The sequence below is a fragment of the Malaclemys terrapin genome, chromosome 12 (assembly GCF_027887155.1).
Source record: "Malaclemys terrapin pileata isolate rMalTer1 chromosome 12, rMalTer1.hap1, whole genome shotgun sequence".
NCBI classification, from domain to species: Eukaryota; Metazoa; Chordata; order Testudines; family Emydidae; genus Malaclemys; species Malaclemys terrapin.
This window is the reverse complement of record NC_071516.1, coordinates 39,709,680-39,781,768: the sequence shown is the minus strand read 5'-3', so window position 1 is coordinate 39,781,768 and position 72,089 is coordinate 39,709,680. Positions and strand designations below refer to the sequence as shown.

Genomic DNA, 72,089 nt, shown 5'->3' with positions numbered 1-72,089 from the left:
ACCGGTGCATACCTATGCACCTCGCATATGCATACAGGAGGCGGCAACAATTCCCCTAAGCCGCTCAGCATCTGACCTTGCTGCACAGTCAATAAGTTCGGATGGCGTGAGCCCAACAGGGACAGAGGGCCCCACGGACAGTCCTCCTCCGACACCCCAATAGAGATTTCAAAAGGTCTCCTACCTCTATTGTGGCGCCATGGGGTTCGAAGGGGAACGATCCGTAGCAGCTGCCGGTGCCTCAGCAGGCGTTGCCATCCCGGACAAGCCCCCAAATTGTCAGAGAAAAACAGAGTTCTCACTATTTGTTTGGGTATACCTTTTGTTACAGACAATAATAAGCAACAGCTGCATTTTGTTTATACATAGGTCATTCTGATATCTTGTTTTGCTCACTAATGTAGACTCTTAGTCTACATTCCATATTATCTACACAAGGTCGCAGCAACATCTCACACAGTTCTTTCCCACTTGCCTCACACATTCCTCGCTTCTACAAATCTCGCGTTATTAGGGTTACAGTTAGCCTAACTCTTGCTAACGAACTGTCATGCATTGCATCCCCTTCCTGTCAGTTCTTTCTCTGCTTCCACACAATATCCTGGAGAATTCTTTCTGAATAAAGTTAAATCTTATTGAATTAAGTTTAATATCTTTGGGGTGCCTTGTATTCAAATTACAACTGTTTATGTGTCATAATGAGATTGTATGTGACATCTCTAGGAGATGTAACCAAATTTAAATTTTGGGAAACGTTAGGAACTTCAAAGGACTTCTGTAAATAATTTGAACTTTTAAAATTAAGTGGGTTTACCAGGAAATCTCTAAGATGAGGGGATATGCTATTGGAATTCCTCCAGGGTTATCAGCTGTTTGATGCTTCACCATTGCCAGGGGAACTCATTGTCTGGCTGATTCCCTATTCCCGGTGTCTTCAAAGAGCCAAAGTGGTTAAATCAGTGACTCAGAGTCAGGAAAGTTCTTGTTCACCGCAAAGGGATTGATGAATTTTAAACCACAGAAAACCCTGGGTGGGGTTTTGAAGCACTGCTCACCTGCCAGAGTCCATGCTAGAGTTGGGGTAATCTCTGGTAAGCTAATTAGCATGTGTGTAGGTTCTTTTATTGTTTTAATGTTTTCTCTGTAATGTTTTTACTGTTGGAATAAAATGTCATTGCTTTGAAAGAACTGCAGTAATTATAGCAATGGTACTGTTTACTGTCTCAGAGGAGGGAAGCAAAACAGGTCTGCTTAAGCAGTCAGTCTTTGCCGGTAATAACACAGTGAAGGCAGGGAACTGCTTAGCCTGGAAATATCCCAGTAAGGAGGAAGAGATGTGCGGGTCTGCAACTAAGGGTATGTCTACACTACGGGATTAATCCGAATGTATATAATTCGAATTTGGGAAACAGATTGTATAAAGTCAAAATGTATGCGGCCACACTAAGCACATTAATTTGGCGGTGTGCGTCCAAGTACCGGGGCTAGCGTCGATTTCTGCAGCGTTGCACTCTGGGTAGCTATCCCATAGCTATCCCATAGTTCCCGCAGTCTCCCGCGCCCATTGGAATTCTGGGTTGAGATCCCAGTGCCTGATGGGACAAAAACCATCATCGCAGGTGGTTCTGGGTACAGCCTCACCTCCTCCCTCCCTCCCTCCCTGCATGAAAGCAACGGACGGCAGACAACCATTTTGCGCCTTTTTTCCTGGGTGAACACTGCAGACTCCATACCACGGCAAGCATGGAGCCCGCTCAGCTCAAGACAGCAGTCATGAACATTGTAAACACCTTGCGCGTTCTCGTGGAGTTTATGCTGAGCCAGGACCAGAAAAACGAGGTGACGAGGCAGCGGCGGCGACAGCGCAGCGACAAGCATGATGGGGACATGGACATGGACACGGACACAGAATTCTGTGAAACCACGGGCCCCGGTGCTTTGGAGATCATGTTGTTAATGGGGCAGGTTCTATCCATGGAATGCCGATTCTGGGCAAGGGAAACAAGCACAGACTGGTGGGACCGCATAGTGTTGCAGGTCTGGGATGATTCCCAGTGGCTGCGGAACTTTCGCATGCGTAAGGGCACTTTCATGGAACTTTGTGACTTGCTGTCCCCTGCCCTGAAACGCCAGAATACCAAGATGAGAGCAGCCCTCACAGTTGAGAAGCGCGTGGCGATAGCCCTGTGGAAGCTTGCAACGCCAGACAGCTACCAGTCAGTCGGGAATCAATTTGGAGTGGGCAAATCTATGGTGGGGGCTGCTGTGATGCAAGTAGCCAAAGCAATCACTCAGGTGCTGCTACGAAAGTTAGTGACTCTGGGAAATGTGCAGGCCATAGTGGATGGTTTTGCTGCAATGGGATTTCCTAACTGTGGTGGGGCGATAGATGGAACCCATATCCCTATCTTGGCACCAGAGCACCAAGCCACCGAGTACATAAACCGCAAGGGGAATTTTTCAATGGTGCTGCAAGCACTTGTGCATCACAAGGGACGTTTCACCAACATCAACGCGGGCTGGGCGGGAAGGGTTCATGACGCTCGCGTCTTCAGGAACACTACTATGTTTAAAGGACTGCAGCAAGGGACTTACGTTCCGGACCAGAAAATAACCATTGGGGATGTTGAAATGCCAATAGTTATTCTTGGGGACCCAGCCTACCCCTTAATGCCATGGCTCATGAAGCCATACACAGGCAGCCTGGACAGGAGTCAGGAGCTGTTCAACTACAGGCTGAGCAAGTGCAGAATGGTGGTAGAATGTGCATTTGGCCGTTTAAAAGGTCGCTGGCGTTCATTATTGACTCGCTCTGACCTCAGCCAAAGAAATCTCCCCATTGTTATTTCTGCTTGCTGCGTGCTCCACAATCTCTGTGAAAGTAAGGGGGAGACCTTTATGGCGGGGTGGGAGGCTGAGGCAAATCGCCTGGCTGCTGATTACGCGCAGCCAGACACCAGGGCCATTAGAAGAGCACACCAGGAAGCGCTGTGCATCAGAGAAGCTTTGAAAACCAGTTTCATGACTGGCCAGGCTACAGTGTGAAATATCTGTTTGTTTCTCCTTCATGAAAACCTGCCCCCTTTATTGACTCATTTTCTGTAAGGAACCCACCCTCCCCCTTCCCCCAGCTTGCTTTCAAACCAGATAAAGTCACTATCATTTAAAAATCATTTATTCTTTATTAATAGATTAGAAAAAGAGGGAGGGAACCCGGGTGGGATTTGGGAGGAGGATCGGTGGGAAGGAAAAGGCCACTAAAAAAAGGTTAAAAAAATGACAGCCTTTTGCTTGGGCTGTCCACTGGGGTGGAATGGGAAGGTGTACGGAGCCTCCCCCCCCCGCGTTCTTACACGTCTGGGTGAGGAGGATATGGAACATGGGGAGGGGGAAGGGGGGTACAGGGGCTGTAGCGGCAGTCTGTTTTCCTGCAGCCATTCCTGAAGCTCCACCAGACGCCGGAGCATATCTGTTTGCTCACGGAGCAGCCCCAGAGTTGCATCCTGCCTCCTCTGATCTTCCTGACGCCACCTTTCATCTCGAGCGTCTCTCCTCTCCTCATGTTGGTCCCTCCTGTCCTCACGTTGGTCCCTCCTGTCCTCACGTTCACTGGCTTCTTTCCTATACTTTGAAACCGTTTCCTTCCACTCATTCAGATGAGCTCTGTCACTGCGGCTGGATTCCATAATTTCTGCAAACATCTCGTCTCGCGTCTTCTTCTTACAACGCCTTATCTGTGATAGCCTTCGGGATGAAGGAGGGAGGCTTGAGGAATTTGCAGCTGCTGTAGGGAGGGGAAAAAAGAGAGAATTGTTTAAAAAGATACATTTTGCAGAACAATCTTATACTCTTTCTCGGTGACCAACACTATTCACATTACATAGCACATGTGATTTCTGTGCAAGGTCGCATTTTGCCTCTTAATACTGAGTGCCTGTGGCTTTGCTGCTAGAGATCACAGGTCCGGGCAACAGAATTCGGCTTGCATGCGGCCATGGTAAGCCATTGTCTTACGGCTTCTGCGCCCTCCTTTCCCACATACCAAGCAAAGCCCGTAGAGTGCTGCGGTTTTTCTGTTAACATTCAGCAGCAGCAGAAAACAAACTAACCACCCCACCCCCCCCTCCCGCCATGAATTCTCTGGGATGATCGCTGTACCCCTCCCCCCACCGCATGGCTGGTATCAGGGAAGATCCCTGCAGGAACCAAACTACCCCCCCCCGCCACTCCCCTCCCGCCATAAATTCTCTGGGATGATCACGGTACCCCTCCACCCACCGCGTGGCTGGTAACAGGGAAGATCCCTGCTAGCCAAATGCGAAAAGCTCAGGGCCAATTTCCCATCTGCGCTTGGCTAACTGCAGGGAAGGATTTATTTTCAGCCACAGGCAAACAGCCCAGTAGGAATGGCCACCTCTGTCCCCTTAATTAAGTTCCCGTATTTCAACCAGGTTACCATGAGTGATATCACTCTCCTGAGGATTACACAACAAGCTAAAGAACGGATGTTGCTTGAATGCCAGCAAACACCGGGACCATACGCTGCCAGGCTTTGTCAGGCAATGATACCAGATTACTTGCTGCAAGCATGGCATGGTCAAGTGTCCTACCATGGAGGACGGAATAAGGCTGCACTGCCCAGAAACCTTGTGGCAAGGCTTTTGGAGTACCTCCAGGAGAGCTTCATGGAGATGTCCCTGGAGGATTTCCGCTCCATCCCCAGACATGTTAACAGACTTTTCCAGTAGCTGTACTGGCTGTGAATGCATCCCAAGTCCTCAGGGAAAAGTAATCATTAAAAACCGTTTGCTTTTAAAACAAGTTTTATATTTTAAAAGGTAAACTCACCTGAGGTCCCTTCCATGGGGTCAGGGTCTTGGATACTGGCTTGGGAGGGTTGGGAGGGTACTTCAGTCAGGCTGAGAAAAAGATCCTGGCTGTTGGGGAGAACGGAGTGCTGTGTGCTCTCTGCAAGCTCATCCTCCTCCTCCTCCTTCTCCTCTCCCCCATCGGCAGAATCCTCAGGTGTAGCTGATGAGACTATCCCCGACCCGGAATCCATGATCACAGGTGGGGTAGTGGTGGCGGCCCCCCCTAGAATTGCATGCAGCTCGGCGTAGAAGCGGCATGTCCGCGGCTCTGACCCAGAGTGACCGTTTGCCTCCTTTGTTTTTTGATAGGCTTGTCTGAGCTCCTTGACTTTAACGCGGCACTGATCTGAGTCCCTATTGTGGCCTCTCTCCATCATGCCCTTGGAGATTTTTTCAAAAGTTTTGGCATTTCGTCTTTTAGAACGAAGTTCTGCTAGCACTGAATCCTCTCCCCATATAGCGATCAGATCCAGTACCTCCCTCACGGTCCATGCTGGTGCTCTTTTTCGATTATCGGCCTGCATGGTTACCTGTGCTGATGACCTATCTGTGGTCACCTGTGCTCTCCACGCTGGGCAAACAGGAAATGAAATTCAAATGTTCGCGGGGCTTTTCCTGTCTACCCGGCCAGTGCATCCGAGTTTAGATTGCTGTCCAGAGCGGTCACAATGATGCACTGTGGGATAGCTCCCGGAGGCCAATACCATCAAATTGCGGCCACACTATCCCTAATTCGAAATTTTAAAATCGATTTTGGCGCTACTCCGCTCGTCGTGGTGGAGTACAGAAATCGATTTAAAGGGCCCTTTATTTCGAAATAAATGGCGTTGTTGTGTGGACGGTTGCAGGGTAAATTCGAATTAACGCTGATAAAACCGAATTAAAGTCGTAGTGTAGACCAGTAGTAAAAGAGGTGATGACTGGGGAGCTGGAAGCTTGAGAGTAGGTGCCCTAGCAGGACTACTAAGGAGAAATATAAGTGCAGTTGTGTCAGGGTTCCTTCCCCACTCTGAAATCTAGGTACAGCTGTGGGGACCCACATGAAAGACCCCCTAAGCTTATTTCTAACAGCTTAGGCTAAAAACTTCCCAAGGCACCAATCCTTCCTTGCACCGTGGATTAGGTAACGCTGCCACCACCAAGTGATTTAAACAAACATTTAGGGAGGGCCACTTGGAGCAATACCTTTCCCAAATATCCCCTCGAGACCCTACACCCCTTTTCCTGGGAAGTCTTGAGAATAATCCTCCAAACCCCTACAACCATTTTCCTGGGGAGGCTTGAGACTATACCCTCACAAATTGGTACAGGTGAACACAGACCCAAACCCTTGGATCTTAAAACAATGAAAAATCAATCAGGATAATTTTAATTACAGAAAAGGTAAAAGAATTACCTCTGTAAAATCAGGATGGTAAATACTTTACAGAATTACAAAAGACTCAAGAACATAGAGGATCTCCCCTCTAGGCAAAACCTTAAAGTTACAAATTCAGGGATAACCTCCCTCTATTAAAGGAAAATCACAAGCCAAAATAAAATAAGCTAACACATTTCCTTATTATTACTTACTCATTCTAATTGAGTTGGATTGTTTGCCTTCTTGATCTGTCTCTGGCCAAAGCCACACGGAACAGACAGAACAAAAGTCTCCCCCCCCCCCCCCGCCCAGATTTGAAAGTATCTTGTCCCCTTATTGGTCCTTTGGGTCAGGTGCCAGCCAGGTATTTGAGCTTCTTAACCCTTTACAGGTAAAAGAGAAATTAACCCTTTACAGGGTAAAGAGGGATTTTATGCTACCCTAAGCTGTATGTTTATGAAAAGTTGTCCTGAACAGTTACATGCACCAGTGTAAAGAAGATCAGAATCTATCTCCATACACAGCTATCTTTATAACTTAGGTTTCATACAAGCCACACCATCATACTGTCTGAACACCTTGTGCATAAAAAGCAGTAGCTATAGCAAATTCCCTCGTGGACTTCATGGAGTCTCTTGGTTTTCTCTTTTTTGGTATAAAAATGCTGTCTGGGGTATTATTTTTGTTTGCTTGGTTTTCTCTGATTTTTGTTTTGTTGGATGTTTGGTTAATTTATTCCTTTGTTCCAGATACATTTTTGGGGTGGAAGTATGATTTTAAAATAGCCAGTGATGGAGAATTTTCCACAACCCTTTCTAAGTGGATAGAGCTAAAATTCAGAGGGATCTTGAGAAATTGGAGAACTGGGCGATAGAGAACAAAATGAAATTCAACAAAGACATATGTAAGGTGTGACACTTGGGAAGAAAAACCAAATGCACAAATATGGAACTGGGGAAAACTGGCTTGGCAGCAGCACTGGTGATAAGGATCCAGGAGTTTTGGTGTATCACAACCTCCACATAAATCAGCAATGTGATGCTGTTGCAAAAAAAAATGCAATGTTAGGTTTCATTAACAAAGGTATAGCATGCAAGTCACAGAAGGTGATAGTACTGCTCTACTAGGCACTGATTAGGTCTCAGCTGGAGTTCTTTGACCAAATTTAGTCACCACTATATAGAAAGGATGTAGAGAAACTGGAAAGGATACAAAGGTGAGTGACAAAGATGATCAAAGGGATGGAATGCAAGCCATATGAACAAAGGCTGAAGGAACTGGGTATGTTTAGCCTGGAAAAAAGGATATTATTGGGGAACATGATAGCGGTCTTCAGATACTTGAAAGGCTTGAAAGGCTGCCAAAAAAATGTGGAGAAAAGTTGTTCTCTTCTGCCACAGAGGGCAGGACAAGAGGCAATGGGCTCAAACTACAGCATAGCAGATCAATGTTAAATATCAGGAAAAACTTCCGAATGATAAGAACAGGAGTACAATGGACTGCCTAGGAAGGTCATGGAAGCTCCTTCACTGGAGGTTTAAAAAAGAGAGGCTGCATAGCCATCTGTCTTGGATGGTTTAGACAGAACAAATCCTGCATCTTGCCAGGGTGTCAGACTAGATGACCCTTGTGATCTTGTATAACCCTATGATTGTAAGTTGTTTCAGTGGTTAACTATCCGCACTGTTAAAAATGTGTACCTTTTTCCAGTCTGAATGTGTCTAGCTTCAACTTCCAGCTGTTGGATCAAGTTATGCCTTTGTTTGCTGGACTATAGATATCAAATATCAAACTTTTGGTACCTATGAAGGTACTTAGAATCTGTGACCAAGTCACTCCTTAGCCTTCTCTTTGTTAAGCTAAAGAGATTAAGCTCTTTTAGCCCATCACCATAAGGCATGTTTTCCAATCCTTTAATTGTTCTTGTGTCTCATCTCTGAGCCCTACCCAGTTTATCAGCATCTTCTTGGTTTGTGACACCTGAACTGGGGACAGAATTCCAGTAGTGGTCACATGAAGAGGTCAAATAACCTCTCTATTCCCACTCAAGAATTAGCCTTTTTGGCCACAGCATCATGCAGGGAGCTCATGATCAGCTGAGCTGATTTAAATTACGTTATATAGCAATATAAAAATATATATTCCCAAAGGCTGCCAGTGGCTCAGGCCCAAATTCTCCAGCCTTGAACTGTGATCTTAAAGTCCATTATAACTATCTTGCTCAGTTCTGTTTGCCATACACAAAGAGTAGGAATATACTCTCCAGGTGAGAATTTCAAAGCTGTCTAGGGGATTTGGACACCCAATTCCTATTGGTTTTAATGGAAATTGGGAGACAATATCCTTAAGGCAGCTATGAAAATCTCTGCCTCAGTGTAAATGAGATTTTATTTCGTATTAAGGATAAAGAACAAGAGAAGAAGGAATAAAAATAGAGTTTCCATGATGAGAGCACAGTGGGTGTGTCTCTCCTCAGTAAAAGTTTGCTTCAGAAGTGAATCCAAAAAGGTAGCTGCCCCCAGCAGATTCTGAGCAGTTTAGGCAAGAACATAGCAGGGTACTTGAGGACACACTTAACTTCAAGCACAAGAGAATTCCCAGAGTCCCATGGGACTATAAACATGCTTAAAACCTAGGCACATGTTTAGGAACCATGCTGAATTGGGGCTTTAAAGAACAGGCCACAGAAAGCAAATTCACTGGTGACATGCAGAAGATCAAGGCCTGGATTAAATCCAGCAACAGGCCCACAAACTCAGCAAAATGCTTATGATACTGCTGGCTCTGTAGTCTGCCAGTGTTGTCCCCATAGCAGATCCCAATACTCTCAGACAGGAGGCAACCTCAATAGCCCCATGGGTCCATAAACAATCTTCCAGCCTTGGGAGTTGTCAGGGTCCCCCCCCCCACTCTGAACTCTGGGGTACAGATGAGGGAACAAACAAAAAGAGCCACAACAAATTCTCCCCTCCCCCCACACCAGATTTGAAAGTATCTTCTTTCCTCACTGGTTCTTCTGGTCAGGTGCCAATTAGGTGATTTGAGCTACTTAACCCCTTACAGGTAAAGCGATCCAGTAGAGCTGCCAAGGAGGGATGTTATGCTACCCTTTTCTTTATATTTATGACAGGAGTGGTCAGGACCCTGCATTAATTCAGTCCTTCATTCAGTCCTGGTTACAGAACCATATACAATAGAACTATTGTGGGACCTTTTCCTGAGTAAGGACTTGACAAGAAAAGTGCTGCATTCTCCATATCTTGGAGTCTTGTAATCTAAATTAGTTAGGTGACCAAATCCCATTGATATTCAATTGGAATTGGGCACTTAGGATCCCTTGGGATCTTTTGAGCCTATCCAAAGAAGAGATGCCTTTTCGAACAATGCATTCATGTTCAACCATAATTTGCTGGGCTGGATGCAGGAAACACTGGGTGTATTCTCTGCCTTGTGTTACGCAGGAGTTCAGACCAGATGACCACAATGGTCCATCCTGCCCACAAAATCTAGTAATTTATGGATTTTGCAGACCTTTATTCATTGGCACCAATATTACAACTCACATGATAAAGCTAAGATGAAGGGAGGACTGGGGCCCTAAATAACAACATAAGGACAGGGTGCTAAAGGTCTGATTTTACAAAAAGCTGTACCTACAGGTGATGGATGTTTGCAAGACAAATTTTGTGAAATAGCCACTAACTTTGGATGTCTTCATTTAATGTCAGCCAATCTGGACCTTTTCTCCAAAATTGCTGTGCACCCACAACCCCAACTGAAATCCATGCAAGATGGAAGTGCTCAGCAAATCTGAAAACCCAAGACTCAGTTCTCACAAATTGGGCACCAAAAAATGGAGGCTTCCAAAATTAGTGGACAAGTAGGAAAATTTTGATCATTGGGCTTGATTTACTTTCAGTTCTGAGAAGCTGCAATTGCCATTGGCTTTACTATGATCTGGGAGTCATCAGCAATGCTAGAAATTAGGCCCAAAGCCAGAAACAACTTTTGAAAATAATGTCCTACGATTTAGTTGTTCCTGCTTTTTTCATAGATTAATAGATTCGATGGATAGAAAGACTGATTAGATTTTCTAGTGTGACTTCTTGCATAGTGCAGACCAGATAATTACCCCTGTACTGTGCCCAATAACTTGGGTTTGACTAAAGCATCTTCCAGAAAGGCAACCAGTCTGGATCTGAAGACTTTAAAAGACATGGGAACTTGACCATTTGGGTACATATGGTTTGCATGAATCACACAGTTTTCAAACTATTTAATATGGGCCTTTGTGGGTGACAAGTTGGTCCAGTGCAGAGCTCTGCATTGCACTAATCCACGGGGTAATTTGTTCATAGAATCAATGCAAGCTTTTTTGGCCCATTCTGGAGAGGTGCAGAGCACGCTGAGCTCCTGCTGGCATCACAAGGCATGTTCAGCTCCCAGGTCATTCCATGTAATTGACATGGGCACAATCCTGCATGGTGTGGGCCAGACCCGGCCACCTTTACATGAGTAGCCATGACTCACTCACGTGACCACACTGGTTTTGCTATGAGCACTTGCATGAGTAACTAATACCTGTGTGAGTAAGGGCTTCAGGAGGAGGCCAATTTTGCAAGCAAAACTCAGTGGAAGACCTGGTGGATTGAAGAAGATCCTTAGGGCTAGGTCTACACTGCAGCTGGGCCCCCCAGCCTGGGCAAACAGACATGCACTAGCTGCACAAAGGCTAAAGTTAGCAATGTGGACATTGTGGCTCAGGCAGCAGCTCTGGCTCCAAAGCTCAGCTGACCCCCTGACTGTCTGCAAAGTCCAAACTGCTAGTTTTAGTGCCCTAGCTGGACCCAACCTATCACCTATCTAAGATATAGCAACCTTTATTCTTTTGGGCAATGCGTAATCCTTGCTGATGAGATCAGGAGATCTCTGAGACTACTGTTAGAGGAAGATTTATCCACTTGAGTGCTGAAACATTAGCTGGTTATGTTAAACTTCACAGATCCCCACCTGTTCACACCGGTGTTCAAGGCAGACAATGCCATGGGGAGGCTGAAGCTGTTTGTTTGGATCAGTGAGATCACCCATAGGGCCTAGTATCCCTAGACATGTTCACTGGCTCACACTTATAGCAGCCTGATGAGTCACCAAAGAAACAGCCCTTTGTTCTCAAGGCAGGTGAGAGTCTTTCTTGATTTTATTAGAGAACTGATAACAATATTATCTCACTTTGTTCTTTAAGTTGTGTATTGAGAGCTATTTGGGGTGCACAGTGCTTTACAATGGGAGTAAAGACATGGTCCTTGCTCTTAAGATTTTATTGACTCAGATGATCCTGGCAAGTCAAGATGCTAGGGGAGATAACAACAGGCAATGGACAGAATGCACTCAACTGGACAATGAGTGTTGGTTTGCTAGCAGCACAGACAGCCTAGTTTCTTTCTTTCTTTCTTTCTTGACTGGAAGTATTGGTGGAGTGATTCTAAAATAAGGCATTGTTCCGAAGACTGAAATGAAGGAGGAGAGAGATGTTTTGTGCAGAACTGGTTCAGGGAAGGCAGCTCATGGATTTGGGTTGCCACTTCCAGTGAAAATGTAACAGGAATGGGGTGCCCAAACTTTCAGGCAGCTTTGAAAATTTTAGCTTTGCAGCCTGGGAGAAGATGTTTTGTGTTAGCTGGTGATAGACCTGGTGTACCTGGAGGGGTTGCAAAAAAAAAAAAAGGGTGAGGGACGTGGGGACCTCTTCCTTTCTTTACTCATTGATACTTAAACTTCTTTTTTTTTTTTTGGTCTACTTGTTGCATCCTGCCTGTAAGTTATCTGGGCAGATGCTGTCTCTTTACTACGTATGTGGCCTTGTCTACACTACGAGAGTAGTTCGATTTTACTTAAATCAAATTTTTGGAATCGATATTGCAAAGTCGAACGTGTGTGTCCACACTAAGGACAGTAATTCGACTTTGTGAGTCCACACTAACGGGGAAAGCGTCGACATTGGAAGCTGTGCACTGTGGGCAGCTATCCCACAGTTCCCGGAGTCCCCGCTGCCCATTGGAATTCTGGGTGGAGCCGCAAATGCCTTCTGGGTAAAAAAAATGTGTCCAGGGTGCTTTTGGGTAACTGTCGTCATCTGTCCATCACTCCCGCCCTCCCTCCCTGAAAGCGCCGGCGGGAAATCAGTTCGCGCACTTTTCTAGTCAGTGACAGCGCGGACGCCACAGCACTGCGAGCATGGAGCACACTGCGACCATCGCTGCAGTTGTGGCCGCTCTCAACGCCTCGCAGCTTATCATACACCTTTCCCTGAGGCAGATGCAGATAAGTCAGGCGAGGAGGCTACGTCACCGCGGTGATGGCCTGAAGTCTGAGAGTAGCACAGACCTCTCAGAAAGCAGGGGACCCAGCGCCGAGGACATCACGGTCGCAATGGGTCATGTTGATGCCGTGGAACGGCGATTCTGGGCACGGGAAACAAGCACTGAGTGGTGGGACCGCATAGTGCTGCAGGTCTGGGATGAATCCCAGTGGCTGCGAAACTTTCGCATGCGGAAGGGAACTTTCCTGGAACTTTGTGAGTTGCTGTCCCCTGCCCTGAAGCGCAATGACACCCGGATGCGAGTAGCCCTGACTGTCCAGAAGCGAGTGGCCATAGCCCTCTGGAAGCTTGCAACGCCAGACAGCTACCGGTCAGTCGCGAACCAGTTTGGGGTGGGCAAATCTACTGTGGGGGTTGTTGTGATGCAAGTAGCCAAGGCAATCGTTGATGTACTGCTGCCAAAGGTAGTGACCCTGGGAAACGTGGAGGCGATCATAGATGGCTTCGCAGCGATGGGATTCCCAAACTGCGGTGGGGCCATAGATGGAACTCACATCCCTATCCTGGCACCGGACCACCAGGCCAGCCAGTACATTAACAGAAAGGGCTACTTTTCCATGGTGCTGCAAGCACTGGTGGACCACAGGGGACGTTTTACCAACATCTACATCGGATGGCCGGGCAAGGTTCATGACGCTCGTGTTTTCAGGAACTCTGGTCTGTTTAGACGGCTGCAGCAAGGTATTTACTTCCCGGACCACAAAATAACTGTTGGGGATGTGGAGATGCCTATAGTCATCCTCGGGGACCCAGCCTACCCGCTAATGCCCTGGCTCATGAAGCCCTATACTGGCGCCCTGGACAGTGAAAAAGAACTCTTCAACTACCGGCTGAGCAAGTGCAGAATGGTGGTGGAGTGTGCTTTTGGCCGTCTCAAGGGGAGATGGAGAAGCTTGCTGACTCGCTGTGATCTCAGCGAAACCAATATCCCCATTGTTATAGCAGCTTGCTGTGTGCTCCACAATCTCTGTGAGAGCAAGGGGGAGACCTTTATGGCGGGGTGGGAGGTTGAGGAAAATAGCCTGGCTTCTGATTACGCACAGCCAGACAGCCGGGCGATTAGAAGAGACCAGCGGGACGCGCTGTGCATCCGGGAGGCTTTGAAAGCTAGGTTCCTGAGTGAGCAGGGTAACCTGTGACTGTAAAGTTTGTGTACAGAGAAGCCGAACCTGCCCCCGTTTCTTTACCCAGTTAATGTTGACTATCCTCTCCAGTTACATACCCCCTTCTCCCCCCCTTCCAACACACGTTTCGAAATAAAATCAGTTCTACTTTGTTAATGAACACCGTTTTCTTTACTACTGTTTTCGCGGGAATTTTTTAAAACTGGGACGCGGATTGTGGTGCGGAGCGGGTGTAGTGTAGTGACGCAAAGAAAGCTTCTAAACTCAAGGATTGACAGGCTCCGCTGTGGTGGGCTGGTTCTTTCAAAGGAGCCTGTCACCCCTCCTGATCGGGACTGTGTGTATGGGGGGGCTATGTGACTTTGTGGCAGGGGGAGGACGGTTACAGATCTCCTGCTGTGTGGCTCTGTGATCCTGCATAAGGACCGCCGCTTAAGATCTGTAACTGCCCTCCCCCGCCACAAAGTCACAGAGCAACCCACCCCCCACTACAGAACATGAAAACCACCTCCCAGACTGACCAGGGCAACTAGTCACTGCACTGTGTATGTGCCCTGCTGCTGTACCTGCCCCCGCCTATGTACCCTGCCAAAGGTGACTGTCCTGTCCAATTACCATCCCCCTTTCCTCCCCTCCTCCAAAAGAACATGATGGAAACATTAGTTAACAGAAACATATTTTTTATTATCAACTACACATGGAACTGGGAGGTGAAACTTGGACGGGGGCTTGTGTCAGGCGGGAAGGAAAGAACTTGTCAAATTTTGGGGAATGAGAGCCTTCTGCTACTAGAGCTCTCTGCAGGGGTGGAGTGAGAGTTTGCGTGGACTCTGCCGCCTCTCCTTCTGTGCACTTTGGGTGAGGGGGGTATGGGACTTGGTGGCGGGGGAGGGCGGTTAGAGATGGACTGCAGTGGGGCTCTGTCCTCCTGCCTCCGTTCCTGCAGAACATCCACAAGGCGCCGGAGCGTGTCCGTTTGCTCCCTCAGTAGTCCAAGCAGGGTTTGAGTCGCCTGCTGGTCTTCCTGCCGCCACCTCTCCTCCCGATCCATGTTTGCTTGCTGCATTTGGGACAAGTTCTCCCGCCACTGGGTCTGCTGTGCTGCCTGGGCTCGGGAGCAGGCCATAAGCTCTGAGAACATGTCCTCCCGTGTCCTCTTCTTCCTATGCCTAATCCTCGCTAGCCTCTGGGAGTGTGATGCCAGGCTAGGTTGTGAGACAGTCGCAGATGGGGCTGTGGGAATGGGAAAAAGGGAGTGAATTCCTCAGAAAGATAAATGTAGTTGTGAACAAAGAACATAGTCTTTCTCTGTGAACAAGACCATGCACAGCACCTATCACATGCGCACTCAGCACAAGGTCGAATTCTCGGCCTTCGCATTCAGTGCCTGGGGTCTTGCACAGCACATTTGAGAAGCGTGTCAGGACAACGGAATTTCTGTTGCAGGCAGACATGGTAAGCCGTAGACTCGTGGCAGCTTAAAACTTTAATATTAGCAATGGCATCATTTCACATTGAAATCAATGTCGGTCCCTGCTGCCAGCAATCCGGCAAGCAGGAACTCTGCTCCTGTCCCACACCCTCGCGGCTGTCCCCGGGAACGATCCCTTTCGGCTGCCCCTCTCCCGCCTCCACCGCGTGGCTGCAAACCAGCGGTTACAGTTCTGTAAAGGAACGGTAAAGCAGTCCCAACACTAACATTCCCCTACCTCATTCAAAGCAGGTCACCATGAGCGACATCACCCTCATGAGGATCTCTGACAGCGAGAAAGAGAGAATGCTCCGGGAAATCCTCCAAAGACCAGGGCCGTATGCCGCCCTGCTGTGCAGAGCAATGATTCCCGAGTACTTGCTTGTCTCGTGGCGCGGCAACGTGTCGTACTACGGAGGACCCAATAAGGCCGCTCTCCCCAGGAACCTAATGCAACGGATTTCCAATTACCTCCAGGAGAGCTTCCTCGAGATGTCACAGGAGGATTTCTGCTCCATCCCCGGACATATAGACCGCATTTTACTCTAGCTGCTGTAGCAGTGACTAAACAGTAGAGCGGCTTGGGCAGGACAATCATGCAAAACTGGACATTGCTAGATTTTTTTTTCAATAGTTGCACTGCCCATGACTGAACCGTTAAGCGCCTAGGGCAAACTAATCATGAGAAACCCATTTTTTTAATTGTTAATATTCCTGTTCTGTTAAAAATAAATGTTTAGATGTTTACAACACTTACTGGCTGATCCTTCCCCAGATTCTGTGTCCGGGGTAACGGCTGGGGACGGTTGGTAGGGGATCTCTGTAAGGGTGATGAAGAGATCCTGGCTGTCGGGGAAATCAGCGTTGTGAGTGCTGTCGACTGCCTCGTCCACCTCTTCTCCTTCCTCATCTTCCCCGTCCGCTAACATGTCCGAGGATCCGGCCGTGGACAATATCCCATCCTCAGAGTCCACGGTCACTGGTGGGGTAGTGGTGGCGGCCGCACCTAGGATGGAATGCAGTGCCTCGTAGAAACGGGATGTCTGGGGATGGGATCCGGAGCATCCGTTTGCCTCTTTGGTCTTCTGGTAGCCTTGTCTCAGCTCCTTGATTTTCACGCGGCACTGCGTTGCATCCCGGCTGTATCCTCTCTCTGACATGTCTTTAGAGATCTTCTCGTAGATCTTTGCATTACGTTTCTTGGAGCGCAGCTCGGAAAGCACGGACTCATCGCCCCACACAGCGATGAGATCCAAGACTTCCCGATCAGTCCATGCTGGGGCCCTCTTTCTATTCTGAGATTGCACGGCCATCACTACTGGAGAGCTCTGCATCATTGCCAGTGCTGCTGAGCTCGCCACAATGTCCAGACAGGAAATGAGATTCAAACTGGCCAGACAGGAAAAGGAATTCAAATTCAAATTTTCCCGGGGCTTTTCCTGTGTGGCTGTTCAGAGCATCCGAGCTCGTACTGCTGTCCAGAGCGTCAACAGAGTGGTGCACTGTGGGATAGCTCCCGGAGCTATTAGCGTCGATTTCCATCCACACCTAGCCTAATTCGACATGGCCATGTCGAATTTAGCGCTACTCCCCTCGTCGGGGAGGAGTACAGAAGTCGAATTAAAGAGACCTCTATATCGAACTAAATACCTTCGCGGTGTGGACGGGTGCAGGGTTAATTCGATGTAACGGCGCTAACTTCGACATAAACGCCTAGTGTAGACCAGGCCTGTGTGAAACACCCAGCACAACAGGAAACTGATTGCTGATTAGGACACTATATGCTACAGTTCTAGAGCTATTACTGCTTGTACTATGTATAGCCAAGTAGGGGGCTGGGAAGACTGAGTAAATATATGTTTTGTAACCCACTCTTCCTTGGGAATGTTTTTATCTGGCTCCAGATAAATGTACAGAAAATGCTACATATAGCTCACATGGCTTGAGAATTGGTCTGTTTGTAGACCATATAAAGTTGATAGCAGAGCTTGTCAAATTAGAAATTCTGACATTTTGTAACTTTTATTCATCCTGATCTGGAAGAAAAACTAATAATTTTGAAATGTCCCATGAAACTAACATTCTAAAAATCCCCTCATTTTGGAAATATTGAAAGAACCTTACCAAAACGTATTTCAGTCAGGTCAATGCATTTCATTTTTAAGTTTGAAGCCCTTTATTTTGATTTATCATGTCAACATTTATATTATATTATATTATATTATATTATATTATATTATATTATATTATATTATACATTTTGATACTTTTCAGTCAAAAATTTGTCAAAATTGCTACATTCTCATATTTTTTATTAGTCGTCATTTTCTGATGGAAAACTGTTATGTTGAAAAACTTTCAACCAGCTCTAGTCCACAGAGGTCTCCTCCCCAGCAGAGATTTCAGAGACTTCTGTGGTCATGATATATATCAACATCAATAACAAGGGAAAGGTGAGTAGGTGGTATGGGAAGCTAAACATACAGTATTAGGAAATAGGGTTAAATATTCTGTTCAAGAGCAATAGCCAAAAATATTGCAGTATCCCTATAATAAAGCTGAAGTGTTTGGGATAATTAATGTAAAATTATATAGAAGGATAAAAAATATGGTATTTTTTGCCTTTGTTTTTTATAATCAATATAAAAAAAGAAGAGAAATCCCATGAAAGAAGAAAAAAAAAGCTTAAGACATAATGACAATTACTATCTATCTATCTATCTATCTATCTATCTATCTATCTATCTATCTATCTCATCTCTAATAATTAAATTAAACAACTGGGCAAACTGTTTGATTACTGTAAATGTTAATCTATTGCTGTCATTTCAATAAAAGCTACCAGTATTTCTAGGTATTTTTCATTTCTTTTTATATGTAAAAATAAGATTTCCCATTGCTGATAATTGCCAAAGTTGACAGTGGTAAATAAAGTTATTACCATTGTGCGGGACATGGGCGATGCCTCTATTATTTTATTAATATTCTTCCTTCATCTATTTGTTTGCTTGTGTTTTTCGTGGTTGCTATATTGTTACAAAGAGATTAACTCTCACACAAGTGGACAGCAGGTAGACAGGAAGGGAGGTATAAGTTTCATATAGCATCATTCACCAATACTTATCAGGACAATTCAAGTGTCAATTCCTTTGAAATTTACCTGTGACCATACTGAGTCATAATTCCCAGTTTAGTACAGGGGTGTGGGAAGAGTTTCAAGTGGGAAAACTGAATCAAACAACTTTTGCTGTTGATGAAAACCAAAGCCTCTGAGTTCAGAGCAGGGAGAAAGGGGAAGCAGACTGAACCCCTGTTCCAGAAGCATGGGTGTTTGGATAGCAGACTGAACCCCTGTCCCAGAAGCATGGGTGTTTTAAGTAAAACAGGTGCACGCCAGCCTTCTATTGTTTAACCTTCTTCTCTTGTTATGCTTTGATTCCTGCTGCTGAGATTAAACAATACTTTGTTTTGAAAAGGCTGCTTTGTGTTCACTGTGTTCGCCAGTAGTCCTAGATCCTAAAGGGAAGCCTTGCAGGGCAGCTAAATCCATCTGGGCCTGTGGAGCAAACACGGTTGGTACCCAGCAGGCTGTAGCCTCATTTGAGAGTGGAAGAATTGTAGGATTCCACACCAGAGAGGTGACGGCAAGAGGCCCGTCTCTGAAATGGGTTGCACTCAGGGAGACGTTGAGAGGTCTGCGAAATACAGCTATACCTGAACCGTGATAATCATTATTAATAGGTCATTTTTTTCCAAATGGGTTCTATCAATCAAACCATCTAGCTGAAGCTATGAAACAGGATTCATGCAAACACTCTCCTGTGTCTGTGCAGAGTAACATTATTGTTAGTAGCAATTACTATATTTGTTATGCTACTACCTAGGGGCCAACCTGGAACAGTCCCTATAGTGCTAGATACTTGCATCTGAAGAAGTGAGGTTTTTACTCATGAAAGCTTATGCCCAAATAAATCTGTTAGTCTTTAAGGTGCCACCAGACTCCTTGTTGTTTTTGTATAAAGATAGATTAAAAGAAAGTCCCTGCCCCAAAGAACTTTTACTCTAACTGGACAAGACAGATAAAATGCAGGGGAAAGGGAGAAAACATTGACTTCAGTGATCTCCACATGGGCATACAGGAAAATCCACATGAATCTGATTATAAAATCAGGGCCTGAGAAATGGAGTGTATGTACATTTAGTATGAAATATTTATGATTTTTCGAGTATTAGACCCAAGAAAATAATGATCCAAGTCAATGGGATTTGTGTCTCAAGTAATCTTCATTGCAAAGGCTGGCATTCTTATACATGTTGAGTTGGTGCCTCCATGTTTGAATGGTCTTATTTAAATCGGCATGAGACTGGAATTTCCAAGTGTATAAAGGAATGAGGTGCCCAAATCTCATTGAAATTTAAAAGCATAAACCTCTTAGGTTCTGTTGAAAATCCCAGCCTGAGAGAAAGGGTAATGGAATCTCTCTTTTGAAATCAGTGTCACTCATCAGTGACTAAGGTATCATTGACCAGAGTGGTAGAATCTGATACTTGGCCCTTTTTTCCCCTCTTCATTCATGTTCATTCGTAACAAGTGTGATTTAAAACAAATACTTTGGCCAGCTCTAGTTATGCCGGAGAAACATGATCCTGTTTCATGAAAAATTTCAATATTTCAAAAGTGGGTTTTATTCAGAATGAAAACCACCATTTTTGACATTTTCTGTAGAAGGGAATGGAGCCCTGTTTTTAGGGCAGCGTGCCCCATTGGGCTGCCCTAGAGTGGCAGACCCTTGAACTCTAGGTTTCCCATCAGCCCACCTATCTTCCAGAAAGGCATCCAGTCTTAATTGATATAAGAGCTAGAGATACACTATGTTATGCTTGTCTATGTTTGTCTTCCAGTTGAAAACCTATGAAGAAACAATGAATTTGAATCAAACGGTGATGACTGAGTTCCTTCTCCTGGGATTTTCTACTTCTCCAGAGAGGCAGTTTTTACTCTTTGTTGCAGTGTTAGCCATTTATCTGGTTACTGTGATGGGAAACCTCCTCATTATCCTTGTAACATTGGTGGATCCAACCCTTCATACCTCCATGTACTTTTTCCTCTCTAATTTGTCTGCCTTAGAGGTAGGTTACACCTCGGTCACTGTCCCAAAAATGCTGGTGAGCCTCATCTCAGGGGACAAACGCATTTCCTTTACCAGCTGTGCCGTGCAAATGTTCTTCTTCCTTTGCTTTGGGATCACAGAATCTTCTTTTCTGGCCACCATGGCATATGACCGCTACGTGGCAATATGCAACCCCCTGTGTTATCCCATGATTATGAACAAGAAGGTGTGTGTCCTGCTGGCAGCCACTTCCTGGACTATCGGCATCCCAGCCCAGGTAGTGCAGACAAGTTTGGTGTTCACCTTACCCTTCTGTAGCTCCAAAAAGATCAACCATTTCTTCTGTGACTCAGCCCCTCTGCTGTTGCTGGCCTGTGCTGACACCTCCATGAATGAAACCTTGACTTACATGGTGGTCACTTTCTTTGGAATGGTGCCCTTTGCCCTGATTCTCTTGTCCTACATCTGGATCATTGCCACCATCATCAAGATGACATCAGCTGAGGGCAAGAGGAAAATCTTCTCCACCTGCTCCTCCCACCTCATCGTTGTGGCTTTATTCTATGGTTCTGGCATTATCCTTTATTTACAACCCAGGTCCAGTGAGTTTCCAGACAGTGGTAAACTTCTCTCCCTGTTTTACACTGTTTTGCCTGCCATGTTGAATCCTTTTATCTACAGCCTAAGGAACAGGGAAATCCAAACAGCCTTGAGGAGACATATGTGGCACAAAATGGTTCCCTGCTATCCCTGAATGGCAGCTTTTCCAGCCTGTTCTGCCTCAAAGAATGTGACTTTTGAATAATCACACTGCTGGGGGGTGGGGTGGGGGGAATTTGCAGAAGCACCCATTAGTTTTGGCTGCCTTAGTAACTGAACTGAGACTCCTAGGGCTTGATTTCTTAGGATGGCCTGGTACTCCCAGTGTCCTCTGCTGTTGTTATCAGTACTCAACCCTTCTCTTTTTCAAGTTGTGTACCTAGGCAATGAGGAGCACACAGTTACTGGTCACCCAGGAAAATTCTGATGGAAGTGACTCAGCAGACATTCTGAAATCTGTAGCAAAACCAGGACTGGAAGCCAATTTTCTTGGCCTGACACCACCAGACCATCCCTTCTCTTCCAGTAGGCCTATGCACCATTGATTACACTCTTTCCAGCTTCTGCAATGAAAAAGGCAGGGATTAGAACTGCCTGGAAAACAGAGCTTTCCTCCTGTGGCTGTTTGAACAAATTTGCATCCCAAGTCAACAGGGACCAGGGACAAAAAGTGTTCACAGGAGGGAAAGTATCAAAAAATGCCTTTTCAGGAAAACCAAGGGGAAATTTCCCAGTGGGTCACTGAGCTGTCTAGGTAGTCCAAGAAGTCAAATTGATGGCTACCCAGGTAGTCAAGGAGGTAGCTGTCCAGAGAGTTGGGGAGTGTCTGCCCACCAAGTGGGGTGCTGTGGAGCCAGTGAGGCTGAATTTTCAGCAAGTTTCCTGGGACCTAGACAGGTATTGTTCCTGGCAGCTTGCCTGCCAGTTGCTAGGCTGGCAGTCAAGAAAGAGAACTTGGAGTCATTGTGGATAGCTCGTTGAAAACATCTGATCAATGTGCAACAACAGTAAAAAAAAATTGAAAAGAATGTTAAGAACAATTAGGAAAGGGATAGATAATAAGACAGTAAATATTATAGTGCCACTATACAAATCTATGATACCCCATCACCTTGAATACTATGTGCAGTTCTGGTTTCCCCATTGTCACAATGTCTGGATTGGCTCACAAGTGCGAGTGCCTACCACTGGGCAGACTATCAGAAAACAGGTCAGAGACCCCAGATTAGTTGGTTCTCTAGATATCACACCAAAGACAATGCTGGTAGCCAACTCTATAGTAAACTAACTAGACGTTTACTAGCTAAGAAAAAAGAATGAGAATTATTGAGTGGTTAAAGCATGTAAAATATAGGCACAGGTGAGTCACAGTTTGTAATTCCAAATGGTAGCAGAGATGTAGTAATCTGCAAGTTTCCAAAAAGGTTCTCGGGACTACTCAGAATAATTTCCATTTTCTCAGTCAGTTATTCTGCCATTTTAGAATCCAAATAGGCCAGAGATGAAGGATCTTTCCTTTAATCCATTCTTACAGTTTCTTCTCACAGAAAAGAAGCTGACAGTGTGGGCTTTTCCTCTGATAACAGAGATTGAGGAATGCATTTTAAGTCTTTGACCTCTGATCATTACACACAATGACTACAATGGAAATTAGCACTTTTGTATTAATGGTCATCATTTGCATTCCACAAGGGTTCTTTCTTGCTAGATAGGTTATTTAGTTACAGGGGTATACACAGTGTAAATGTTTACTACTACATTATAACAGGATTCAGATAAGTGAAAACAATGCATGTAACATCCCCTTAGTTTTCATGAAGCTTAAACACCAAGTACTCTGATACATTTAACAATGACTTTGATCTATAGTAATACACAAGTGAATTGACCTTAGGCTTGGACACGAGCTGGCATCTGGTCTGCCAGTATCACACCCATATCAAAAAAAGTATATAATAGGAAATGGTACAGAGATGGGAAACAAAAATTATTAGGGGTATGAAAGAGCTTCCATATGAGGAGAAATTAAAAAGTCTGGGCCTTTTCAGCTTGGAAAAGAGCTTACTATGGGGGGGATATAATAGATATCTATAAAATTGTGAATGATGAGAAGAAAGTGAATCAGGAAGTGTTATTTACCCCTGCACATAACACAAAAAATCAGAGATCATCCAATTAAATTAATAGGCAGCAGATTTACAACAAACTAAGGAAGTACTTTTTCACACAATGCACAATCAACGCATGGAACTTGTTGCCAGGGAATGTGATGAAGGCCAAAAGTATAACTGGGTTCAAAAAATAATTAGATAAGTTCATGGAGGATAGGACCATCAATGGCTATTATCCAAGATGGTCAGTGATGCAACCCCATGCGCTGGATGTCTCTGTTCTGTTCAAGTCCCTCTGACCCATCTGGTACTGGCCACTGTTGGAAGACAAGATACTGGTCTAGATGGGCCTTCTTATGTTCTTATGTAGGCAGAGGCTACTGAGTGGGTACATTTCAGAGTCACAGACATTAAATTCAATTGAAAAATATATCATGATTTTTGGTAAGTGAAATATATTCCTTCTCAATCCATTTGCAGCTAATTTCACAGTCAAAGTATATGGGAATTGGAGCTGACAAGAGGCTTTCAGTATGACTATAACACTCTGCTAAGGGCAACTGTGGCAAAGGGATAAACTTTAACAACAGTTATTTTGGTCCCTGCTGGCTGATCAAAGAAGTGGCAATGAAATCTGTCCATAGGGTGTAAGGTGCTTGACCTTAAGGATGCCACTGTTTCTATATGTCTGATCCCAGATCTGGAGTGACAGCTGGCAACATGAAGGAACCCTGATCAATTTCATTTGAAACATGTTAATTTCACTGACTCTTGCTTAGGATAATTTTTTTTAAATCCTTGCTTCATTGTGTGCTCATTAAAACCAACCCTGTTAGTAACACAGCCACCAAAAAGAAATCTCTCCAATCAGCCATGCAGCAGCCATAACTCTGTAGAGATTTATAAGAGAACACACAGGTTGTTATAATTTCACATGCCTTAATCTGCACTCTGAGAAATCTCAGCTGAGACCTGGGCACTGCCTGGAGATTTGTCAAACCTCTCAAGGAATTAAGGGGCAGTGGCAGAAGCAAAGTTACTAGTCATTTTAAGGGGTTCTGTGGAGGGCCATTAGACAGGAAATGCTGTTGGACAATTCAGGTCGCAGTAGCAGTCCCAGCAGGGTTGATTAGCAAGGAAAATCAGAGGAATTGATTAATGTTAGACAAAGGAAGGGGAGACAAGTATCAGGGGGTAGCCGTGTTAGTCTGTATCTACAAAAACAACAAGGAGTCTGGTGGCACCTTAAAGACTTACAGATTTATTTGGGCATAAGCTTTTGTGGGTAAAAACCTCACGTCTTCAGATGCATAGAGTGAAAGTTACAGATGCAGGCATTATATACTGACACATGGAGAGCAGGAAGTTACTTTGCAAGTGGAGAACCAGTGTTGACAGGGCCAATTCAATCAGGGTGGATGTAGTCCACTCCCAATAATAGATGAGGAGGTGTCAATTCCAGGAGAGGAAAAGCTGCTTCTGTAATGAGCCAGCCACTCCCAGTCCCTATTCAAGCCCAGATTAATGGTGTTACATTTGCAAATGAATTTTAGTTCTGCTGTTTCTCTTTGAAGTCTGTTTCTGAAGTTTTTTTGTTCAATGATAGTGACTTTTAAATCTGTAATAGAATGACCAGGGAGATTGAAGTGTTCACTTAGGCCTTGGCTACACTTACCAGGTAGTTCGACGGCTGGAAATCGAAGTTCTGGGTTCGACTTATCGCGTCTAGTCTGGACACGATAAGTCGAACCCGGAAGTGCTCGCCGTCGACTGCGGTACTCCAGCTCGGCGAGAGGAGTACCGCGGAGTCGACGGGGGAGCCTGCCTGCCGCGTGTGGACCAAGGTAAGTTCGAACTAAGGTACTTCGACTTCAGCTATGTTATTCACGTAGCTGAAGTTGCGTACCTTAGTTCGAATTGGGGGGGGGTAGTGTAGACCAAGCCTTAGTGGCTTTTGTATGTTACCATTCCTGATGTCCGATTTGTGTCCATTTATTCTTTTGCGGAGGGACTGTCCAGTTTGGCCAATGTACATGGCAGAGGGGCATATATAATATTAGTGAATATGCAGGTGAATGAGCCCTTGATGGTGTGGCTGATGTGGTTGGGTCCTCTGATAGTGTCGCCAGAGTAGATATGGGGACAGAGTAGGCAACGAGGTTTGCTACAGGGATTGGTTCCTGGGTTGGTGTTTCTGTGGTGTGGTGTGTAGTTGCTGGTGAGTATTTGCTTCGGGTTGGGGGGTTGTCTGTAAGCGAGGACTGGCCTGCCTCCCAAGGTCTGTGAGAATGAGGGATCATTTTCCAGGATAGGTTGTAGATCGTGGATAATGCCCTGGAGAGGTTTTAGCTGGGGGCTGTATGTGATGGCCAGTGGTGTTCTGTTGTTGTCCTTGTTGGGCCTGTCCTGTAGTAGGTGATTTCTGGGTACCCATCTTGCTCTGTCAATCTGTTTCCTCACTTCCCCAGGTGGGTATTGTAGTTTTAAGAATGCTTGATAAAGGTTTTTGTCTCTGTCTGAGGCGTTGGAGCAAATTCGGTTGTATCTTAGGGCTTGGCTGTAGACAATGGATCCTGTGATGTGTCTTGGATGGAAGCTGGAGGCATGTAGGTACATATAGAGGTCAGTAGGTTTCCGGTATAGGGTGGTGTTTATGTGACCATCACTTATTTGCACTGTAGTGTCCAGGAAGTGGATCTCTTGTGTGGACTGGTCCAGGCCGAGGTTGATGGTGGGGTGGAAATTGTTGAAGTCCAGGTGGAATTCTTCAAGGGCCTCCTTTCCGTGTGTCCATATGATGAAGATGTCATCAATGTAGCTCAAGTAGAGGAGGGTTTGTTTCTATGTCAAATAGCCCCCTGATGTGTAAAGTGAAAGGGGTCAAGCCAGCTCCTGTGACAGGTGATCCCTTCCTTCAGAAATTCCACCAGAGTCTCACTAGTGAGGGGATTCACGGGGAGGAGGGAGTGCTGTGAAAATGACATGTAAACAAACCAGAGATTCCCACTGGGTTAGCCAAGGCAGAAAGGCCCAGGTGCAGTGAGTGAAAGGCAATTCCAGTATTCTAGGCCTCAGTGACAGAGATCAGTAAACCTGCCTGACTGTGACAAGCTTTGCTGTTCTGCCCACCATGAACCCCAGTTGTGCCCTCAGTCCTAACCCACAGCCCCCTCCACCTAATGCTATTCATCACTGAGTGGTGCACATGCACATACACACGCACCTCAATCCTGACCCTATAGTCCCCGGCTGTCAAAGCCCTGCAAAGCCCCCACCCCATAGCTCTGCCAGTTCCCCTCAATCCCAACCCACAGGCTCTTGTTGTCCCAGTCCTGTGCTCCTCTGTGCCTCCTAAAGCTCTGCCGATGCCCATTAATCTTGACTTGCAGCCCCTGCCTTCTATGCAATTTTTGGGCTAACACACACAGCTCTGCTGCTGCACCTCAATCCTAACCCACAGACACCCTGCTGTCCCAGCCCTACCCCCTATCCCATACCCTCCAACTCTGAATGCCTGGAAATAAATGCCTGGGAATAAATTGTTCACTCAGTTGCTTGACCACACTTTAGTTTGGTATGCAATATATTCAAGAGACCAACTCAGCAACACCAGTCAGGCTGATTGCTATAAACCAATAATAATAAAGTACAGGACAAAGGTTCAATACAATGCCAGTCTCCAGGAAGCTGTATCACACAGCACTGTTACATTCACATTATGCAGAAGCTGTACTGTCAAAGTTGTACCCTTAAAGCCATCTTTTTATACCCAACCTATTTGCAAGTACAAGGTACTATGTAAGTAATCTGAAATTACATTTAACCAATCAGCTTTCTACCTTGTTCTTCTGGCAGCATGGTGTATCCCATATCTCTTTGTTTTGACAACATGTATTTCAGGTACCAAAGGGTACAAAGGCATGTCTTAGGTTTGTACTAGGTCTAGACAATCCTCTTCCTTTGGAACATTTCAGTCCAGGTTGTCAGAGCAACTCCCTATCTGCTGCTCTGACAAAGCACTATCTGTCCTAATCTTGACAGTTTCCCTAATTGCACTAGCCAAAACTTACTTCCTTTGTCCCTCTGGGTTCCTCCCCTACCCCCCCAATGGAAAAGCACTAGGTTAAATAGACTCATAGACTCATAGACTTTAAGGTCAGAAGGGACCATTATGATCATCTGGTCTGACCCCCTGCATGCTGCAGGCCACAAGACCCTTCTCTGGACTCTGCCGTTGAAGTCCCCAATCCTGTGTTTTAGTGACTTCAATCGGCAGAGACCCTCCTGCTAGTGATCCCTGCCCCATGCTGCGGAGGAAGGCGAAAAACCTCCAGAGGCTCAGCCAATCTACCCTGGAGGAAAATTCCTTCCCGACCCCAAATATGGCGATCAGTAATACCCCGAGCATGTAGGCAAGAGTCTCTAGCCTGACCCTTGTTGGCCATTATGCTATTTACATACCATTGCTTGGTTTTCCTTGGCTACTATGTTTTACCATTAAACCATTCCCTCCATAAACTTATCTAACTTAATCTTAAAACCAGACAGGTCCGTCGCCCCCACCGTTTCCCTCGGAAGGCCATTCCAGTATTTCACCCCTCTGAGGGTCAGAAACCTTCGTCTAATTTCAAGCCTGAACTTCCCCACGGCCAGTTTATATCCATTTGTTCTCGTGTCCACATTAGTACTAAGCTGGAATAATTCCTCTCCCTCCCTTGTATTTATCCCTCTGATATATTTAAAGATAGCAATCATATCCACCCTCAGCCTTCGTTTTGTCAGACTAAACAACCCAAGCTCCTCTAATCTCTTTTCATACGACAGGTTTTCCATTCCTCTGATCATCCTAGTCGCCCTTCTCTGCACCCGTTCCAGTTTGAGTTCATCTTTTTTAAACTTGGGAGACCAGAACTGCACACAGTACTCCAAATGAGGTCTCACCAGCGACTTATACAACGGAAGCAGGACCTCCTTATCCCTACTAGATATACCTCGCCTAATACATCCCAAGACCGCATTGGCTTTTTTCACCGCCACGTCACATTGTCGGCTCATAGTCATCCTGCGGTCTACAAGGACCCCTAGGTCCTTCTCCTCTTCTGTTACTTCTAACCAATGCGTCCCCATCTTGTAACTAAAATTGTTATTAGTCATCCCCAAGTGCATCACCTTACACTTTTCACTATTAAATTTCATCTTATTTCTGATACTCCAATTCACAAGCTCATTCAAGTCTCCCTGCAGAATATCCCTATCCTCCTCCGAATTTGCAACTCTTCCCACCTTCGTATCATCTGCAAACTTTATCAGCCCACTCTTGCAATCAGTTCCGAGGTCAGTTATAAATAGATTAAATAAAATGGGTCCCAAAACCGAACCTTGAGGCACTCCACTAGTAACCTCCCTCCAACCCGACAGTTCACCCTTTAATACGACCCGCTGCATTCTTCCCATTAACCAATTCCTTATCCACCTCTGGATTTTCATATCGATCCCCATGTTTTCCAGTTTAACCAATAATTCCTCATGGGGTACAGTATCAAACGCTTTACTGAAATCCAGGTATATTAGGTCCACCGCATTTCCCTTATCTAATAAGTCCGTTACTTTCTCAAAGAAGGATATCAGATTCGTTTGGCACGATCTACCCTTCGTAAAACCATGCTGTAATTTATCGCAATTGCCATTAACCTCTAGGTCCTCAACTAGTTTCTCTTTCAGAATCTTCTTCAGCACCTTGCACACTACAGATGTTAAACTAACAGGCCTGTAGTTACCCGGATCACTTTTTTTCCCTTTCTTGAAAATAGGAACCACGTTGGCTATTCTCCAGTCTAACGGGACCACCCCCGAGTTTACAGATTCATTAAATATTATCGCTAATGGGCCTGCTATTTCCCGTGCCAATTCCTTCAATATTCTCGGGTGAAGATCGTCCGGTCCTCCCGACTTAGTCCCATTAAGGCATTCAAGTTTTGTTTCTATCTCGGATGCAGTAATCCCCCATCCTGTATGCCCCTCTGTAACGGTGCTAGTATCCCTAATACCTTCATTGGCCTCATTAAACACCAATGCAAAATATTCATTGAGATATTGCGCCATGCCTAGATTATCTTTAATCTCCTCTCCGGCTATAGTCTTCAGCGGTCCCACTTCTTCTTTCTTTGCTTTCTTCCTATTTATATGGCTGTAAAACCTTTTACTATTGCTTTTAATTCCCCTCGCGAGGTCCAACTCTACACGGCCTTTGGCCTTTCTCACTCTATCTCTACATTCTCTGACATCACTAAGGTAAGTTTCCTTACTGATCCCTCCCCTCTTCCACTCTTTGTACGCTTTCTGTTTTTTCCTAATCGCCCCTTTGAGTCGGTCGCTCATCCAGCTCGGTCTAAATCTTTTGCTTAGTAATCTTTTTCTCTTTTTGGGGATACAGGCCTCTGACAGCTCATGCATCTTTAACTTAAAGTAATCCCAGGCTTCTTCTGCCTTTAGATCCCTTAATACGTTTGCCCAATCCACTTCCCTTACCAGTCCCCTTAATTTGTTAAAATTGGCCTTTTTAAAATTATAAACCCTAGTCTTTGACTTAATTCTGTTACTCCTTCCATTTAGTTTAAACCGAATTAGCTCATGATCACTGGAGCCCAAGTTGTCCCCCACTACCACTTCCTCAACGAGGTCCTCACTACTTACCAGAATCAAATCTAAAATGGCCTCCCCCCTCGTCGGTTCAGCTACCACTTGATGAAGGAATTGATCAGCAAGCACATCTAGGAACATCTGAGCCCTATTATTGCTACTAGCGTTTGTTCCCCAATCTATATCCGGGAAGTTAAAGTCCCCCATAATTACACAGTTTCTATTAGTATTTACTTCCCTTAATACATTAAATAGTTCCTTATCCATATCCTGGGTCGATCCCGGTGGTCTATAGCACACCCCAAGCACTATCCCTGGAGAGGCTCTAGTAGTCCTTTTACCCAGTGTGAGTATTGCCCAGACAGACTCCGTGTTATCTATTCCATCCACTATTATTTCTTTACAGCTTATTTCACTATTGACATACAATGCCACCCCCCCACCTTTACCTTTATCCCGGTCTTTCCTAAACGGCGCATTCCCCTCCATACCTGTGTTCCAGTCGTGACTGCCATTCCACCATGTTTCAGTTATTCCTACGATATCCGGTTTCAATTCTCGGACCAAGAGCTCCAATTCCTCCATTTTATTACCTAGGCTTCTCGCATTGGTGTACAAACACCCTAATGTATGTCGTTTAGCCTGTCTCCCATTAGTAGCACTGTATGTTGCGGGCCTCTTTGTGTCCGTCCCCCCTGTCCTTCCTATGTCCAATCTCATCTCCCCGGCTATGTCTCCTCTTATTTCACTCAGCTTTTCAATACTGGAATCTGGTGTGGAGATTAACTGTGCATCTCCCAACCTTCTCTCCAAACTTCCTAGTTTAAAGCTCTTTTGATAAGATGAGCCAGCCTCCCTCCCAGAAGTCTATTTCCTTCCCTACTCAGGTGAAGCCCATCCCGCAAGAACAGGTGTCTGTCCCCGAAAGCCTCCCAGTGGCCATACATCCCAAAGCCCTCCTTATAGCACCACTCCCTTAGCCAACTATTTATTCTCACAATCCTATCAGCCCTTTGCTGCCCTTCCCTCGGAACAGGCAGAATCCCAGATAGATTCCAGTACAGGTGACATGATCACATGTCACTGTAAGACTTCATTACCCACTTGCCAGCACACGTATACAGGAAGATTTAAGGGTAAAACAGAGCCATCTGCAGTCAATTGTCCTGGTTAATGGGAGTCATCAAGATTCCAAACCACCATTAATGACCCACACTTTGCATAATTACAATAGGCCCTCAGAGTTATATTTCATATTTCTAGTTTCAGATATAAGAGTGGTTCATTATACAAATAGGATGATCACACTCTAGATTATAAGCTTTCTAATGATACCTTACAAGAGACCTTTTGCATAAAGCATATTCCAGTTACATTAGCATATTTTCATAAAATCATATAGAATGCAACGTCACAGCTTGATCACAGTCTATTGGAAATTGCATGGGGAACAAATATTTAATAATGGCCTTTTCAGTCTAGCAGAGAAAGGTATAACATGATCCAATGGCTGAAGGTAGAGGCTAGATAAATTCAGACTGGAAACAAGATATAAATTTTTAACTATGAGAGTAATTAACCATCAGAACAATTTACCAAAGGTCATGTTGGATTCTTCATCACTGGCAATTTTTCAACCAAGATTAGATGTTTTTCTAAATGATCTTCTCTAGGAATTATTTTGGGGATGTTGTCTCACCTGTGCTATACATGAGGGTCAGATTAAGTGATCACAATGGTTCCTTCAAGCCTTGGAAACTACAAAAACATGCACCAGGACCAGGTCTCATTCCCTCCAGCAGTGGGTAAGTGACACATATACACAAAGATGGAGATGGAGTAGACCACACTCATTCTAGCAGACAGCCAAAACTTTTGTCTTCCTTGAGGGCGCCGTTATTACTTCAATCATCCCGTGGCACCACTGATTGTTTGGCAAGCTTCCTGCTTCTGATGTACTTATAAAAAAAATTGCTGTTAGTTTTTGTGTCTTTTTCTAGCTGCTCTTCACATTCTTTTTTTGGCCTGCCTAATTATGCTTTTACACTTTACGTTCCTTTCAATTTTCCTCAGTCAGATTTGACCTCCAATTTTTAAAGATGTCTTCTTGCCTCAAACCACATCTTTTAATCTGTTGTTTAGCCATGGTGGCATTTTCATACTCTTGGTGTTTTTATTATTATTTATTTGGTGTATACATTTAGTTTGAATATCTACTACAGTGTTTTTAAAAGTTTCCACACAGCTTGCAGGCATTTCACTTTTATGACGGTTCCTTTCAATTTCTGTTTAACTAGCTTCCTCATTTTTTGTGTAGTTCCCTTTTTGGAAGTTAAATGTTACTTTGGTTGGTTTCGTTAGTATTTTCCTCCTACAAGGGTTGTAATATTTAATTACATTATGATCACTATTACAGAGCAGTTCAGTTATATTCACCTCTTGGACCAGATCCTGTGTGCCAGTTGGTACTAAATCAAGAATTGCCTCTTTCATTGAAGGTTCCAGGACTAGCTGCTCCAAGAAGAAGACAATAATGGTGTCTAGAAATTTGATCTCTGCATTCCATCTTGAGCTGACATGTACCTGGTTAATACGGGGATAGCTAAAATAACGCATAATTGTTGAATTTTCTGTTCTCTCTAATCTCCCTGAGCACTTCACAATCTCTTTCACCATCCTACTGCTATTCTCTTATTATTAGAGTCCAGCGGAGGGCAACAAAAATGATTAGGGGGCTGGACCACATGACTTATGAGGAGAGGCTGAGGGAACTGGGATTGTTTAGTCTGCAGAAGAGAAGAATGAGGGGGGATTTGATAGCTGCTTTCAACTACCTGAAAGGGGGTTCCAAAGAGGATGAATCTAGACAGATCTCAGTGGTAGAAGATGACAGAACAAGGAATAATGGTCTCAAGTTGCAGTGCAGGAGGTTTAGGTTGGATATTAGGAAAAACTTTTTTCACTAGGAGGGTGGTGAAGCACTGAAATGGGTTACCTAGGGAGGTGGTGGAATCTCCTTCCTTAGAGGTTTTTAAGGACAGGCTTGACAAAGCCCTGGCTGGGATGATTTAGTTGTTGATTGGTCCTGCTTTGAGCAGGTGGTTGGACTAGATGACCTCCTGAGGTCCCTTCCAACTCCGATATTTTTTCTATGATTCTATGATTCTATTCAGGCATGGAATTTCTATCCATAGAGATTATATGGTATGGTTTGAGACATTTAATCATTTCAATTGTAGTGACACACACCCACCAGAATGACCTACACTGCCATTTGTATATATTTTGTAACCTGCTATTACCATAAGAACATAAGAACGGTCAGACCAAAGTTACATCTAGTCCAGTATCCTGTCGTCTGGCAGTGGCCAATGCCAGATGCTTCAGAAGCAATGAACAAAACAGGTAATCATGAAGTGATCCATCCCCTGTCACCCATTACCAGGTTCTGGCAAACAGAGGCTAGGGACATCATCCCTGCCCATCCTGGCTAAGAGTCACTGATTCTCTATTAATTTATCTACTTCTTTTTTTTGAACCCTGTTCCACTGATTATCATCATTCCACTAAGTTTCTGTGATGCCTATTATATCAATATTCTCATTTAATATCAGGTATTCAAGTTCACCCATCGTAGTATTTAGATTTCTATAATTTGTATACAAGCACTTATCAAATTTGTCAATATTTAGTTGTCTGCCATCATGTATTCTTTTTGAAAGGGACTTTTTTGTTTCACTGTTTCTTTTCAGTTCCTGCCTGTACCTTATCAACTTTCTATCCTTTCCTGTTTACTAGGATATAGAGAATCCCATTTAATAAATCCTCCCCTAAGGAAAGTCTCTATGCAAAATGCATTCATCTCTGCACTCATCGCTTTTCCTCCAGCCCTTAATTTAAAAACTCCTCTCTGAACTTTTTAATTTGACATGCCAGCCATCTGGTTCCATTTTGGATTAGGTGGAGCTCATCTTTCCTGTATAGGCTCCTCCTTCCCAAAAAGTTCCCCAGTTTCTAAGATTACTAAAATCCTTAACATTCTGACTAGGTGAAAATCACGAAGGGTCTGAACTGAAGCCAACTGAAGTCAATGGAAGCCTTTCCCCTGACTATTACAGGCTATGTATCAGTCCCTCATTGAGGGATGTGATTTCTACATACAGGTATGTATGGGGCTTATTTATTTATTTATTTACTGTTTTTTAATGTTAGATAAATTCTATTCTTGATTATAGAAAACAACAATTGAACCAAAAAAATCCTCAAGCGAAAGATATAGTCCTGAAATCATAAACATCATCCTCTATTTTAGTATTACAAACCCTAAGTGGGCTTGACAAACACTTAGAATTTCATGCAGTGGAGGATGTGTTTATATTTTTACATTATCTCAAGGTTATTCAATGACCCTTTTTCAAGGTACTTTCAGGCTCAGAGGCATAGAAACCCTTGGCCATTTCAGATATAAGGACAACTGACCAGATTGTCACAGGTAATCAGATTCAATATAGACACCTCATGATGTGAATGTGCTGGTGATGGACATAATCTGAATATACAGCTAAACCCCTGTAAGCACTTTGCCAGAGATCAATCTTGGTGCTTGATCGGCAAGGAGGCAGTTCTGCAGAAAAGGACGTGGGGATTACAGTAGACGAGAAGCTGGATATGAGTCAGCAGTGTTCCCTTGTTGTCAGCATTGCCAGCAGATCAAGGGAAGTGATTATTCCCCACTACTCGGCACTGGTGAGGCCACATATGGAGTATTGCATCCAGTTTTGGTCCCTCCCACTACAGAAGGGATATGGACAAATTGGAGAGAGTCCAGCAGAGGGCAACAAAAATTATTAGGGACCTGGGGCACATGACTTACGAGGAGAGGCTGAGGGAACTGGTTGTATCTGAAGAAGTGAGGTTTTTACCCACGAAAGCTTATGCCCAAATAAATCTGTTAGTCTTTAAGGTGCCACCAGACTCCTTGTTGTTTTTGTAGATACAGACTAACATGAGGGAACTGGGGCTATTTAGTCTACAGAAGAGAAGAGTGAGAGGGGATTTGATTTCAGCCTTCAACTATCTGAATGGGGATTCCAAAGTGGATGGAGCTCTGCTGTTCTCAGGGGTGGCAGATGACGGAACAAGGAGTAATGGTCTCAAGTTGCAGTGTGGGAGGTCTAGGTTGGATATTAGTAAACACTATTTCACTAAGAGGTTGGTGAAGCACTGGAATGGATTACGTAGGGAGGTGGTGGAATCTCCTTCCTTAGAGGTTTTTAAGGCCCAGCTTGAAAAAAGCCCTTGCTGGAATGATTTAGAGGGTGTTGGTCCTGCTTTGAGCAGGGGATTGGACTAGATGACCTCCTTAGGTCTCTTCCAACCCTCAAATTCTATGATTCTATGAGGCCACATCCCTCTGGGATTTGCCACGATGATGACAAAATACAAAGGATATCCAATGCAATTGTCCCTCTAGGGCAAGAGACACCTGCAGAATAGCTGGAATTCTACTCTGAGTCTTTCAAAGTCACCATTGATGTCCAACAGGACCTTGATGTGCACATAGCCCAAGTGGCTTTGAAAATCTTATCCTTAAGTCTCAAAGACTTCAAAATTTAAGCCCTGATTCAGCTGGGTAATTTTGGATGTATCTCACTTTTCGCACAAGGGTAGTCATTGGGAGTATTCTTATGCTTAAAGTTAAGAATGTGCTTAAGCAATTTGATGTATGGTAGCCTAGGGGAATAGAGTGTGTTGTTCACTCTACAGGATTCTGGTTCTTTAGTCCCCTCAAAATCCTTTACCCCAGTAGACAGCTATGAAGAATTATTGGGTGGTGTTTTCAAAAGCAACAAGAGATGCCCTAACTCTTCTCTCCTTGAAGCCAATGGTATACTTCCCATTGACTTCAAGGGGATCAGAGTTACATCAATATGAAGGGGGAGTGTCTCAGAGGGGCACTAGGCAGTTAGGTGCCCTATTCCCATAAGCAGTCCATGGGATTTGGGTGCCTAACTGCCTTAGGGTGGCTTTGAAAAACTCACCCTAAGTGTTTTGAAAAATCCAACTCCTTGGGTTGGGTCTTCAAATGCACCTAAGATACTTAGGGACTGTGACATTCTGGGGTTCCACGCAGGCTAGAAGGGGTTTTGTCACTTCCTGCCCTGAAACACTGGGTGCCTCTATGCCTTGCCGCTTAGATTCAGAACCATAAACACCAACAGTTTGCCCACAGCACAGTGGCCTCACCCTGTCTTGTGGAAGCTAGGGTGATCCCAGCACCTTCTGAGGTCTGAGTTCTCCCCAAAGATGCTGTTGTGGAAAAATGACCACATGTTGTGTTTGGATCAGAATCGCCTGAGGACTCTTCATTTTCATGCATGCATGGGGGGTACCAGTGAACTGGCAATCCCCCCGACTACAGATTTTCAAATAGCTTACATAGCATGAAACCACAATTAGATAATGCATACTTTCTTATCAACATTATTGACATATTTGGAATACATTCCCCAAAAAGGGAATATAGCTTAGCAAGCTTTCCTGTTTTTCACAATCTGCCCCTTTGCGGTTCCCAAGCTTCCCCCGAAACTGTCAGTGAGCCATTATGAATCATAGACCTTGTGATTATAGATAGTTCTGCTTTTGTACTTTTTCTTCATCCTGCCTCTAAGAACCCCTCTTCTCCAATAAATGTAACTAATGTTCAGGTCTGAACCAAAGTCCAGGCCCGAGCCAACTAAAGTTTAAGCCCTAGCAAATTTTTCCCCCACAATGCCTTAACACTGTATTCAGGCTCTCCTACTATAGCACTCACAAACCTGAACCAACTTTGCTGCTCCTTTAAAGAGACAGTACACAGCAGCTTATAAACTTAACTGGGATTGACAAACTCTCCACTTCAATCAATGTCAAGTTGTTTTATGGTAAAAGTAAGACAAACAGCTTAGAAATTTTAACTTACCATTGTTTCTGCATTACTGTAAATATGATTAACCATACTGTGTCCAGGAAGAATTTGTAGATCACATCATCCCTTTCACAATATAGTTGAAATGTAACATTTTACGTCCTTGAAATTCCACAAGAATTAATTCTGTGCTCCTCCACTGAGCTATTTGAGATAATAATCCTGTATGTCTTGTCCTATTGCAGGCTCCTGGACTTCCCCTGTCTGCCGTACCTCCACAGCTCAATCCCAGTGCAGTACAACCCTTGCCCAACCTTATGGACTGTTCCAAGAGAAAATGTTTCCATGATGAACTTATGGTCAAAGTTCTTGAGAGGGCCACAAGCAGGTACAGTACTAGAAGCAGAGGGACTTAAGACTGGAGAAAATGCATGCCGAGATGTCAGAGGAAAGTCTGAGGCTTGACACGCAGTTGGAGGACTGGTTTCAGCACAGGTACAGATGCATGCAACAAAGTTCCTGGAACTGATCCTGGGACAGGAATGGCAGCTAAGGGAGGAGAGATAACTGTCTGAATGGCTTATCTCAGTCATGGCTGCAAGATTACCAGTTCCTGGTGCCTCTCCGACACCGTGACTTGGTTCCCCTGAAGCATCCCCTCAGTCCAGAAACAGCTAGGAAAACTCCACGTCTGGGTGATCCATGCAATAAGGCCCCATGAGCATCTGGGCAGGGCAACTAAGCCCCATGCATATCTGTGTCTTGATCTCCTCTACTGTGGATATTTCCACTCCTCTGCCCTGGTACCAAATGTATTGAAAACAAGGAAAGGAAGGCAAGGAGAACCAGAGGTGTGGGGAGAGAGAGGGGGCAGGGGACATGCAGTGGTAGGGGATTTCTATTGTGTTTGTACTGGTTCATGCACTTTTTTGTTGTTGTTTTGGTTTGGAAAATGTTCATTTGTAACTGGAGTTTGGTGTTGTCATGGCAGCTGGCCTGGCTGGCAATGGGTGGCCGTTGTATAATTTTAATAAATAAAATAAAGCCCTTTATGTTATTAAGAAAACTTATTGCTATCACTGTGTCTCATTGCTCAATCATGATTTGGAATAAAGAAGCTAAGCACATGATCAGGAACAATTTGCAATTACTAAGGAAACACTATTCCTCTGTACATTTAGGTGCAGCAGTCCATACTTTAGTCACTTCCTTATATGAATCCATACTGTGGATCATCCCTCACCCCCACCCCCAATTCATAATTAATCACGTCATTCATAAATACATGGTGTGGTAATCAAACCCCTGCCTCTGCCAAGAACTGAACCTGCCCCACACAAGCATATTCATAGAGGTATTGTTCCTCCTCTTTCATTGGGCCATGCAAATCTATAATGTGGGTGCACAAAGCATACCTAATTTCTGTTACCTGGGTGCACAACACTCCAGCAGTGGTCAGTGCACTGGCTGGCTGAGCATACCAATTCAGTGGCCTCTCTATGTCACAGGTCTGCTAAGGGGAAAATGTCTCATCTCTGGCCTCACAATGATTGTGAAGAGCACAGCGAACCACAATGATCCGGACAGCTCAATGACACTGACAAATTGAAATCCCATAGGAGATGTCTACAGACCCATTTGTAATTGGGTCTGTAGACATCTCCAGTTGGATTTCAATTTGTCAAAAGCACATTCCACAACCCTTCTGCACCTGCTGAGAGTGTAATTAAACCAAGGCCTCTGCAATCCAGGTACAGTTTCATAAGACAATGCAAAAGAGGGTCCCCCAGAATAACTATGGGAACCATAACTCCATTGATGACCATGTCACTTTGTGGGAAGTGCCCCAGCCTGTCCATGAATGTAGAATCCCGAAAGGCAAAAAATTCTGGCCTCATGAACTTTCCCAGTGCAGCTGACCCTGACACTCATAAATCAGCCTCTGTGGTCCATGAGGACCTGTATAACAATGAAGTAGTTCCTTTTGCTGAAAAAGGTTTCATCAAACAGTATTGTCTGATGCTAAAACTGTTTTTTTTCTGAACATTTTCAGACAGCTCCAACACAGAACAAACAATGGGCCAGATTTTTAGAGCTATTGAGCACCCAGAGTGTCCAATAATTTCATCTGGACACAATGAGTTAACTCTTTATCTACTTTATAGTAGCACGGGAAAGAGCTCATGGAAAGATATATCAGTAGAGCTAGTCAGAACGTGTGATCTCCCCACTCCTCGCCCCAAACAACTTCAATGAACATAAACAAAAAAGTTTTCATTGACATTTTCCATGGAAAATTTTGACTTTTCAAAAATAAATAAATATGGAATGCCAACACACACAATGTTGGCAGTGGGGATCAAATCTGGGACCTTTGGAGGCTTATCCATGAGTTGCTGCTTCTGTGTGAGCTAAAAGATACCACTCTCTTACCAAAGGCTGTAGTAGCTTCATCAATCTCCAGAGGACTAGCCACCACTGGAGAAGGACAGAGCTCCACTTTGAACAAGCAGAGGTTACAAATAAATAAGTGAAAATGGAGATTTTCAGCCAAAACACCTTCAGTTTTCAGTTTTCCAATGAAAAGCCAAAATTTTCTATGGAAAGAAGACATTTAAAAATATTGTCCCAAACACAAATTTCCTTTAAAAAAACAGTTTTAGCTTAAAAATTTCCACCAGCTCTATGTCACAATGCAAACAATGACAAGTGATTAGAAACAACATCTTTTTTTTTTGCCAGGACCTGCATAGATGTTGAAGCAAGCTACACCTCAAAACTTTGGCATAAGCCAGTGTGAGTGGGTATAATTTATACACTGAATGGGCAACAAAAGCTGCAATGGGGAAGTGAGAAAGTGGGTGAGGAGAAGCAGGACCTGCTTCAGTGATCAGTGGTGTAGATGCAGGTCCTTCCTTATGAATGAAGTGATTAAAGATGATAGATGTCATTGATAGATCCATAAGCATCAGCAAAGGGGATCTGACCTCAGATCATTGCTCTGAAGAATATAATGCCCAGAGAGAAGGTGTAATTATCCTCTAGGATAATATCCATATCTAAACTCTTTCCTTGCAGGGTCTGACATGTCCTTGTAATTAGTGCTGTATTTGCCGCAGGGTCCTCTGAGAGATTCTGCTAATTAAACCCTAAGAACATCAGGAAGGAGATGAAAATAGAAGTGAGCTCTTAATACAAACTGTATCAGCTCTTTAAAGGATACTCTGTCCACCAGAGGTGTTAGTGAGTCTTCCAAGCTGGTGGACCCAGTCTCTGGCCTTCTGGCAAATCCATGTAAGTATCTGATTCATTTATCAGAATGGACAGAATGTGTTTGTTTCCTTAGCACTTCATCAACTGAAATGATGAATTAGCCATATGGAACAAATAGGAACAAATTAGCCAGATGGAACAAATAGGAAAATGTTCAGGACTAATGGAAAAACTCCCACTGATTTTTGTGGAGTCAGGATTTCAGTCTATATATCTAGCTATTTGCCTTTTTGTCCCTCTCATGAGAGGCTGTCTACCTATCCATTCATACATCATACATTCGCTAAGAACATATGCATCGCTTGAGAGACCTTTCTATCCATCTAATCACTTAACTCTAGCTACCTGGCTGCATAATGTAAGATCTAGAGGTTCATCCATGTGCTTAGAAAAGAATTTTTAGCTCAGAGACACTATCTCTCTCTCTCTCTCTCTCTCTCTCCAATTTCCAAAGTAACTAATCCATATAAGTATCAAGTATTCCTGAATTCTATGCAACCACCAATTTTCTAATTTTGTCTACAGAAAGCCTCAGCTTTAGCTGTCATGTTTCAAACTTTCTACATTCACAATGCCATTTACAGTTCATGATTCCATTATTTTCTAGCTTCCCCGCCCCCTTTACATTATTTCACTCATTATAAATGCTGGACATATGGGAAAGTAATTTATTTTCTTTTATTTTCTTTATTGTAAAATGTACAAAAGTTCAAAAATGATGCAACATTTTAATGGAATTCTGTGAACGTTTCATTCATTCATTTACTTACATTAGCTGATTTCCATTGGTCTCTCCTTCCCCCTTGGTGTAAAGGGGACAGTCATACCTCCCTGCCTCAAGGGTCCTATATAGGTATTAATTAATTAAAAGTTGTGAGATTCTCAGATCATATGGTGACAGGAGCCATATTAAAAATATCTGGGTAGATACAATCTCATACCACCCCAATAAGTCCTGATCCTATGAAAATCAAAAGAAATCTGAAACATATTTTTTGTGAATCAGTTCATACTAATGACCTACATTTTCATCTTTCCACCAGGCAAAGGATAAAGAGTGTACTGCCACACCAATTGCATTCATGCTTTATTTATGCTTTATCCTTTTCTTGATATCGCTCTGCCTATTGTGCAATTAACTCCAATGGGAGCAGCTGAAGCCTGCTTCCACTTAAGACAAATCCAAGTGGTACTGGCTTCCAACCCAGGCCAAAATTTCAATAGCTGTCCATTTTCTTTCTTCCATAATGCATATTTTGAAAGTCCTTTGGTTAAGGCACTGCAGGGAAAATCAGGAGTTCTGTCCTAGTCTCATCTCTGCCACAGATTTCCTGTTTGACCTTGGGAAAGTGTCTATGATTATACAGCTGCTCATGTGCCTATATAACCTCCTGCACTCCCACTGTATATGAGCATCTCACAAACGTGACTGAATGAATTTATTTGTCCAACATGCCTATGAGGTTGGGAAGCATGAGCCTCTTTCTACGGATGGGGAACCGCGGCACAGAGAGACTGAGAGTAACATTTTCCAAAGCACCTAAGTGACTAAGGGTACGGAGCTCTGAGAGCCACCCTATTGCTAGGTTTTAGAGCCTGGGCTCCAGCTCAATGTCTACACTGTTATTTTTGGCCCTGTAGTTTAAGCCCAGCAAGCCCAAATCAGTTGACCCAGGCTCCGAGACTTGCTATCCCGGGGTTTTTTGCTATGTAGATGTATGCTTAAGGCCCAGATCCTCAAAGGGAGTTAGCTGCATACATCCTTTTGAGGGTCTGAGCTGAGGAGCCTTAATCTCATTTCCAAAAGTAATTAAGGGCCAGATTCTTAAAAGTCATTTAAGTATCTAACTTCTATTGAGATTTTAGGCACTTCAATAGCTTTACAGATCTGGCCCCATGGCACTTAGGAGCCAAAAACACATTGAAAATCAATGGGATTTAGGCCCCTAATTCACACACTTTGAAAACTGTACCCAAGCAGTGTTTTCTGTCCCACAAAGTTGCACTCAGGTTTGTGGCAGAGCTAAGGCCAGAATCCAGGTCTCCTTCACCCTAGAGAAATTTCTGTGATTTTTTTTCAAGGTTTTTATTATTATTATTATTGTTTTAGTTTGAATCCCAGTCCTGGAAACAGTTACTTCTTTTATACCTATAACAGAGTATGTAATAGATCTGTTCAGGCTCATAAGCACTATATCACCTTCGAATGTATGCCTCCTACTGTTGTCACTTAAGTAGTGATAGGGTAGTGAAATGGGGCATGGGAAACCTGGGATGATGATAATGATGAAAGAGCATATAGTTTACATAACTACTTAAACCTTTAATAAACTGCATTATATTTCCAGTAATTTCATTGCAATTTTTCCCCTCAGGTTAATATTTGCCAAATACATGGAGTTGGAAAATCAAACCACTGTGACTGAGTTTATTCTCTTGGGATTTTCAAGTGATCCGCAGCTCCAGATTTTCCTTTTTGTGGTGTTTTTAATCATTTACCTTATTACCCTGGTGGGGAACATGCTGATCATGCTGGTGATAAGGGCTGATTCTCATCTCCACACCCCCATGTATTTCTTTCTAAGTAATTTATCCTTCCTTGATATCTGTTTTTCCACAGTCACAGTGCCTAAGATGCTGGAGAGCTTCCTAGCAAAATGGAAAACCATTTCTGTTGGTGGCTGCATTGTCCAGCTCTTCTTCTTTCTCTTGTCAGGCTGTGCAGAAGTTTTCATGCTCTCAGCGATGGCTTATGACCGATTTGCTGCCATATGCCACCCACTGCATTACTTGGTAACTATGAAGAAGCAGGTGTGCATTCTCCTTGTGGGTGGTGCATGGACAATGGGCTTCTTATATTCCTTGGTGAACACTCTTCCCATGATAAAGTTACACTTCTGTGGACCTACTGAGATCAATCATTTCAGTTGTGAGCTGCCTCCACTTCTACTGCTCTCCTGCACTGAGACTTTCACCAACAAGGTGGTGCTTCTTTCTTCTGCTGTGTTATTTGGCTTGAGCTCGTTCCTCCTCACTCTGATATCCTACATTCACATCATCTCCACTATCCTGAAGATGCACTCTGTGGAAGGCCGGTATAAAGCTTTTTCAACCTGCAGCTCCCACCTTATTGTAGTGGGTTTGTTTTACTCAGCAGCCTTTTTTCGGTACATGAAGCCTACCTCAAAGACTTCATCAGATCTGGAAAGACTGGTCTCCATCCAGTACAGCATCTTAACCCCCATGTTAAACCCTGTCATCTACACACTGAAAAACAAGGAGGTGAAAACAGCTGCATGGAAAATTTTAGGGTAAGTCAGACGTTTCTCAATGTCAGAACTCCTTAAATAGCATGTTAGTAAAAGCATGTAGAACTGAAGAAAACTGGGCTGAGATCTTCCAAGTTGCTAAGGGAGTTGGCTGCCCAATTACCATTTAATTTTAATGGGATCACGGTGTCTAATTGATGTAAGCCCTTTTGAAAATCACAGCTTTAAATCCTGATGGCATAAATATTACACTGGATAACCTGATATTGTGTAAATGATTGAGTGTTCATTTTAGTAACATAGGTATTGTCACACCTTTCAGACCAATGGTCCAAATAGTTTTAATACCTTAATGGGATGTCTCACAGGAAGGTATCTCACAGAAAAGTGTAAGAAATCCTATATTGATGAATTCAAGGTGGAAAATTATATGCCTATAAGGGACATATGATCATCCCAGCCTCATTCACGTGGGCTAAGATGCTTAACCTAAGTGAGTTAGGTACCCCAAACCATTGCACAACAACATTTGGGTGCCTAACTCCTATAGCAGCTTTGGAAAAACCCTTCCCTTATGCCTAGAAGCATGAGGGTTTATAACCCTTATATATTTACTTCCATCTTATCTAACATAACAGAGAAAGTTCTCAGCCATATACACATATCATGCTTTTTGGAATCCTGCTGAGTTCTTGGATGAATTCCACTTTGAGACAATGTCTCTAATAGGTGTGTTATGAGTTGTGTAAGGAAATATTTCCTTTTATTTTATTTTATACATGTGTTTCCTTTCAATTTCACTAGTCGTTGCTTTGAGCTTGATTTCTATTAAACTGTAAATAAGAGCATGCAGTTAACCTTTCTACATCATTCATTATTTTATGTGCCTTTATGATGCCCCCTCTTAACAATCTCCTCTCTATACTAAACAGGCTTACACATTTCAATTTCCCCTCACATGGAAATCTTTCTTTGGCTCTATTCATCGATTTCACATACATATGGGCCTCTTCTATTTCAGCTACATCTTTTCAGAGAAGGAGTGATTAGAGTGGAGATGCAGTAACTTAGATACAGATATTGGCTAGGACTCTGAGAGGTCTGCAATGAAGTGAAATGTTCAGCTCCAATTGACTTTCAATTGACTTTTTGATAAGGTGACCAGACAGGAAGCGTGAAAAATCAGGACAGGGGGTGGGTGTAATAGGCTTCTATATAAGAAAAAGCCTCAAATATCGGGACTGTCCCTATAAAATCGGGACAACTGGTCACCCTACTTTTTGATGTTAGGGGACTTTGAAATTCCCAGCCACTCTCATCACTTTCTTCAGTACCTCTTTGACCTCCTTGTTCCTTAGGCAGTATATGATGGGGTTCTGCATGGGGAGGAGGGGCACCACCCGGTAGAACATGGACACCACCTTGTTGAAGTCCACTGAGTCAAAGGAGCACATGGAAGTCATCCACATGTCCAGGAACATGTCATCCCATAGCCATGTGGGATCCACAGGTGGAGAAGCTTTTCTGGTGCCCTGTGGCCTAGGGGCATCTGCAGGATTGTGATGATGGTGAGGTACAAGACCAAGATCAGGAAGAAGGAGCTCACAATTACACTGGTGGCCATAATGAATAGACTTTCTTTGCCTCATCTGGGTCCATGCAGGAGAGTTTCAGCCAGGTTAGCGTATTACAGAATAAATGGCTGATTTTTTTGGCTCCACAGAATGGCTACTTGCACTGTGAGACCAAAGGTGGAACTTTGACCAGGTAGGCACCTACCCCAGAGCATACGGCCTGCAAACAGCAAACCCTGTTGTTCATGAGGGTCAGGTAGTGCAATGTGTTGCAGATGTCTAAGTAGTAGCTGAGGGCCATTATGGCCAGGATAAAACTCTCAGCAGTCCCTAAGGTATAGAGGAAGTACAGCTGGGTGATGCAGTCAACAAATGAGATGTACTTGTCCTTGGCCAGGAAGACCTCCAACACCATAGAGACAGTGTTGGAGGTGCAACAGATCTCCAGGAATGAGAAGTTACTGAAGAGAAAGAAGATGGGGATGTGGTGGCAAGAGCCAATGCAAACTATTGTGATCTTGATGATGTATCCAGATAAGCCCACAAGGAAGAGCAAGAGCTGCGGCTTTAGGAGGCTTGGGAAGCCCAGGATAACAAAATGGGCCATTGTCATTGTGTTTCCACCCCCATAGCTTCATAGTCTGTGATATATGGGGTCAACACAAAGAAAACTACACAAAGGCTTACTAGAATTAATCCCATGATTAAATTAAGTGGCAAGAAAGTGTAATTAAAAGAGAGAGAGAGAGAGAGAGAGAGAGAGATTTGAAGCATCACACTCTTTCAGTTAGATAACAAAAAGAATGGTTACAATTCTGTTCAATCAAAATTAACCAACACATCAGATTCTGTATAATGAAGAGATAGGTAGACAGATAGATGTGGTCTTAATTTGGTGTGAGGCTAGCATCTGGCTTTTAGCCACAAACAGTGGTGATCTCATTTACTTCAGTGACACCAATGAAGTTATTACTGATTTATAGCAGTGCAAGTGAGAGCATATTCATGTACCCATAATTACTGATGGAGACTAGTAAGAGAATAATTCTGAATAACAAACATCCTCAGTAAAGAGCATTGTTAGCTGTCCTCAGGTGTATGGATTAACTCTATCCTTTCATTGGAATTGCTCCAGGTTTACACTAGTGCAGTGGTTCCCGAACTGGGGTTCGTGAACCCCCAGAGGGTTCACGAAATGTTACAGGGGGTTCTCAGGAAAAAAATCCCTAATGGTGGACAGAGCTGTCCCTAGGGACCCCGGGCAGCATGGGGCCAGCAGCCCGGAGCCCCTGGACTTCCAAGAGCTAAGCAGATCAAAGCAAGCATATCTATCACACTGAGGAGATTTAAACTTCAAGACTCCTTATAAGAAATGGAAAGGGAGGTGGATATTTTTTGATGTTTTTTAAAATTAAATAGGCAGCTAGTCTTGTTTTTAAAATGATTATGAAGAACAAGTTTAAGCTTTGTTGTAACATGCATTGTTTGCGTGGACTGCTCAAGACCTGAACGCTTGTATAGGAGGAACTCTTTGAGTTGGCTTCTTAAATACCTTCATGCTGTTTCACATCTGGTATTCCTTGATGAAACATAGGAGCCTTGTCTTATAACAGGCTTATTCAAAGTGATACAAGCTATGAAAGTGAGATCTTGGAAGAGGGTTGCCATTTTCATAATGTAATCAAAATACTGTAATGATAAATAATAATTAATAATAGTGTGTAATAAGCATGTCATAAAAACAAATTGTGTATTTCCAAGATCACTGCTTTTATAATTTATACTCAGGTAAAGGAGAAAATCCCTGGAAATGTTAATTTTAAGAGGTGGTTTGTGAGACTTGACATTTTAGTGAAAGGGGTTCACAGGTTGTTAAAGTCTGGGAACCATTGCACTAGTGTGACTGTGGCTAGAGCCTGACCCCAAATAATTCACTGTGGGTGAGATTATTTCTCTTATTTCTCCTAGAGTAGCCTTTTGATTCCAGCAATACTACTCACTTTTATAGGTTCTGCACCAATGGATCTGACTGACCACCCTTGCAATTCCACTGAAATTCATAGTGTAAAGCTGAGATAATGAAGTGGTGTTGGACCAGGTCTTTATAACAGATGGGATTGGGAAGGTTCATATTTGGAGGTTTAGTTTTCAGCACTTCAAATTTATTAAAAAGACCAGAAGATTTTTTTATAAGTGTTGAGGTACACAAAGGGATTTCAAAAACATCTTGGCAGCTAACACCCATCCTACTGTGTGCCCAAATGCCTTTAAAAATGCTAGAAGACCATTGACTATCTCCAATAATCAATACTCTTCAAGGTCTGGTCTTCACCATATTATAGTACCAGAATAACTATGTTGATTAGAGATCTGTTTTTTAATTATATAATCATACCTGTACCACCTCTAGAGTGGATGCAGCTATTCCAGTAGAAAGGCAATTTATATCAGCATGTCTTTATTCCCCTTCCAGCATGCAATAGCACTAATAGTGTATACACATTTATTCTGGTATAGCTGCATCCACACTTGGAGACAGGATGGGGGTTGTACTGTTTTAACTATGATGGTATACCAAAGCAGACAAGGAGTAAGTTTCCCTTTGAAATCAAAGGGAAAGTGTCCATTTTCTTCAATGGCCATTGGATTGGATCTGAGAAGAAGACATGGAGGAAATAGTGTACACTAAGCACTTATCCTTTCTACAGTTCAAATATGCTGCAGTGTTCTGTGTCCCAAAGATGTAGTAGTAATAGTAGTAGTAGTAGTAGAAGAAGAAGAATAATAATGAGGAATTGTAACATCAATAAGCACATATTATCACCTGGAATGAGAGAGCTTACAGGAAAAGTCATGCATTCTCTCAATGTTGAACTTCACAGGTGCTTCATCTCTCTGAGAATGGCACCATGCCGATATAATTAAAGCAGTACAACACTTGTGTGTAGATAAGGTCTAAATTTCCCATTTAAATCAAAAGGAAATGCTTCATAAAATTCAATGCACATTGGATTTGATAAAAAAAGACATTTTAGGAAATGATATAAAATGAATATTTATTTTTTCTACAATTGAATAGATAAGATATTTTGAGGCAGTGTTTTCTGTCCCACAAAGTTGCACTTAGAAAAAAAAGATGAGTGAGCAATTTCATCAACAAGTATCACATAATATGTGACAGTTCACCAGCTTCAACAGGAGAGACTTAGGGAGCCCCACATCAGAATATCCTTGTTGGCGTCCCATTAAAATTGGATAAAAACACAGGCCTAAAAAACAGAGAACTTTCTTTATCAGGAAAAACGTGGATAAGATTTGACTACACAAAAGTACAATGTTTTGGATTTTGAGGAAAATAATAATAATAATAAACTGACAAATTTGTGTTTGAAGAAGATAAGAAATGTTGACATTAAATAATAATAGTGTGCTCTCTAAACTCCCCCTTTTAATGGATTAATGGGGAGGATAAGATACTTATGAAACACACAAACTGATCTATAACATTGAAATAAAGAATTGCTGACGATTAAATGCTTTGTTAGCCATATTTTTAATACATTGCATATTGAGGAAGTATAGATAAGGTAATATGCAGGCCAGGGATTTGCCTTACATGAGGCTATTTCTGTTCATTTCTCTGTGATATAATTTGCTGATTTGTTTAAAATGATACTGTTGGCAAGATAAGTAATGTGTCCTGTTGGAAGATGTAAGTAAGTGCATGTAATATTGCAAAAATAGTAAGTAATAGCAAAAAAATGCATTAGGTTATCTTTTGTTTTAGCTTGTAAATTTTCCCTGTGCTAAGAGGAAGATTTATCCCTGTTTCTGTAACTTTAAAGTTTTGCCGAGAGGGGAAATCCTCTGTGTTTTTAAATCTTTTGTTATTCTGTAAAGTACTTACCATCCTAATTTTACAGAGGTAATTATTTTACCTTTTCTTTCATTAAAATTCTTCTTTTAAGAACCCAATTAATATTTCATTGTTCTTAAGATCCAAGGGTTTGAGTCAGTGTTCATCAGTACCAATTGGTGAGAATATTATTCTCAAGCCTTCCCCAGGAAGGGGGGTGCAGGGCTTGGGGAATATTTTGGGGGAATAGGACTCCAAGTGGTCCTTTCCCTAATTCTTTGTCTAAATCACTTGGTGGTGGCAGCATACTGTTCAAGGCAAGGTAAAATGTGTACCTTGGGAAAGATTTTAATCTAAGCTGGTAAAAATAAGCTTAGGGGGTCTTTCATGCAGGTCCCCACATCTGTACCCTGGAGTTCAGAGTGGCGAAGGAACCCTAACAATTTCTTTCTGATATAATTTGCTGATTTGTTTAAAATGATACTGTTGGCAAGGTAAGTAATGTGTCCTGTTGGAAGATGTAAGTAAGTAATACAAATATGTAGTAATAAACAAAAGTCTTTTCTCTAGGAAACTTGGAAGCAGCGTGACCCATGGCAACAAGACTTAGAAACCGTAAATTCAGCAAGAAAATTGAAGACATTAGGTGATTAAGGCTAGTGCCTGGGTAATATCTGGGTTATGTAAAATCCAATGGATAATGTATTGCATGCAGACTGGAGGAAAATTAAGCAATGAAAAATGTGAAAAAAGGATCAGAATACATATAAAAATGGGCCCAAAGCTGGATAAATGCCAGATCAGAAACTGAGCAATGAGACTGAAAGACCAGACCAGGAGATCCTGGGAGGATGACCACCATTGAGGAAGGAAGGACTTCTTAGTGTCCTGGAATGTGGAAACTTGGGCCCACTTACCTATTCTGTCTTGTCTATTATTCCTTGTTTTGCATAAATGTATGCCCACACTTTATGTCACATTAATTCTATCTGAAATTGTATTAAATAAAGGCTAAATTGATTAAGCCTATATTGGGTGGATATGTGACTCAGTTTCCCACTATACATTCTCAACAGCCACTTACACAATTTGCTAAAACAGGATATGTACCACATAAGTTCCCTCATCTCTGCTTCATTCACTATTTTAGCAAAGGTGTCACCCTGGTAATATAATAATCAGAGCAACCAATTGGGGCCTGTTAGCCAGCACATACAGGTTACGTTAGTACATACCATATTATATAAATGTTTGGCAGTTATAAGAGCTGAATTGGTCTATGTTTCCCCCCCCCCCCAGAGTTCTGGTCACTCATGCTAAGCTACAGCTCACACTACCCTGCAATAGTAGAACTGAGCATTTAGCACAAGCAGATATGAAACTTGTCAAAATCAAGGTTGATTCATACAAGCTTGGTGTCTTCACAGACCAGTACCTGGAATGCTTGTGTTGAAAACAAAGGTAAGGATGGCAAGGTTCAGAACTACATGGAACTAATTCTGCACTATATTATTATTGACTTTTATTATTGACTATATTATTATTGATTTTAGCAATAAACCTGACTGACATTGTTTATTTGATCTCCTGAATATATTTCATACCGAACCAAAGTGTGGTCAATCAATTGACTATTCAGTTTATCAACAATAGGCAGCAGAAGGCAGTAGATGGTGAACAACAGGGAACAGGGAGCTATATAGTATAGCAGGCACTAGGGAACAGCAGAGAGACAGGACCAGGAAAGGAATGGCTATAGTAAACAAGGGCCGCTAGCAGAGGTTAAAAATTAGAAAGGGGTAGCTAAAGTGTATAATGGGAACTAGGGGCAGCAGAGGGTGGGGAAGATGTGGTTATCCTGTATAACGTGCACTAGGAGAAGCAGAGGGTGAGAGATGGGAATATGGAGCTATAGTCTTTAATGGGTGCTTGTGTAACCCACACACCTCCTGGGTGTGGCGCTCTGTCCCATCTAGTGGCACCGATACCACTTAGAGATTAATGAGTCTTCTACAGCCTTAGCTAAGAGCATGTGGTGTTTAGCTCATGCAGTAGGGGCATATACATTTAGCTCCAGAGCTCCCAAGTTTGATCCTGACAACTGGGGTATGTTGGCATTACACTTAATAGCCGTAGATGTGAGAGATAGAATAACGGGGGGAAGGCAACAGCAGAGTGTGTGATGAGAAAGGTATTAAATGTGCACAAGGTGGTCACAGAAAGTGAGAGATGGGACACAAGTTTCTATAGGGTATATTGATTTGTATGAGGGATACAAGGTAAGGATTAAGAAAGAAGTGGCTATACATAAAATGGGCCATAGGGGGTAGCAGAGAGTAAGTGATGGGAAAGGGGTGGCAATACTATATAATTAGGGCTTCTGGTTTTAGATTTTAACTGATAAACACTAATAAAATGTCCCCAATACAAAACCAGATAAATATAGTAAAGTAAAAAATTATGTTTATTTAATGAACAAAAGAAAAACACCAGAAATGGTTACTCAGTTCTTGTTGACATTACCTCTTTTCCTTATGCAATTTATTTATATAGGCAATATCTGAGCTCCCTGGCTTGTATCTAAGGGCTTGCCTACACCGAAGCAATAATGTGGATTATGGGGGCATGATTTTTAGGTGTCCCAATGTGTTACACACTAGTTGGTAGAATTATCAATAATCATGCAGAAAAGGCAGAAGTGTTAAATAAATATGTCTGTTCTGTTTTTAAAGGGGAAAAACAGATTATGTAGTCTCATCATATGGTGATGATAGCACTCTTACCATTCCACTAGTATCTCTGGAGGATGATAAACTGCTGCTACATTTCTAAAAGAGCAAGTCCTGATAACTTGCGTCCAAAAGTTTTAAAACAGCTGGCTGAGGAGGTCACTCAATGTTAATATTGATTTTCAATAAGTTTTGGCCCACTGGGGAAGTTCCAGAATACTGAAAGAGAGCCAATGTTGTGCCAACCTTTAGAAAGTTTAAACGGGATGATATTGACAAGATAATGGAGTGGCTGATATTTGGGACTCCATTAATAAAGAAGTAAAGTAGAGTAATGTCATTAATGCCAATCAACTTAAAACTGTGGAAAAAAGATTCTATCAAGCTAAATTGATATTTTTTGATGAAATTACAAGTTTGGTTAATAAAGATAAAAGTGTGGAAGTAATACACTTTGACTTCTCTATGATGATTGACTTGGTACCACAAAACTTTTTGATATAATAAAACTAGAACAATATAAAATTAACATGGATTAAAAACTGGCTAACCGATAGGTCTCAAAATGTAACTGTAAACAGGGCATTATCATAGAGTGGGTTTGTTTCCAGTGATGTCCATCAGGGATCTATTATTTACCTTATGCTATTTAATATTTTTATCAGTGACCTGGAAGAAAACATAAAATAATCACTGATAAAGTTTGAAGAAGACAAAAAAAAAGAAGTGGGAGTGTTAAATAAGGAATAGAACAGGTTACTAATACAAAGCAATCTGTGTATGCAACACACTTTGATAATTTGCTATCAGAGTTTACTTTGGATGTTTGATTTGGGAACCTGGGCACAAGCAAACAATACATGTTTTAATATGGCTACATGTAAACACCTGTAAACAAAAAATGTTGGCTGGGAGACTCTATGCTGGAAAGCAGTGACTCTGAAAAAGATTGGGGTGGGGAATGGTGGATAAACATCTGAACATGAGCTCCCAATGTGACATTGTGGCCAAAATTGCTTATGTGATCCTAGGATGCATAAACTGGGGCTTCTCAAGTATAGATAGAGAGGTTATTTTATTTGGCACTGGTTTGACCACTGCTTCAATATTTTGTCCACTTCCGGTGTCCACAGTTCCAGAAGGATGATAATAAATTTGAGAGGGTTCAAAGAAGAGCTACAAGAATGATTAAAAGCTTAAAAACCCTACTTTACAGTGATAGACTCAAAGAGCTCAGTCTGTTTAGCTTAACAAAGAAGTTGAGTGACTAGATTGGAGTCTATAATAGACTACATAGAAAATGAATTTATAAGGGCTGCTTATCCAATGGCTGAAGCTTATCCAATGGAAGTTGAAGCTAGACAAATTTAGGCATACATTTTAACGGTGAGACTAATTCACCATTGGAACAATTTACCAAGGGTCGTGAGATGGTTTCTCTATCACTGACAATTTTTAAATGAAGATTGGATTTTTTTTCCCTAAAAGACCTGCTCTAGGAATTATTTAGGGGAAGTTCTGTGGCTTTTGTTATACATGAGGTCAGACTAGGTGATCACAATAAGAATGGCCATATTGGATCGGAGCAAAGGTCCATCTAGCCCAGGATCCTGTCTTCTGACATTTGCCAATGCTAGGTGCTTCAGAGGGAATGAACAGAAAAGGTAATCAACAAGTGATCCATCCCCTGTTGCCCATTCCCAGCTTCTGGCAAACACAGGCTAGGGACACCATCCCTGCTCATCCTGACTAGTAGACATTGGTGGACCTATCCTCCATGAACTTGTCTAGTTCCTTTTTGAACCCTGTTATAGTCTTGGCCTTCACAACATCATCTGGCAAAGAGTTCCACATGTTGATTGTGTCTTTTAAGAAGAAATATTTCCTTTTGTTTCTTTTGAACCTGCTGCCTATTTATGTCATTGGGTGACCCCTAGTTCTTGTGTTATGAGAAGAAGTAAATAACACTTCCTTATTTACTTTCTCCACACCAGTCATGATTTTATAGACCTCTATCATATCCCCTCTTAGTAGTCTCTTTTCCAGGCTGAAAAGTGCCAGTTTTATTACTCTCTCCTCATATGGAAGCTGTTCCATACCCCTAATATTTTTTCTTGCCCTTTTCTGTACCTTTTCTAATTCCAATATATCTTTTTTGAGATGGGGCAACCACATCTGCATGCAGTATTCAAGTCGTGGGTTTACCATGGATTTATATAAAGGCAGTATGATATTTTCTGTCTTATTTCCTATCCCTTTCTTAATGATTCACAACATCCTTTTTTGACTGCCACTGCACATTGAGTGGATGTTTTCAGAGAACTATCTACAATGACTTCAAGGTCTCTTTCTTGAGTGGTAACAGCTAATTTAGACCCCATCATTTTATATGTATAGTTGGGATGATGTTTTCCAATGTGCATTACTTTGCATTTATCAACACTGAATTTCATCTGCCATTTTGTTGACCAGTCACCTAATTTTGAGAGATTCTTTTGTAGTTTTTTGTAGTCTGCCTTGGACTTAACTATCTTGAGTAGATTTGAATCATCTGCAAATTTTGTCACCACACTGTTTATCCCTTTTTCCAGATCATTTATATATATGTTGAATAGGACTGGGAGACACCACTATTTACCTATCTCCATTCTGAAAATTGACCATTTATCCCAATGCCCTCTTCTGGCCTTGGAATCTATGAAATCTACTAAATCTATTAAATTGGTCCTGCTGGTGCACACACAATATTCTGCTCATTACTGTATCTTGGTAGTCCATCGAATCCAATGATGACAAATCTGTGCAGATCATCAGTTGTTGGTCTTATGGTATGCACTCTGGTGACTGTACAAGCCAATTCTAGAGGTTCACATTTTGCTGCAGACGGTGCAAGGGAAGTTCGCGGTCAGTGGATTGTGCACTGCTGATGCTCTGTGATGTCATTCGTGTGCCTTTTGTAGATGCCAACAGCGGTCTTCCTCAAAGGCAATGCAGGTATTTCTGACTGTTGCACGCCACTGTGTTCTGTCGCTGGCGGTGTCCTCAAGGTCCCTAGGTTTGATACTGTGTAGTGTAGATTGGCTTTGATGGTGCCCTTGTAATGTTTCCGTGGATGACCTATATGCCGTATGCCCTGGGAGAACTCACCATACAGAAGCTGGCAGGGGATTCTGTTGGCATCCGTGTGGCTGACATGACTGGTCTAATGTAGCTGTGACTTCGTGATCATCATTTCGATGCTTGTCATCTGGGCTCTCTCGAGGACCTCGAGATTGGGCACTTTGTCTTGCCAGCGGATCTTCATGATGATGCAAAGGCAGCGCATGTGAAATGCTTCGAGCTGCTTGATGTGATGCCTATATAGTGTCCATGTTTCACACCTGTACAAAAGAGATGAAAGAACAACAGCTCTGTACACAAGCAGTTTTGTTGACATCCAGATGTTGTGGTGATTTAAAACTTTGACACGCAGACAGCCAAGTGCCTGGTTTGCTTTGGATATTCATGCATTGATCTCATTATCCAGTGATCCATCACTGGATATGACACTACCCAGATATTTAAAGTTCTCCACTACTTTCAGCTGAGTGCTATCGATGGAGGTACTCGGGACAGAAGCATTTGATCTGGGTGCAGGTTGATGGAGAACTTCTGTCTTTCCGAGGCTGATAGTTAGTCCGAAAAGTTGCGAGGCCTCAGCAAACTTGTTGACAATGTGCTGAAGATCATTTTCAGTGTGAGCCATGAGGGCACAGTCGTCAGTGAAGAGTGCCTCAAGAAGGAGTTTCTCACTGTCTTAGTCTTTGCATTCAGGCGACGGAGGTCAAAAAGTGAACCATCGTGCCGGTATTTCAAGTATATACCTCGGTCCAGATCTTTCAGTGCATGGTTAAGGACACATGCAAAGAACAGGTTAAATAGGACAGGAGCAAGAACACATCCTTGTTTCATGCCATTGGTGATGTTAAAGGGGGCTGATATGGCTCCATCAGACAATACTTCACTTGTTATGCTGTCATGAAAAAGGCGTATAATCTGGACAAATTTTCTTGGGCAGCCAAGTCATGTTAGAATGGTCCAAAGGGCTTCCCTGTTGATGGTATCAAATGCCTTTGTCAGATCTATGAAGACAGCATACAGGTGCATGTTCTGTTCAATGCATTTGTATTTGTCTGACAGCAAACACCATGTTGACTGTGCTCCGGCCACGTCAAAAATCACATTGACTTTCAGGTAGATTTGCCTTGGAAATACTGGCTATTAGGTGGTTCAAGATGATGCGGGCAATGATCTTCCCTCCAACAGAGAGGAAGGATATGCCTCTATAGTTTCCACATTCTGCTTTGCTGCCTTTGTTCTTGAAAAGAGAGACAATAGTAGCATCGTGAAGGTCCTGTGGTATGTTTTCATCCTCCCAGATGTTGAGGATCACGCTGTGGAATGCTGCTAGTGCTGCTGGACCTGCTGCTTTATATATCTCTGCTGGTATCCCATCTTTTCCAGGAGCTTTCCCTGAACTCATCTGGCTAACAGCTTTCTTAATCTCTTCTAGAAAGCTGCATTCCCCCATTTTTGATCATCTGTAAAGAAATAAAAAGTTGCTGAAGATAAACCTCAAAAAAATGAAATTAAGAAATTTTGAAAAAACAGAAGCCCTATTATAATGTGCTTTTGGTGAAAAACAGGGTGAGGGATGTGAAAGGGATAGCTTGAGTGTGCAATGGGCACTAGGGGGCAGTAAAAGATAAGGAGAAATTATAATTTATACTAATAGACAACATCAGATAAAGACTAAAAAGGGGGTGGCTCTACTTCGTAATCGACATTATATACACCTGGGGGAATTCTACACTAAACAAATAAAAATTCTATGCACAATATTTTAAAATTCTGCATACTTTATTTGTCAAAATAACATTTATATAATAACACCAGTTTCAATTATTTTGGTAATTTATTTCAAAATAGCAGTCAACAACTATGTCTGTAACAATACAGACAACTGAAAAGATTCAGCCAGGAGTAGAGAGTTAATTAAACCCCTATGACAACCCAGTTCCTATTTCTCTGCCTCCTCCCACCCCCCAGAGCCCAGACACAGGGCCAGATACCCAGACCCTCTCCCCCCAGAGTCCAGTTGCATGGCACCCCCAGATACTCACATGCACCCCCTCAACCCTTAGAGCCCAGTAATCCAGAGGAAGAAACAGACTGGTGCTATGTCCCGGATTTGTATGGTGTTTCCTTCATGTTGCCTCCTTCCTTCAGAGCATGCCAGCAGTGTCTTCTATTTGGGAATCAGGGAGATAGGCTCTGTGGGGTCCGCCCAAGTGCTGTCCAGTACTTCTGAGCACAAATTCTGCAGGGAAAAAGGAAATTCTGCACAGAACATTAATTCTGCGCAACAGTGTAAATATTTGCTATGGCTAAAACAAAATCTCCCTGTGTGTTTTGTTGAGCTTTTTGCCCTACTTGTGAGTGTGACCAGGGTAGGAGACATGACTGGATCTCGTATGATCCTTGATCATTTTCAAGGTGCTGAGGTCTCATTGACTTCAGTGGGAGATGCAGGAGTCAAATGTTGCTGTAGATTAGACCCGAGGGTTTAAATAGTGTTTTGAGAATAAGGACACAAAGAATTAATCTGAGGGAACAGAACCTTTCCATCCTAGGATCCTGAAAAAACATTTCACATAGAGCAACAAGGATGATGCAATGGCCTTTAGCTGTCTCCTAATGACATTTTCCTACAGAGTTGGTGCTGTTTTGTATCTGCTCTTCTGGGGCTTCAAGAGATTGTGTTTGTTTGTCTTTAAGATTCACTTCCACCATATTTGTGCTTGCTTCATCCCAAACACTTACAGTCACATATCACTGATATATTTAGTATTGTCAAAGAGTCAGAGTTTAAGGCCAGAAGGGAACATTAGATTATCTAGTCTGGCCTCCCCTATCTCACCTCTATCTATTGTCTTGGGTTTCATCAGACAATATGAAACCCAAGACAATGTGAGCGCACAGAACACTTTAACAATGAATGAAACTGAATGTAAACAAGAAATATACTTTGTAGACGCTGTAACTGACCACTGAAATGCAGGCACCTATGGGGTGCACAGCATATAATCTCATGCAACATTGTTAAACAGATGATTAACAAAGGAAGGAAAGAAGACCTTATGTGAAATACAAACTGTGTGTGTGAGAGTGATTGTCACCCCGTGCTGGAGAGAACAATCACTGCTCAGTGGGTGCATGTGTGCATGTGACTATCATCCCCAGATGGAGGGAATGAGCCTTGTCCATTTTGTGTGTGTGTGATTGTCACCGCTGCTGGAGAGAATGAACACTGCTCTGTGTGTGTGTGTGTGTGTGTGTGTGACTGTCACCCCCTGCTGGAGGGAATGAGCCCCACTCAGTATATATGTACATGCCACTGCTATCCCCTGCACTTGTGAACAGCCCCACAGACACTTTGATGACCACAGATGGTCAGGAAAGATCTTTCATTTATAGCTCATCCAAAACATATAATGTCCACCAGAAACAGCACTCCATACCATAGTGATGGGCTGCTGCGGGTCTGCACTAACTCCGAGGGGAGACTGCCCCCTACTGAGCCACCCTACCCTCTCCCTGCAGCACAGCATCCCCAGGTGCCATGCTGGGGCACTGTGCCAAACACTGATTCTGATGGGAGCATTTCCACTGCCAAGACCCCCACCCTGCTCCTTGTGGCACAGGGCCACTTGGTGCCACACTGAGGCACAGGGGCTCATCATGGACCAAGGGAGAACAGTGATCCCTGTGAAAGTTACTAGTGACCCCCCTTAACAGCTAGCAGCCGTTATGTCAGCCAGCAGCCATTAGGGGGAAGCAGACACCTCAAGTACACAGTAGCCTGAACTTTTCAAGTGTCTTCCCTTCCAAGGCCTTAAGGTAGTTGGAGCTGGTCCCAAACCAGTTTTCACTGACCAGATAGCAAAAGCACGGGTCTGACAACCACCAATCAAGTGTTAACACGGCAAGGGCCTTTGTCTGAATATGTATAAAGGATCTGCAAAATGTGTGTAAGACAGAGTTTTTGTACTAAGGTGCAAAGCTCTCCTTTCTTCTGCAGAATAAAGCAACTCTTCCTTATCCCTGTCTGGCTGTTATAGGCTCTCAGCTAGGTGGACCCGATATTTCGGTGACATCCCTAAGTGAGGCCCCACCCAGCTCTTTGCACTGGAGCACTGGGGTTAGTCCCCTAATGAGTCTTACACCCTGTTCCCTGAAGTACAGCAACCCCTATTGCTGAGCTGGGACATTGGGATCAACCCTGAGGACATCCTATAGAGGCCTCCAGGCCCATCCCTGACGCTCAGCACCCCTTAGTGCCATGCTCAGGCATTGCAGGCAGCACTGACTAAGGGGAAATAGTGCTTCAAACTGAGCTTCCCACCCCACTCCTGGTAGCACAGCCCCCTATGTCCATGGGGTAATGGGGTCAGCACTGTCTAAGAAATGAGAGTGCTCCCAGCTGAGCCCATCATCCCATTCCCTGCAGCACACTATTCCCTAGCAACACTTTGCTTCCACACAGAGTTAACTCTATCACTTCTGGGGACCAATCCTGATTCTGGTCCTGCTGCAAACTTACTGGAGTCAAAGAGAATAGTTGCATTGACTTCTGTGGGCTTTGAATCTGTTTTTCTAGGAGGGAAATGGGCTCTAAGGTTATGGAAATGAAGTCTGAGAATGAGGACTCCTGGGTCCCATTTCCAGTTCTGGGAGGGGAGTGAGGTCTAATGTTTAGAGCAGTTGGGACGGGGAGTCAGAGCTCCTGGGTTCTCATTGTGGCTTGGAGACAAGAGTGGGGCACACAGTCTGAACAACAGGGAATGGAGTCATGAGCCTTGGGTGTTGTTGCTGACTCTTTGCATTGTTTTGGACAAGTCATTCCTCCTCCTCATGTTTTTGTTTTTCTAGACACTGAAGTGCCTTTATTCGACTATACAACGGTTAGTAAATCACATTAAGACTTTCATCTAAAAACACACACCATGATGATAATGATGATGATGATACAACTTCCTATAAAATGATTGACCTAGTGAATTTCGTTTTGTTGTAGTTTGAAATCGTATTGTTCTTCCTCTGAGGAATATTGTAAGAAATTTCCTTCAGGGACTAGGTCCCACAAGCAATATAAATATAAACACTTTTGCTTCCTTCAACATATTTAGCGCTTTCAGCTACGAGAGGGGACTACTCTTTTTAAACAAGTTAGGCTATGAATGATTAACTTAAGCTTCCAGTCATTCTCCCACTGAAGTCCATGGACGATGTGCTCCAGTCTGCAATGGGAGCAAGATCATGTCACTGGTTTCTTCATTTGAATTTTCCATACATGAACGAAGAACCTTAGTGTGAGTCTGAGCACATGGGCTGTGTATGTGTTCACATCTATCTAATCTATCTATCTATCTATCTATCTGTATACCAACTGATTTCTTGGTATATGAATCTATCATTCTGTCTTCATCTAATGGAGTTATGCTAATTAACACCAGCTGAAGATATGGTTACATATTTCCACAGTGCCTAGCAGAATGATAGATAATCATCATCTATGCCATGCCATGATTTTATTAATTTATTATTATTATTGTTGTTGTTGTTGTTGTTTCTTGCTTCTCCCTCATCTCCTCCTTACTACTCTCTGTTCCCCAAAGCTCATCATCATCCATTGAATCTGATGGGAAATTTTGTCGTTTCTTGATGTGGCTCTGAATGCAGTCAGTTGGGTGGGCTCAGTCTGATCTCTTCTAATAATAGAATTCACACCTAGGATCCCACCACTGAGCATACTCTGCACCTAGTGCCCAAGAGTTAAATGATGGTCTCTTTTAGCTGAATTTACCTCAACCCTCCCTCCACATAATGTGTGTTTCTTTAGTTGCTTTCATGTTATCCTGTGTATAATTTGAGCATCCAGATAACATAGTCAGCTATGAAAATATGACTCAACTGCCAGCTACAAAAATCTGTACAAACCTTATTCATGATGGTGAGTAAATTACTCCATTTATTTAGAGCTGGTCCAAATGTCAGCCAATAAATAAATACTTACATAAAAAATTAAAATCTCATTTGAAAAAATGATTTTATCATCACTGATGTTTTTCATGAGAAAATGTTGATGTTGATGACAGTTTTTAATTTTCAATTTGATTTCATTTTGATTCTTCTGAATCAAAATTAGGGTTTTCACTCTTTCAACTTTTCATATCAATTCAGGATGAGAACAAATATTGAAATATTGGAATTTCCTAGGAGGTGGAAAATTCCATTTTCCAACCAGCTCTGCATTTACTGTAATGGTTGTGCTCAGGTAAGTACTGTCGGAGAATAACAGAGTTCTCTCACTTTTTGTTTGGGTACAGCAAGTCAGATGTTTTATTTTCTCTCTATCAATTGCATAGAGGGAGAGAGCTAAACAGGTCTCTCAACAGGTAAACAATTACAGCAAGCATTTATACCTTTTGTTACAGACAATAATGAGCAACAGCTGCATTTTGTTTATACATAGGTCATTCTGATATCTTGTTTTGCTCACTAATGTAGACTTTTAGTCTACATTCCATATTATCTACACATTATCTACATAAGGTCACAATAACTTCTCACACAGTTCTTTCCCACTTGCCTCACACATTCCTCCTTCTACAAATCTCGCGTTATTAGGGTTACAGTTAGCCTAACTCTTGCTAACGAACTGTCATGCATTGCATCCCCTTCCTGTCAGTTCTTTCTCTGTTTCCACAACCCCCACTTTTGTACTACTAGTACAACAAACATTTTCAAATCTCTATTTGCATTAAGTCTTGGAATTCAGATTCTATATCAGATGCTTCAACTTTAGGGGTTTTGATTGGATGTAATGACAATGCATGATGAGCATGGACATGAAAGGTATTACTATTATTATGTTCTTTATAACATACTCTTAACAACAACACAAGCAATAACATCCCCATAGCGATAATATGATGGGGTTGTTGTACAGTCTTAGTCATAAAACACAATACATCATACTTAGTACATAAGGTGGACACTCTATAAGCTGTCTGAAAGGCATACTTTTCAACTTGATATACATATATTGAAGCATGTGAATTTGCCCTTGTATTTCAGAGGTTTTCTGAACCTCTAGTAACAGTGAAAGCAAATTTTGAAATCGATCAGGTCCTAAACTAGTCCAATTAAAGGGTATCTGGAACCTAAGGACTACTTGCAAAATTCTATTTGCAGGCCAGTAAATAATATGATTGCCTGCAGTGGTAATGAGATTACAATGTATGTCTTGCAGTGTGGTGGCTTTAACATACACACAGCTATCATTAGCTTGAAAAATTAAGTGTCCTATCAGGGTAGTTCCTTGTCCCCTACCCTCCCAGCAAACGTAGTCATGAAGAGTAACAACTGCTCCTGGGTTCAGTTTACAGATACACTGAAGCTGTGGGGGTTCTAACGTCCATTGACTCCTTAACCCCATCCAAATGTCAGATGTAATCCTAGGAGCACTGACTAAAGATCGATTGGGCATACCAGGAGGTCTAATTTCCCAGATGTCTCAGTGAATTACCCACATGCATCCTCCCCAAGAACCTGGCAGGATTCGGTATGTGGGAGCCCACACCCCCCCCCCAACCGGTCCATATGCTTGGAAGGAGCACAGAGAATGTCTGCACTTCCACCCAGAAAGTCTCCAAGTATGTCTCCATGGCCACAGATCAGATGGTACTCCTGATGTGTCTGTAAGGGCAGTGGGCCAAGCCTGATGCTCTACATCATTCCAAATGGCCATTAGCTGGTCATTCAGGAAATCGTGAATTTCTGAACATGCTAGATCCCACTGCAATGCCTTCCCAGCCTCAGTGATATTCAATACCATCTCTGTCAGCAACTTCTGGGTCATAGAACTAAGGGCTGAAATAACAGGTAACTCACCAACTTCAGCCTGTACCTGGGTTAGTTGTGCGCCAGAAACAAGGCCAATGGCCTTCTCTAGTTGCCCCAATTTCTCATCATGTTCTTGGTTTTTAAAAATATTCCAAACTGCTGCTGCACTATTGGCCCCATCCCACAGGGATCCGCTCAAGTCTCTCTTCCTAGAAGAAATAACCCAAGCCCTCTGTTGTGCTAATCTAATGGCAGCCTCCTGTGAGCAATTTGGGTATGTAGAGGTAATCTGGAAACTGGATAAGGGCAATGAAAATTTAACAGTCCCTAGTGTAGTGTTAATCACAGTCCATTGATATCCTAATACATCTCTCTTTGGTGTAGTACTATACCACATCTGTTGGTTGAACACCTTTAGTACTTCCGGGAGGCATTGATATTAATGGCATAAGAAGGGGTGTATTGCAATAAGGTACAGGTCACATTATTAGTCACTGGAATAATTTCTATGCAGGTAAAATTTCCAGTGGCAAAACAAACTCTGGGTATTCGTTTAATTGTTCACTAATTGGGTGACCAAATAACAATAAGGGCCTCTCTCATTTAACACAGTGCAAATTTCAGGAACATTCGCGATAGAACCCATCAATTGTAATTACAGTGTTCCTTCTTCTCTTTTCCTGAAACAGTGTGATTTAGCATCATACAGGGGAGAGGTTACTAGCACATCACCCTGTAATGGTTTTGCTTCTTCTAGAAAAATCCAAAGGCACAATAGGTTTGTCAGTGGACAAGGGAGAGGTTACTAGCACTTCACCTTGTCTTTTTTCTTTTTCCTGCTGTCCAGAAGGCACAGCAGTGCTAGAAGGAGAAATAGGCTTATCACCAGTCGGAGAGTTCTCCCGAGGTGGAGGGGTCTTTTTACAGTGAGAAGCATGGGTCCAGGCAGGTAGTCCTTGGCACTTCACAGTGGTGTTGGTGGTTAACAGGACTTGGAAAGGGCCTTTCCTGTGTGGAATCAAAGCAGTCTTTCGTTGATGGACTTTACATAGACTCAGTTTCCTTGTTTCAATGAATGGCAGGGCTGCTAGGGTCTTTGGGTAGCACTTCTTTTATCTGTGAGAAAAGAAACCTAACACATTTCATTAATGCCTGGCAGTGTTTTTCAGATCTCATAGTTGCTTGGGCACATTCAGGCCCCACCTTTTTCTTGGCTGTCAGCCAAGTCTTAGCTGTGGGCACTGTCCTTGGATGAGGCCAGCGTCTTATCTTTGGACTGAGCTTGCTAGCTATTTTTTCCAGTTAACTCGTTCTGTTCTTTTTCCTTTTTCCATTCTTGGTTTCTTTTAACCTACAAAGGAAACTTCCACTTTTCACTTATACACCTTTTCCCAACAATGAACACATACACATTGACATTATACAGTACATTAGTCTTATTATTCAATATATGTCATATACACCCTTCCAGTAAAATAACTTCTATACAGAGCTTTGGAGCAACAAACCAGGACAAGCACACCCATTTTGAGGAGTCCACTCGGTACAACCTCTGGTGTCCAATAGCTTTCCTCCCTCCCCAGCCCTCTGGCTAGAAATCTGAGGTAGCCAGAAGGATCCCATGGGCAATATGGGGAGTGAATTAACCTTCCATGTCCTTGCTTCCAAAGACTGTTGGTATGCAAATTTTAACAACAATTTTTCAATTAAAAAAATCTGGCCAATGAAGTTTCTTTTTCTTACTTAAGCAAATGTATTAGGCTTTAGTATATCACATTTTCCTGATTTATCCAAACACTTTGTATTCCAAGTTGAATAAAACAAGTATCTGCTTTTTGATTTAACCCTTCTATTTAATTTTGAACTAGACTGTCTTATGAAAATATTAAACACAACAATTCTGGGCACAAGACAAACACCACAAGACAGGACATAGAATACAAAAATAATTCTTATTGTACCAGTAAATGCATGGTACATTGAATGCTGTTCAGCTGGCATCCGTTTTCTCTGATGATCTGGAAGACAAAAGAACAGAGGATCTACCCCTTCTGGGTAGTCAGTCATTGCTTAATATATTTCCTTTATATACACGTACTCTTGTTGATTTTAGACAAAACAGAGGAATTATCCCATGTTTCCTTGTATTTGTTTCATAGGCAGCCCAGGTTTCAGTGGCTTCTACCTTATTAGTTAGAAAATTGCATTAATACAGATGCTTTCTGGCTTGCTTCCAGAACCAAAGCTATCCACAGCTTAAAGATTCTTACTTAAAAAGGGACACAATTAACTTTCCCAGACTTTTGATTGCCTTCTACTTCTAACTTCTGCTTTCAAACACACAGTGATCTGAAAAAGACAACACAACCTATATTGGTAGGTTTGCATTTCTTTTACCTCTGCTACAATATACACTGCACATTTTCTGGGGAAAATGCACATCCTCTCCACAATTCAATTTCCACAACACTAGCCATATCAATTTCTACACAAGGTGTAACTGTTTCTTTTGTGCTTACAAAATCTCCATGCACTCTTAGTAAAGTGACAGCTCGACCACACAGAGCCAGGGGCACTGTCCTTCTCTCTCTTTATCAGCTCTTTTATCTGCTATTTTGTTACCCAAAAACAAATTCAAATCTTTTATTCTCCTGGCTTTGACTACCCTGCTGCAGCCACAACCTTTGGTCTTTAGTTAAAACATTTTAAATCTTGTAAAGCATTAAGTCACCTTAAGGATTAAATGCTAAATACCATATTAAACAACACTAGTTTCCTGTGTCTGGCAAAAGTATTCTCGGTTTTTGCAATTTTAAACAATACCAATTCATCTCAAACTTATAAAACACAGATCCCACAAAAAACAATAATTTATTTGTCCTGGTGCCTGGTTTTCCAGTACCAGGGGCAAGAGAGTTAAGTAAGTCGGAATGTCAAAAGATCCGGATTCGGGCCAATCAGTGCCCAGGGCTGGCCAATCCTGGGTGCAAAGCTGCAACAAGCATCTCTTCGACATTCTTTTCTGAACACCGGGTAAAGGCCATTTACTTAACATATAATTCAAAGGGCTATCCTTACAGGGTTTTACCAGAGACCCACCCATCTGCCTGCTGACACTCTAACAGAGAATTACACAGAGAACAGAGGGAATTATGGCCTAATAGGATCCTATTACAGGAATTTCTACTAATACTGACCGCTACAGGGGACGGGACAGAAAGATCCCAATTCGACCTCAGAGCTTCATCGCACGCGATGGCTTCCACTCTGAGGAATTATGAATGAGAGGCTCAGTTCCATCCACACACCTAACGCCCAAATGTATAAGACAGAAATTCATTAACCGGAGTCACCAGTAACTGTCACCGAAACATCGGGTCCACCTAGCTGAGAGCCAATAACAGCCAGACAGGGATAAGGAAGAGTTGCTTTATTCAGCAGAAGAAAGGAGAGCCTTGCACTTTGGTACAAAGACTCTGTCTTGCACACATTTTACCATTCCAATTATTATCCAGGGGACTTGAAATCCCCATGCTTATAATTACTTACTCCTTTCCTTCCACTATGCCCTCAAAGTTTCCAACCTGTTTTCCAATCTCTCTATCTGTTGCCTGCCAGCTTGGGCCCGATCCTGCTTTTCTCGCTGAACCGTCCCTTCCATGGGCACCGGCTTTTTCACTACCAATTTAGCTAGGAGGGTGGGCTTCTCAATTAGTCCCCACCCTTCCTGGTCTCTTCACTTAAACATTCTTACTCACAAGGCTACCTGAGTCCTCCCTCGTGAGGCTTGCCACTTGGGCAAAATACATGGCCCATTGGCGTTTAACTATTCAATTTTCTCTTGTGGCAAACACACTGCTGTTACAGCATATTCAAACACAAATGGTTAAATTCTGACAAGTCCCTGAAGGACCGGTACTTGCTTAGCCAGTGCTTCCTTTTCTGCCTGGAAGTCCTCTCTCAAGGCTTGCAACTTGCCCTGGGTGTAGGTTTGACTTACTGCCTGGTTCATGATCTATGCTCTTAATTGCTTAATTCTAGTTATCAAGTACACAACTCTTCCCTTTTCTCCAACTTCTCTATTGCCTGCTACGACTGGGGTAGATCCACCTGACACCCTTCCCGGTCAACCGGGGTGGAGAGAGGAATGCTAAATCCCTCTCCTGTTCTCAGACTTACTGTGGCTGAGAGTAGGCACACTTTCGTACTCACACACGTACATCCAGACTGGCCATGTCTGTGTATAACGGTCAGAGAAGGTGCTGTGCAATCTCCAACTTGCTTCCTCTCTTGGGAGGGCAGTTCTTTTACACCCTGAGGTCTTCTGGGGCGTCTTTTCAGTGATTCCAGTCCAGGCCGGATGCCTGTGGCTTCTTCAGCATCCCCAAAGCACGCCGGCTCCAGGGTCGCAAAGGCAGACTGTTGGATCTCACTGGACAGTTAAGCTTTGCAAATGTAATCTCAGCACTATAACTTGTATTGCCTTTGGTTTGACTATGTCTATATTTTTTCACAGCCAGCTGAGGCCGAAAGCAGTTTTTCTTTGTACTTAGGCTGGTCTGCATTGATTCTTGACCTTCAATGCAGATTAACTTTCTCTTTATCTCTGGACCAAGCTGAATTTCAAATTAACCTGTTCCTTTCCTCAATAGACAAATTGCTTCCATTGTGTGTCAGAGGTTTTTTGGTGATTAAAATCTCCTCTGAGTTGTATGATCTTATCTAGATTGAAAGTACCTTCTAGTGGGCATTGTTTAGATGAATTTTCACGTGTGTAATGATTCCAATTCTCTAAATACCTGCAGGTTTTAGGACCATAATGTACGTACATGAAATAAGCTGGGATACCCTTACAGGGTGAGAGGGAATCCTTAGGCTGTCCCCCACCCATTTTCCAATCACACACACACGGAGGAGGATGCCCTGTCCGCTCTAGCAGCACATAAACGAAGGATCTCTCCCTACAGGGTTCTCACACAGGAGAGGCTAACAAGGATGGCCACGACCCTCCTACACCTCCCTTCAGCAAAGAGCGTCAGCTAGTCTCTGAGAGATGGCGCCGCTTACTCTGTTGCATCCAGTGAGATGATCAGACTGTCAGTGGCTCACAAAGAGAGGAAAAGGGGAGGGAAGATGTGTTCACACACTCCTAGACCCAGGTAGCCTCCTCGCAGGACAATGCCAGGCCGAGTTAGCCCACCATGTGTCGGATCTCCTAAAAGATCCTCTAGTTACCGGGCTTGTGTTAGAGTAGTTCTGGTCACGAGCCAAAAGACTTCACAGAGTACTCTGGGCATCTTCCAGTAACTCTCAATTCACACTGGTGTACACACACACACACCAAGGCCTCTATTCCAGGTACTATTCCCAAGTACCTCGATGCATCACTCGAGGCAGTAACAACCCCTCCTGAGGCGGTAACAACCCCTCAGCACCAGTGCATACCTATGCACCTCGCATATGCATACAGGGGGCAGCAAACAATTCCCCTAAACCGCTCTGCATCTGACCTTGCTGCACAGTCAATAAGTTCGGATGGCGTGAGCCCAACAGGGACAGACGGCCCCACAGACAGTCCTCCTCTGACACCCCAATAGAGATTTCAAAAGGTCTCCTACCTCTATTGTGGCACCATGGGGTTCGAAGGGGAACGATCCTTAGCAGCTGCCGGTACCTCTGCGGGCGTTGCCATCCCCGACGAGCCCCCAAAATTGTCGGAGAATAACAGAGTTCTCACTTTTTGTTTGGGTACAGCAAGTCAGATGCTTTATTTTCTCTCTATCAATTGCATAGAGGGAGAGAGCTAAACCGGTCTCTCAACAGGTAAACAATTACGGCAAGCATTTATACCTTTTGTTACAGACAATAATGAACAACAACTGCATTTTGTTTATACATAGGTCATTCTGATATCTTGTTTTGCTCACTAATGTAGACTCTTAGTCTACATTCCATATTATATTGTCAGAGAAAAACTGAGTTCTCACTGTTTTTGTTTAGGTGCAGCAAGTCAGACGCTTTATTAACTCTCACATGTGCAGAGGAGAGAGCAAGTAGGTCTCTCTCTGGTAACTAATTACAGCAAGCATTTATACCTTTCATTACAGAAATAATGAGGGACAGCTGCATTTTGTTTATACATAGGCCATCTTGATATCTCATTTCCTTACTTGTTTTGACTCTTGCCTACATACAATTAGTTTCTATAACTTATCTACACAAGGTCTTCTACACCTTATCTATACTGAGGTCACAATGACTTCTTACACAGCTCTTTCTCACCCGTCTCACACAATCCTCACACAATCCTCACACAATCCTCGCTTCTACAAATCTCGCGTTATCAGGGTTATCAGGGTCACAGCTAGCTTGACTCTTGCTAACAAAGACTGTCTCTTGCTAACGAAGCCTGACTCTTGCTAACAACCATCATGCATTGCAGTTCCCTTCTACGAAGCCTGACTCTTGCTAACAACCATCATGCATTGCAGTTCCCTTCTGTCAGTTCTTTTCTCTGCTTCCACAATATTATCTACACAAGGTCGCAATAACTTCTCACACAGTTCTTTCCCACTTGCCTCACACATTCCTCGTTTCTACAAATCTCACGTTATTAGGGTTACAGTTAGCCTAACTCTTGCTAACGAACTATCATACATTGCATCCCCTTCCTGTCAGTTCTTTCATAGAATCATAGACTCATAGAATATCAGGGTTGGAAGGGACCCCAAGAGGTCATCTAGTCCAACCCCCTGCTCAAAGCAGGACCAATTCCCAACTAAATCATCCCAGCCAGGGCTTTGTCAAGCCGGGCCTTAAAAACCTCCAAGGAAGGACATTCCACCACCTCCCTAGGTAACGCATTCCAGTGTTTCACCACCTTCCTAGTGAAATAGTTTTTCCTAATATCCAACTTGGAGCTCCCCCACTGCAACTTGAGACCATTGCTCCTTGTTCTGTCATCTGCCACCACTGAGAACAGCCGAGCTCCATCCTCTTTGGAACCCCCCTTCAGGTAGTTGAAGGCTGCTATCAAATCCCCCCTCATTCTTCTCTTCTGGAGACTAACCAATCCCAGTTCCCTCAGCCTCTCCTCATAAGTCATGTGCTCCAGACCTCTAATCATTTTTGTTGCCCTCCATTGGACTCTTTCCAATTTTTCCACATCCTTCTTGTAGTGTGGGGACCAAAACTGGACACAGTATTCCAGATGAGGCTTCACCAAAGCTGAATAGAGGGGAACAATCACGTCCCTCGATCTGCTTGCAATGTCCCTACTTATACAGCCCAAAATGCTGTTAGCCTTCTTGGCAACAAGAGCACACTGTTGACTCATATCCAGCTTCTCGTCCATTGTGACCCCTAGGTCCTTTTTTGCAGAACTGCTACCTAGCCATTCGGTCCCTAGTCTGTAGCAGTGCATGGGATTCTTCTGTCCTAAGTGCAGGACTCTGCATTTGTCCTTGTTGAACCTCATCAGGTTTTTTTTGGCCCAATCCTCTAGTTTGTCTAGGTCCCTCTGTATCCTATCCCTACCCTCTAGTGTATCTACCACGCCTCCTAGTTTAGTGTCATCTGCAAACTTGCTGAGAGTGCAGTCCACACCATCCTCCAGATCATTAATAAAGATATTAAGCAAAACCGGCCCCAGGATGGACCCTTGAGGCACTCTGCCTGAAACCGGCTGCCAACTAGACATGGAGCCATTGATCACTACCCATTGAGCCCGACGATCTAGCCAGCTTTCTATCCACCTTACAGTCCATTCATCCAGCCCATACTTCTTTAACTTGGCGGCAAGAATACTGTGGGAGACCGTATCAAAAGCTTTGCTAAAGTCAAGGAATAACACATCCACTGCTTTCCCCTCATCCACAGAGCCAATTATCTCATCATAGAAGGCAATTGGGTTAGTCAGGCACGACTTCCCCTTCGTGAATCCATGCTGACTGTTCCTGATCACTTTCCTCTCCTCTAAATGTTTCATAATTGATTCCTTGATGATCTGCCCCATGATTTTTCTAGGAACTGAGGTGAGGCTGACTGGCCTGTAGTTCCCTGGATCCTCCTTCTTCCCTTTTTTAAAGATGAGCCCTACATTAGCCTTTTTCCAGTCATCTGGGACCTCCCCTGATCGCCATGAGTTTTCAAAAATAACAGCTAATGGCTCTGCAATCTCACCCACCAACTCCTTTAGCACCCTCAGATGCAGCGCATCCGGCCCCATGGACTTGTGCACGTCCAGTTTTTCTAAATAGTCCCGAACCACTTCTTTCTCCACAGAGGGCTGGTCACCTTCTCCCCATACTGTACTGCCCAGTGCATCAATCTGGGAGCTGACCTTGTGCATGAAGACAGAGGCAAAAAAATCATTGAGTACATTAGCTTTTTCCACATCCTCGGTCACTAGGTTGCCTCCCTCATTCAGTAAGGGGCCCACACTTTCCTTGACTTTCTTCTTGTTCCTAACATACCAGAAGAAACCCTTCTTGTTACTCTTAACATCTCTTGCTAACTGCAACTCCAAGTGTGATTTGGCCTTCCTGATTTCACTCCTGCATGCCTGAGCAATATTTTTATACTCCTCCCTGGTCATTTGTCCAATCTTCCACTTCTTGTAAGCTTCTTTTTTGAGTTTCAGATCAGCAAGAATTTCACTGTTTAGCCAAGCTGGTCTCCTGCCATATTTTCTATTCTTTCTACAGATCGGGATGGTTTGTTCCTGCAACCGCAATAAGGATTCTTTAAAGTACAGTCAGCTCTCCTGGACCCCTTTGCCCTTCATGTTATTCTCCCAGGGGATCCTGCCGATCTGTTCCCTAAGGGAGTCAAAGTCTGCTTTTCTGAAGTCCAGGGTCCGTATTCTGCTGCTCTCCTTTCTTCCTTGGGTCAGGAAGACCCAGGTAGCCTTTCTCTGCTTCCACAGTACTCACACATATAGGTTCCCCAAAGTAGCACTTAAGAGAGACAGAAGAATTCATACCTCTTCTCCAGGTCTCCCTTCTTAGAGGTTGTCAAGGCTGGATCCCCACTTTGAAATTTAGGTTACAAATGTAGGGGCCTGCATGAAAAACTTCTAAGCTTAACTACCAGCTTAGCTCTGGTTCGGCTGCCACCATTTCAATGGATTCCCTTCCTGGGAAGCCTTGAAAAACCTTCACCAAATCCCTGGTGAAAACAAATCCAAACCCCTTGGATCTTAAAACAAGGGGAAATTAACCATTCCCCTCCTTCCTCCCACCAACTCCTGGTGAATCAGTTCCAACCCCCCTGGGATCTACAACAGGGAGAAATTAACCATCCCCCCTCCTTCCTCCCACCAACTCCTGGTGAATCAAGATCCAAACCCCTTTGGATCTAAAACAAGGAAAAATCAATCAGGTTCTTAAAAAGAAGGTTTTTAATTAAAGAAAAAGGTAAAAATCATCTCTGTAAAATCAGTATGGAAATTAACCTTACAGGGTAATCAAACTTAAAGAGCTCAGAGGACTCCCCTCTAGTCTCAGGTTCAAAGTACAGCAAACAAAGATAAACACTCTGGTAAAAGGTACATTTACAAGTTGAGAAAAACAAAGGAAAACTAACACGCCTTGCCTGGCTATTTACTTACAAGTTTGAAATAGGAGAGACTTGTTTAGAAAGATGTGGAGAACCTGGATTGATGTCTGGCCCCTCTCAGTCCTGAGAACGAACACACCCCCAAAACAAAGAACACAAACAAAAGCCTTCCCCGCGCAAGATTTGAAAGTATCTTGTCCCCTTATTGGTCCTTTAGGTCAGATGCCAGCCAGGTTACTGAGCTTCTTAACCCTTTACAGGGAAAAGGATTTTGGAGTCTCTGGCCAGGAGGGGTTTTATAGTACTGTAC

The 72,089-nt window shown here is 43.2% G+C and overlaps 2 protein-coding genes across 2 annotated transcripts; both read left to right on the top strand.

Moving 5' to 3' along the window:
* The first annotated feature begins 20,077 nt into the window (after nucleotides 1-20,077).
* Nucleotides 20,078-21,070, top strand: LOC128846007 (olfactory receptor 10A2-like). The gene has a single exon (XM_054045098.1). It carries the CDS (start codon nucleotides 20,078-20,080, stop codon nucleotides 21,068-21,070), a length of 993 nt encoding a protein of 330 aa, XP_053901073.1.
* A 21,170-nt stretch (nucleotides 21,071-42,240) lies between these two features.
* LOC128846883 (olfactory receptor 5V1-like) lies at nucleotides 42,241-43,161 on the top strand. Its single transcript, XM_054046140.1, has one exon. It carries the CDS (start codon nucleotides 42,241-42,243, stop codon nucleotides 43,159-43,161), a length of 921 nt encoding a protein of 306 aa, XP_053902115.1.
* The last annotated feature ends 28,928 nt before the right edge of the window (nucleotides 43,162-72,089 follow it).

What these genes read in the sequence shown, in the direction of transcription:
- LOC128846883 (XM_054046140.1), top strand. Translation starts at nt 42,241, where the DNA reads ATGGAGTTGGAAAATCAAACCACTGTGACTGAGTTTATTCTCTTGGGA.
- LOC128846007 (XM_054045098.1), top strand. Translation starts at nt 20,078, where the DNA reads ATGTTATGCTTGTCTATGTTTGTCTTCCAGTTGAAAACCTATGAAGAA.